This window comes from Ceratotherium simum, chromosome 11 (genome assembly GCF_057802395.1).
Source record: "Ceratotherium simum simum isolate JZ-2026a chromosome 11, ASM5780239v1, whole genome shotgun sequence".
NCBI classification, from domain to species: Eukaryota; Metazoa; Chordata; class Mammalia; order Perissodactyla; family Rhinocerotidae; genus Ceratotherium; species Ceratotherium simum.
In genome coordinates, this window is record NC_141910.1 from 3,593,161 (window position 1) to 3,665,249 (window position 72,089).

Consider the following 72,089-nt stretch of genomic DNA (forward strand, 5'->3'; position numbering starts at 1 on the left):
TTCTGCCTGTTCTCGCACTCCCAAATATCGTGCATATATGTATCTGCCTGGATCACTTCTAGATCAAATGGCTCTTTCTAGGGTTGTATATGAACAGCACATGCTTCAGACCAGAATGTGGAAGAAGAATTTTAATATTCAGGGTCTATGTGTGTAACGAGGAAAAAATGTTCACTTTTTTCTTTATGCTTGAAATATAACTATTTTAAGCAGAGTAGAGGTAGATGTTGGTGTCCTTTCATGAATTTTACCTGATACCGCTCAATAAACTCTCAATTGTGGTTTTAGCTCATTTTTCAGCTCTAGAATTTCTGTTTCCATTTTATCTTTGACCATTGCTTCCGTCCCACCTACTCGGAAGGTTTCCTTATAGTACTGCCAGTTGCCTACAGCCTTAATCTCCATTTTCTATCACGTTTATTATCAATGTCACTGTTTTTGTGATTTTTACTTGATTCTTGGAGAGTTTTATAAGTTTTTCAATCACATATTAAGATGAGTGGGCATGGGGTAGGGGGCACACTATTTTGCATAGCCCCAGCCAAATTCCTTGTGGAGTGGAAATATTTAGTCGAATCCAGCTTAAATGAGGTGAATCGTTCTCTAACATGAACATGGTAAATTTCTTTCTGTGTATTATGAAGTGGGTGGTAATTCTTATTTCTCCAAAGGAATTGCATGAAAAGCTGTAAGCCTTGAACTACTACTGTGTTCTCACATCTTTTCCTGTCTCTTCAGCTTCCAGTGCCACCTTGACACTCAAGGATGCAATGGGCCACTCTTCTCTTGGGATGTACAGTGGAAGGACATGGAAGAGGGTAGTGTCAGGCCCCGGCTGCCTCAAAACACAGGCATTTCTGTCTTGTTTACGTTTGGGGCAAGGACCATATTTTTGAAGAATGTTGCTTGGTTGAAATAGTCTATATTTTTTCCCGTGTGACTCAGTTGTTCTGTTTCAGAAATTGGAAGATTGTGTTGGAAGTCAAAGCTGATATTTTCCAATATGACCCTGTCAGGTGACATAGTTAATAGAAATATCTGGATCTCTTTATTTTTCTTGATAACATTTATCTCCACCTGCAATATTAGGTTATCATTTGCTTATTTGCCTATTGTCTGTCTTTCTCTACTGGAATATATGCTCCTAGGGAGCAGTAATTTGATTGCTTTGTTCACTGCTGGATTCTCAGTGCCTGGCATACAGTAGGTGCTCAGTAGATATTTGTTAAAAGGAATGAAGGACATAACTGTAAATTGGAGAAGACAAAGGTGATTATCAGCCTCTTTACTTCCTTGACACTATGGTCCCAATATATTCGTATCTAAAAATGAGGATGAATGGTTCAGAAAGGAAAGGTGGATGGCTTATTTTGGAACATATTGGGTTTCACTTTCTCAAAAGAAATCTTCATGGAGATGTCAGCTAGAAATTCAGATTGAAACTCTGAAGCTAGAGGGATGGTTTGTGCTGAAGAAGAGACTGAGGATTCAACTGCATCTATGTAGTATTTGGTGCGTGAAAAGCACTAGGTAGATTCTGTGAAATGACCAGTGGAGTGAAGACTGAACCCTTGGACACACTAATGTGGAACTTAGGGAAAATACTATTACATAATTATGGCCTTTTGAGCAAAGAAAACTAAGTAAAAGGACAAACATTGGATGTTAAAGAGTGATTGAATAGATAGAGACCTTCGGAGATAGAAATCTATCTCCAGGAGCTATGCTTTTATATTTCAAAGGGCGATAAAATCCCTGGGGCCATCTGTTTATAGTTCAAAAAATTATAAAATATTAGGAAGTAAAGATTTATCTCAGGCTTTCTGGAGGTGAAAGTGGTAGCTATATGGTTCCTATATAGGCTCCCAGATTCATAATTATAGGATTATTCTCCTATAATGCCAAAGAAAAAAATCATTTGTCCAGGCAGGGTTACCTATGGCTCACATTATATCACCTTGAAGGGAGATGATGGGGCATGGGGAATAAACACATTTGGTGCCGTAAAGTAATAATACTATGCCTTTGATCCAAAACCTAATGTTTGATTTCAGGACAAAATAAATCAACATACATATTAAAAACATTGACTAATACTTATAGGCCAACAAGAGAAAAAAAGAGCCCATACAGATGATTGAGAACTGGGAGTGGGTGATAACTTAGAAGATAACTGAGTTTTCAAGGATTTGAAGAGCTGCCAGGTAGAAGAGAGATTTAATCTAATCTTAGTCTAGATCTTAGACGGCTGTATAAAGGTCAACTGCAGCACATTGGGAAGCAAGTTTTAGTACAAAAAGGGAAAGCATTTTTATCAAAATTTTCAGGAATGGACCATAGTCCCTTAAAATTAGAGAAGTAATATGTTGTAGTGAAAAGAATACTAGACCAGGAATTAGACAATTCCTGGGATTTTCGCTCACAGCCATGTTGTTTTGGGCAACCATTATCGTCTTTGAATCTCTGTTTTCTCATCCTAATCTATTTAACAGGACTGTCCTGAAGATCAACCATGCAAAGGTATTGATGGACATAAATTGGCAAACTTTTAAATGCTAAATGAAGCTGAGATAAATTCTTCTGAATTAAAGTATTTAATCAGAGACTAGGCGGCCATCTCTCAAGCCATCTTGGATGTCTGACATTCTGATAACTCCAATCTCAGATGTCTGAGTACAACCTCATGGGGGAACCCAGCAGGAACCACCCAACTGAGTCCAGTAAACCAACAGAACCATGAGAGACAATAATGATTTGTGGCTTTAAATTGAGGGGTAGTGCTACATAGCAATAGAGAGTATACCTCGATGCATTTCCTCTGTGAACTGGGAATATACAAGAAACTAAACTACCTGAAGATTCCCAAACCTAATCATCCTGATATGTTTTGCTAAAAGTATATTCTTTGTTCTTATCACACAGTTAACTGTAACTTTTAAAATTTTATGTGCTAGAGTGCTCATTTTTTCCAAGCCTCCAGCGCAGTTCTCTGTGGAACAACTTTGCTGTGACTCCAGCTACCCAAGGAGATGTAACTCAACATTCCCTTCCAAAGCCATTTATGTAACCAGGGAAGTGCTGCAAATATGTTATATAGGAATATTTGGAAATAATAAGAGGAAAACACATGAGTTTCCCTTACAGAATTTTCTCTGTTTAAGAAAGTAGAATTGCATAAAGAAAAAAGTACATTTTCCCCTCCTTTGAGAAGCGCCATAAGCACCTGAGAATTGCGTGAGAATATGGTCTTGTTCTTGAGGAAATGGTCTATTTTGGGCATACTTTTCCTAAAGATTGAATGCTAATGTTATTTCACCATAGGACACAGCCATTTCTCAGCAAGGAAGTAATATGCGATAATGATAGGTATATATTAAAACTGCCTTTAACTTGTCAAAATGCTTTCACACATGTTAATAAAATTACAGAGTATTACAGTGAGCAAGAATGCTAGACAATGGCAAGTCAAGCCCTTCATTTTCCAAATAAGGACAATGGAGGCTAGTAGGTAAAGTGATTTTTTTCATGGACATTTAGATAGTTTGTGGTAGAACTCAGATTCTTTAGTCTCTGTCCACTTATGTATCGTTTGTGTCCTGAGAGACCCCTTTGCGGTAAGAACAGCGGCGCTTGTCTGTCTAGTTGTTCAATGCGTGAATTAGGGCAGAATATCATTATGTCTGAATGATTTAAGTAAGGTCAAAAAGGTGACTTAAAGCATAACCCCAAGCACTGCTAAGATCTTTTATTATCTCAGAACTTCCACTCCTGGGCATATATGCAAAAGAAATGAAAATGTACATCCAAATAAAAATTTGCCCAGGAATGTTGATGGCATTATTTATAATAGCCAAAAAGTGGAAAAAACTCAAGTGTCCACAAACTGAAGAATGGATAAACAAAACGTGCTATTTCTGTACAATGGAATATTATTCAGCAATAACAAGTAATGAAGTAACAATATATTCTATAACATGAATGAGTCTTGAAAACATTATGTTAAGTATAAGAAGCCAGACATAAAAGGTCACATATTGTATGATCCCATTTATATGGAATATCCAAAACAGGCAAATCCATAGAGTCAGAAAGTAGATTAGTGGCTGCCCAGGGCTGGGAGAGGGAGAATAGGGGTGACTCATAAAGAGTATGGGGTTTCTTTTTGGAGTGATGAAAATGACATAAAATTGATTGTGGTGATGATTGCACAACTGTGTGAATATACCATTGAATTATACACTTTAAATGGGTAAATTTTATGAATTACATCTCAATAAAGCTGTTACCAAAAAAAAAAAAAAAAAAAAAAAATGGAAGAATGTAGCTCTTCATCATGACCTAGGAGGCCGGGATTGGATTTAAAAATGGCACATTCTATAGCACTGTAATATGCCAGCCCAGTAACTCCGTTAAAGAGAGATGCAAATGAGTTAAGCGTTGTGATTTATTTCTGATGTGGGTCAGATTTGCCTAGAGCAATATTTTCTAAGGTGTGGTAAGCATTCCCTTGATGGCACACATGATGATTTTAAGGAGTACCCAGATTTTAATTAACATGAAATTAATTAATTGATGCCGGTATTCTATTTGTGGTGGTGATATAAAGTTTTCTCTTGATATATATTATGGTTAAAAATAAATCAATATAAAGAAAAAATATACAAATAATGGTGCAGTTGGTAGGAGAACATGGTAAAAATCATGGAGATGCTTCATGAACAATTGACTTTTGGGAACTGTAGTCCAGAGAAAACTTCTGCCAACACTCAGATTATTCCCTAAACTTCTCCAACAATAGTAAACTTTTGCTGATCTAAAGGGGGGATTAGGTGTGTGTGAGTAGATGGCTCACTTGTTCTAAAATCAGGAGGCACATGGCTTAAAACGGCAAATCAAAAGTGGCTCATTTCTGTGTGCAAGACCACATCTCATATTTGATTCAGCGATATAGTGAAAAGAATAATGACTGTTGAACTCAAGACATTTGGATTCGAATATTTTCTCTGTGACTTGTAAAACTTTGGGCACATCTCTGAGTCTGTGCCTTATTCATGAAATAGAAATACCAGGACTTATTTTTATAGCATGGTTGTGAGAATTAACTAAAACAATGTTAAGTGACGTATTACCTTACATAGAGTAGATGATTAAAGACTAACTTCCTTTCATTGTAGGTTGTACAATCACATTCCATGGAGAAGAGTGGAAAGTTAATTGGCTGTGTCATTCTGTCAAGAAGATACATGTTAAAGCTCTTATAGGGTTGAAGGGTAAGGACCTTTGGTCTTTCCAAGTCAAGTGCAGTTATTGTTCAGTCACACTGCAGGGGCAATTAGCACATTCTCTGATGAAATTCACCTCCTTTCAAAAGATTTCTCTGTCTAACTCAGCCATTCTGGCTACTATCCTAGACCCCTTGGTTGTTATGCAGAATTTTTGTTTTTTTATTGTGTCTGGTGAGAGCATCTTCTCTGCATAAAGACTGGAAGATCATCCAGGGAATTCCTTTGGGGTCCCAGATACTTCCTGCTAGACTAGGAAGCTGATCCCCAGAAGCCTGGCAATTTAGTACATTTATGGATGGAGTAGAAATGACTTCCCCTTAAGTACCATTGGGCCATTCATATGAAATACATAATTGGGTCTTTATTCAGTATGCAATGTGAGGTGCTGAACAGAGCATGGGCTTTGCAGTTTTGCATACTTGCATGTGACTGCCAGCTCTAAGTTGTATTAGCTTTATGACAACTGTTGTCATTTGCCTCTCTTAGTCTCAGAGTTCTCTTTGATGAAAATAGAAAATAAAGAAAGAAAGAGAGGGAAGGAAGAAGGAAGAAAAGAAGGAAAGAGAGGATGGAGGGAAGAGAGGGAGAGAGGGAAGAAGGAAGGAAGAAAGGAAGAAGATTAATATCTTTTTCACCAAAATGTTGTGAGAATAAATCAAAATGAGGTAACTTGGGGTTTTGCTCCCTCTTTTCCTTCCTCCTCCCTTTTTGGACTGGATTTTGGAGTTTAAAAGCATTTGTTAAATAACTAATATATATAGATACGATGGGTGAAGATTACAAAAGCCATAAGGGTATAGTTCTTGTCCTTCAGGACAACTACAATTTAGATAAGACAGAAACATGTTTAACATAAATTGGATTGTGGAGCAATGGTCAGGAACTGTACATAAAAGCTAATAAAAATCTTCATAAATATCACTGGGAAGCTTCCACTGAGAGGGTCTCCTTTCTCCTATATCATCTCATTACAGTGACATTTCAGTCAATATATTTTTGACTTGATGAATGAGTGGTTTTGTCCTCAGGCAGTAAACACTGTTTCACTAAAGAACTTGTCATACTTAGAGAAACACTAAGATAGGGGCTATATTATTATTGTCATTTTATAGATGAGGGAATTAAGTTTCACTGAAGTAAATTAACAGGCCCCAAGTCACCTAACTAGGGAAGGAGCGCTTGGACTCTGTTCTATCCAACGCTAGAGACTTTACTCCTCATCACCATGCATTACAGCCTCTCCAGGTCTTGAAGAAAGTGAAGAGAGCAGGCTGTTTGGCAGTGAGCATGTGTGAAGGGCATTCTGCTGGCTTCAAGAAGTGACAAGATCAAAGCCTTAGCAGGTTCTGAAGGGACAGACATTAGACAACTTGGCACAATTGGAGCAGAGGGATGGGCTAACTTGGTAGCTACTGGAGCACTTTGGGAATGTCACTGACTGCAGGTTTAAACGAGCAAAGCACGCATTAGCCTGGGTGCTTCATCCTGCAATAATTAACTTTCCTTCATTTCATAGGTTGGGCAGAACAAAATGACTCTGCCATGAATTTCCTTTTTCCAATCCTTACTAAAATTTCTGTAATCACAGCAGTCTAGGTTAGTATTTCTGCCCACAGGCACATGGAGACCAGACCTTTCCATTTGCCTGTGGAAAAAGCCATCAGGATGTGAGGTAAGGAAAATGCTAATAGACTTTTTCTTTTGAATGTTGAAGGGAATGACCTCAGTTTCTGTGAAACCATCCATTACTTTCTTTGTGTGATTTTCAGCATAATGCAGAGAATGCATGATTTTTACTACTTTTTAAACTTTTGCAAGATAGATACTGTTTAAAAAAATATTGTGATAAAACTGCACATTGGGAAGAGTGGTGTGGGGGGTCTGCGTGGTGAGGGTTGGGGCATATGGAGTTCTTTCTCCCTTTATTTTTTTTTGTGAGGAAGATCAGCCCTGAGCTAACATCCACGCCAATCCTCCTCTTTTTGCTGAGGAAGACTGGCTCTGGGCTAACATCTGTGCCCATCTTCCTCCACTTTATGTGGGACGCTGCCACAGCACGGCCTCACAAGTGTGCATCGGTGCGCCAGGGATCCGAACCCGGGCCGCCAGCGGTGGAGCGCGCGCACTTAACCACCACACCGTGGGGCAGGCCCTGGGGTTCTTTCCTAAATTGAAAGCTGACCAAGGCAAAGTGATACACTGGGCAAAGTTTGTCATTGGGGCATCTATTTCTGTCCTGCCTCCCGGAATCCTATTCCTTCATGAAATTGTTCAAGCGGCTTACTCCCTTGGGTTTAATCCATACATCACTGTCCCTAACTTTAATTCCCAGAGCTAGAGGTTCAATTTTGTAGGAACAAGAGTAGTAAAAAAACGTCCATTGTTCTAATCTCAAGTGGAGCAAGCATATCTCAGGCTTTGCCACTTAAAGCAGGTCCAGGGACCAACAGCATAAGGACCCCTGGGGAATTTGTTAAAAATGCAGACTTTTGGGCTCCACCTTAGACTGACTGAATCAGAATTTGCATTTTAACAAGATTCTCAAATGATCAAGTTTGGAGAAGCTCGGCTCTGGAGACCCGTTGCCTTACATGTGAGAGAAAATCCGGGTCGGAATCTCCTAAGCATCATGTCTCAGCACAGTCTACCAATTTTAGATGATCTTAACACATGCTAAAGTCTGAGGTCAATTTGCTCAGGTTCGTTTGGGAATCTCTGGGTTAAATTAAAGAGGCAATGATAATGATGAAAATGCCAACATGACTACTACTGCTACCAGCTGCCATGTTTGAGTACTTGTTATATCAAGATACAGTGGGCACTTGACGTGTAACTTTGGGTCACTGAAAAGCCTAGAATTTTCTGATAGCCCTCTGAGGAATATGGAGCTCTCACTATTAAAATCATTCATTTTGTGTAAGCACTGAAAAACATTTTATTTTAAGACTGGATTTTCAACACTTTGTCAGGTCTCCAATAAGCAGCAGACCCTAGATTTTCTTTCTGAACATAATGATGAGCCAAAGTGGGTTTTTCTCAAGCTTAAATTTTATTTCAAGTCTCATTCTTTAAGCTTAAAAATTGGTATGACTTTTGCTTTCTGCCCAGGGCTGGATATTCTTTGTTTACTCCTCCAGATTCACTTGCTACCTTCCTCCTCCTTGCTTGGGGGCCTCCATAGCCAGCCTCTGTGGATGGCATTCGTAGGTCACCCTTGCCCTCCGGCTTATGGTTGGATTCGGCCAATGGGTGATGATATGTCAGAGTGCAGATGGATAGAGAGGTCAGGTTACTTATTTACTTGGCTCTCTGCCTGCTGGGCTACTACCTCAGCGCATCCCTTCACCAAATGTCACAGCTCCAGCTGGGTAGTTCTTTCTTACAGCTGCAGATTAGCGCAGGCTCCATCAGGTCCAGAGGTGGGGATGGACCCCTGTTTTTAGGATGAGTCACCGCCCTTGGTTGGTTTCCCTTCGTTCTGCCCACATATCTGTAAAGAGTCCTTTATTAAACTCTGCCCAGCTTCCTCATTTGATCATGCCATTTGTTTCCTGCCTGGATCTGGACTGTCATATAAATCAAAACATAATCAGGTATATTTAAATAAAAATGTCTTAAAAATTATTTTCTTGTTACATTGCTTTACTTCTTTCTCATATATTCCCCTATTTCCCGAATCTTCAGATAAAATCAGTATTCCAGAAAATGTGCCATGTTCCTTCACTGGCTTCTTTCAGATATTTCCAAGGGTATTATAAGTACTCCAGATGGAGGATGCTGTGAAACTAATATGAATGTTCACACCTGAGAGAAATGAATAGAGCAAAGAACAAAGCCCTTAGGTGCTAATTTTTTCTAATCGCAGAAACAGAGGAGCACGATGTGAGCCACTGTCTCAGAGGAAAACCCTTGGCAATCATTGCAGTAGGAGGTCCTAGGGGGCTAGGGACAGGGTAGAGATGATGGGTCCTGGGGAAAGGGGGGATGCTATCAAGAAGACTACCATGGAGAAACAAAACAAAAGAAAACAAAATTCCTTCCCTGGAAAGCGCCTGTGACCTTGAGCAGGAGTGAGAATGTGGGAAATTAAGGTGTAGGATGTAGCTGTATTTGTGAGAGATGTCAATGTTGGAGCATCTCTGAATCCAGATGGTGGCTGTCAGAACATGAACACCCTTCTGGAGACAAGAGACATCTGGACCAGGTCAGACATGCTGATGGTGCTGGGGTTTGAAAAGAGGAAAGAGAACTGACAAGAGAGTAAGAGGTCCTTTGAAGAAGTGGAGGGTGAGCTAATGAGAGAAGGGCTGTGAGGATACCCTTCTCACACAGACCATAAACATAAAGAGAGGGAAATTGAGGGCTCGCTCATGTGGACTCAATGCATCCCCTGGAAAATGATAAGTGGACTCTTTGCCTTAATAGGGATGACTGTTCCCACAGAAGTTTTGATCTGGATCCAAAGAAAATGAGAAAAATGGCAGCTAGAGTTTTTTTGTTTTGTGAGGAGGACTAGCCCTGAGCTAACATCCATTGCCAATCCTCCTCTTTTTTTCTGAGGAATGCTGTGGGTTAACATCCATGCCCATTTTCCTCTACTTTATACGGGACGCCACTATAGCATGGCCTGACAAGTGGTGCGTCGGTGTGCGCCCAGGATCTGAACCTGCGAACCCTGGGCCATCGAAGCAGAGTGCACGCACTTAGCTGCTGTGCCACTGGGCCTGGCCCAAGAGTTTTTTAATCGGATACTGTATGAGGCATTTAAACATAGTAGTCTCATTTTAATCCTCTTGAAGAAGTTATTGTTTCCCTCTATTTCACACATGAGGAAACTGAATCTCCAAATTTACTAGCATAGGGTTACAAAACTAGTAAGTATCAGAGCCTGACTCAAACTCAGCTTGCTCGGAATCTGGAGCCAACTATACCAAGCATCCTCCTCCTAAGGTCGAGAGAGAGTCGCTTTCCCACCTCATCGTGGATGAAGAGATAAGCAGAAAGCAGTCAGCACAGACTTGGAGTGGCAATAACTCAGACAATTAAGAAAACTGACTCATACACCCAAAGCCTGAAGGAAGAGTTCTATGAACTGGGAAGAGGAAAAATTGAGCAACTCCCTGAAAGAGACAGCTTTAAACTTGCCGTCTGTGGCCAATGAAGTTAATAAGGTGAAACCTCATATTTTAAACTTATATTAACCATATGTATTATGCAGTTATACCCACAGCTCCTTCCCACTCCAGCAAATCTCAGTTGAGCATCAGAATATATTTAAAGTACTAGACCACATAACGACTAAATTGAGAAAGCTGATCTCAAATTTACTGTGCATGAAAATAACCCAGGAGTGACAGTTAAAACACAAACTCCTAGGCCCCATCTCTAGAGATTCTCACTCAATAGGTTTGGAGGGGAACCCAGGAATCTGCTTTATAACAACCACCCAGGTGACTCTGATGGAGGTTGATCATCTGCATGGAGCATTGGGTTTCAAGCAGCTCTGATCTGAAATCTGACCTAGGAAAACTGATCTCAGTAGGAAAATAGGGATATATGGCAGATATGCAAGTAAAGCTAGTTATTAAAGGTTGATTTGTATAACTCTATACTTTTTTTCATCCATTTTTCTCTCTCTCTGCTTAGTCTCCATACCGTTGTCCACTCCTTTATCAATTCACTCGTGGACCATTTAACAGACTTTAGTCCTGGAGTTTCTGAAAATACGCTTTTTTTACCCACTACCTCACCCAATCTCATATATTCTAAAAGGTAACCTGTCCATATTCATTTCATAATGCTATTCTTCTCCACAAAAACCTTCAAGTTTTCTTAATGATTAAGGGATAAAGGCCAGTCTCCTTGACATGGCATTTAAAGTTCTCTGAAATCTAACTCTTTATCTTCCAGGGTAATTCTCCTGCATCCTACATCGAATAAGCTTGTCTCCTCCTCTTTACCAAGGACACTCTGAGCAGCCATTCTTCCATAGACTGGCTAATACTCCAGTTATGAGGAAGGAAGCTCCTCACTTCTTCTCACATTTCTGCCTGAAGGTAGGGAGGAGGAGGTGTGAGGACTAGGCAGTGGTATGCTGGAAGAAGGTTAACAATCAGCTCCTTTTGGGGAAAAAAGGTCCTGACTTTTAGCATTTGCTAATTTCCATGGTGTCAATAATCCCATTATGGCTGTGTTCAAGCTACCAATAGTACGGCACTGAACGTGAGGTTTGGAAGGGCTGTGCAAAATTGGCCCCCTTGAGCCTATATGTGCTAACTGGAGCATACCCCTGGGACTAGGGGTCACTCCCTTCTTATTTCACATGCCACAGTGACGTCTGGCTGTAGGGGAAACTCTACATATCTTTTTCACAATGAGTGGGGAAGTGACTAATCTACACGCAAAATTTGTTCTGCCCCAGGGCCTGGCTGGTTTCTGGCCTCATGGCTTTTGTCCTGTGCAGCGCTCAGTGTCCTGTGAGCAGCTGCTGAAATCTAGTTGGTGATTTATGCAATCTGCATTCTTGGTACTTTCAAGGCCCTGTACCCCTTCCCCATCAGCTGACTGCCTCACCTCAGCTCTTGTGGTGCTGTGTGAGACACACAATCTCTGTGTCGCAGCCACGTGGCCCACTTGGCTCTTGGTTCATACTGGGCCCCCACAATGGCTTCCCTACAGCAGGCCTGCAGTTCCCAAGTACTGATGGGTGCAAGCAGGGACTTCCTGATCCCTAATCCGGGAAGCTGAGGGAAACTCTGGGGGCAATATCTATGACCTTCTCTCTCTGTGTAGTCTCTTCCTTTCTTTATTTCTTGTCCACCGTATAGATAGAGTCATGCTAGTCACAGAGATTGTCCAAGAGAACTAGAAATCTCCCCACTCTTCACTGGATAAACTGAGAAGTGGGTGCCAGTGTTCTGGGGTCCCCTAATCTGTTTGCTTATTTCTAAAACCACTACTAGCTTCCTCTCCCTGGGCTTTCAACTTAGAGTGGGTAGTAGGATATAACTATCCCTTCTCTGTCCTTCTCTTGTCTCCCCTAACTTTTATTTTTAACCCCAAATGGCTCCTATTCCCATTTCCTTTGGTGAGGTCGCTTTTCTTATATTCTGAGTTCTCCCTACAAATGACTATAGGAAGAATGTATGAACAAACAAGTAAATACACTATTTATTCTCTCCACAGGTACATTCAAAGGGATATGAGCAGCAAGGAAAACTTGTAATGACTTTAAGCTTTGACTCCAGAAATCACTAGAAAAATGATGGAGCCTCCAGTCCCTCAAAGTTTCTTTCATTAATTATTCTCAGACTGACATATACTCTTATCTTAGCTGGACCCAGCTCCCCTGTCTAAGGGGTACCTGTCCCACTACGGTGTTTATTTCTGCTGCATCGATGCTATTCTTTTCTCTTTCAGGAGGTTGAGTCATCAGGTTTTTAGGTTTTTAAGATTTGGATTTTTAAGAGTTCTGGTTTTTAAGGTTATGGTTGCAAGGATGTCAGCTTTGAGATTCGAATCTGTCTACTGACCTCTTGTAAGTACCATCTCCTTCTCTGGCACAAGGAGCTTCATGATTTCACCTTAAAGGTGGGAGAGTAGACAGAAAAACAAGGGGAAACAGAAATATTCATCATTTTAATATTGTTGAATACTGTGTTGGTTCACAGTGCTAATTGAATTCTGATTCCAATATACCCTTGCTGTCCTCTCTCCATGAGAGAAATAGTATTTTATTCATGGGTGTAGCTACTCTGCCCACAGTCAGGAGCCTGACTTTGTGCTTTCTCTTTTATTTCTTGTACCCAGGGGTGATGTGTGTTCTTCTTCTCAGAGAACAACACCCCTGGGTGGTGGTTGTCAGAAGAATCCCTTACTCTCCATTCTGACTAAATAGGATGTGAGGCCACGTCAGTTCCCAAGTCTCTAATTTGAGAGATAGGAAGCCCACCTTTGTACCAGTATTGAACATATTTGACCCCAAAACTCTGCATTTAGGGGAGCACTATACTTGCTCAAATGTGTTAATTCTTCATTAGGCTGCTGCTCTGTGGTTATACTCCATGTCTCAGGACCCTGGAGTGGAGGAGAGGTATGTGACAATTCTTAGCCCTAACACTTCCCACCACAGAAAGACTCTCTTCATTTGTTTGTTCCAAATCTTAACGTCACTCGAGGATCAGCTTAAATTCCAACTTATTTGTCTCAGCTACACACGACCTTTATAAGCCTGTATTTTAAGTTATTCATCAGTCTGGTTCACTGACCTGATAGCATGCTTTTGAAAGTAGTGACAATTCTTTGTATCGCACTACGTGGTGTAACATAACCTTCCTTGGAAATATTTTAACTAATCAGCTAATAATTGTACTGCATTTGATATTTTTCAAGCTCTCATTCAGAGGGTGTGCTAGATACCTTCACACTTTACATACTAGAATCTTACATTTTAAAGGATGCACAGTTATCTCTAGACAAGAGATCTGTCTTAACGGCGACAAGAGACGAGAAGGATCTTGGCTATCTTGCTTTCCAATCCTGTGATTGTGCCCAGCACGTAAGTTATGAGACTCAAGTGCTTAAGACAAAACCACAGACCAGTCAGCAATTACCCTGATGGCAATTGTCCCGGAGAGAAAACATTGAACAACTAGGAATGACTTGTTCCTTCAGGGTCTTAAATATTTAGGGGAGTAATCTTCTCACTGGGTATCTTTAAATTATTTAAACTAAATTGGCCTACCAACTGTGGTCTGTTCTCTCCACAGGATTTGAAAGCCTGACAATTTCCTTCTCACAAGTGGGTAGGTTTATAGCTTAATCAAAATGACAATTACCTAAGGCATTATGCCTATTTTAAACCACATCCATTACAAGGTCACCAAGGCAGGGAAGAGGGAAGGTGTGAGGAAGAAGTTCAGGCTGCTAGTGTAGCTGGAAAGCATTTCTCTTCCTTGCCTTCTACATGTTCCCCTGAAGGTTGGGAGTGAGCCTTCCTTTGAGGAAATTCATCCTTCCCAGGGGGCAAACTCTGAGGCCCATTTCTGGGGTCACTGTATAAGTAAGCTGGTGCTTCACATCTACACACTTGGTGTAGCCGACAGCCAGGAATTCGGATTGCCTTTGTCCTCCATGCTTCCAGATCATTTCTCTCATGACACACAGGACTTCCATTATTTTGATGAGAGAAAAAACAGAGGGGACTGAGACATGTGGACCTGACTTCAAACGTTTCAGGGGCTAACATTTGATCTAGAGTTTATGTTTTTCGATGTTGGAAGCTCCAAAAGTGGAATGGAAACCAATGGGTGGAAGTTGTACGGAGGTTGCTTTCACTTTTATCTAACCAATCTGCTAGGTCACACCTGCATGGATAGGTGTAATCAGAGAGATATGAGCAGTAAATAAAAATTTAGTGACATTAGACTTTGACTCACAACTCGGTAGAAACATGGAACCTCCAGTACCTCAAAACTTCTTCTGTTAGTGTTCTTGGGCATATATACTCATCTTAAGTGGACCCAACTACCCTGGTTAAGGTGTACCTATCCCACTCTGTGGCATTTCTTTTTGCTACACTGCTGCAGCAGAAATAAATTGATGGTATTTCTTCTCTTTCATGAGGTTATTAGTCACTTGGTCTCTAGTTACAGTAGTAACAGAAACCAATTCTCTCGTCTTAGGTGGTCATGGCCGCTTTAATACTTCAACAATTAGATTAATTTTCTATTATTCCCGGACTGTGTACTGCCCCACCCCTATATGAGTTGGACATAGAATTTGCACACAAACTTTTGCTGAGCAAATTAGGTGAAGTGAAGTGAGGAGAAAACTGGCAGAAGGGAAGTTTTTTCTTGAGGCCTTAAAGCAGGGAGCAATTTATCCGCTAAACGAGATCTTCATTCTCTGGGAAGCCCCCATGGCTAAGCTCATTAAAAAATAAAGCCATAAGCGCATCATAAACCAGGTAAAAGGTCTCAGTGTGATCTTTGGAAAGGTGCCAAAGTAGAGAATCACAAAGGGAGGCTGGAGACCAAGATGAGAAATCTAGGTCCACCTTGCTCTGTGGGTATGTTTCTCCAAATTACTGTGAAAAAATGCTTAGATGAAGAGCTACATAGATAGAAACTTTGTTTTCTTTTGGGAGATATCCCTAATCACTAGTCTTGAAAATAAGAATTGCCCTCACTGTAAAGACCTGTAGAAATGGGATGGGATAAGATGCAAATAAAGTCATGATTGTATTTTATTAAAGATAAGATGCACTGAATTCTTATGCTGTGTTGTGAGAAAAGGAACATGAACATGAGCATGGAATAAGTACAGTTATAGAGTATAGTTTTGGAGACATCACTGGGGACATGTGGGTACATGAAGTAGAGTGGGCTTTTTGAATATGAAAACCTTAAAGCCAAATAAAGTCATATTTTAGCTGTGTGATGAATGGCTTCTGCTATCACATTAGGGGAGACCGATCAGGTATTGGTATTGACTGTCTGAGATTCTTGAATAAGATGTTTCTATGGTTTAAAAATATAATTTAGAGGACAGTGATGCAAATGATTATCTTTGTTTGTTCAAAGCTGTCTGGGAGCTACTTTAAGAATTTCGCACAAAGGATTTGTTTCTGTTTTGCCTAACTTGGAACTCACTAAAAAAGCAGTGGACATTACCCAAAACATTAAAGGCAAATGGAAAACCTGCAGCCAGCTGGGACAATAGATCATGGTTGAGACATACAGTAGACAGCATAAAGCCTGGGAGTCAAATATGGGGGAGAGTTTCTCTGGGAAATTAGGGCATTTAAATGCTCCCATATACTTGAGAATTTATAAAGCCATACATATGCCCAAGACTGGATGCATGCTCAAAAAAGATCTGAGAAAACCCTAAGTTGTCATCTTCAGCTGATCTCTCGGCTCAGTGCTAGCAGGAAATTAAGGCTAAGGCAGAGTTGTAAGTCATCTGCCTAAGTAGTATTGAATGAGTGCCTCAGGATGAAGACAATCTGCAAAGACTGGTAGAGATTTTTTTTAATTCAAGGAAATCTTTTTCAAAACGCTAGCTGAGCACAAGCTAAAGGAACAGCTTTTAGTGATCACCCATGAAAGGGAATATAGCCTTTGCAAAAGTAGATTGGAAAGTCACTAATTAAATGGATGACTGAGCATTTGTGAGAAATCCACAGCTAACATATTTAGGAACTGAAAGACTGAAACTTAGGAACTGAAAAGATTGAAAACTTTCCACCTAAGATCAGGAACTAGACAATGATGCCTACTTTACCACTGTTATGTAGCACAGTACTGGAAATTGAAGCCATAGGAAATTACTTTTGAAGTGTAGGAAATTTCAATGTTGAGAAGGACTTCTTGGGTGCTCCATATATTACATTTCTTGACTTGGGTGGTGGTTACACAAGTGAGTTTACCGTGAGTTATTCATCAAGCTGTACTCTTGTGATTTGTGCATATTTATATCTATATTATATTTTAATTAGAAAATTAAAACATAAACCATTGAATAAAAAACTTAAAGTGGTCACTGTGAGGGATTGTATTTTGGTTCTAATATAACTGCTTCCCTATCTGAATTAAATAATACATCTATTTTTAATGGAACATAATAAAAAAATACATAAAAACGTACATTAAGCTTCAAGTAAATGAACAGGAAATGCTTTTTTCAGCAGCTACTTTCCAACGGAGAACCTGTGATACGGCATTTCTGATTTCAGCAATAAAAGTCTCACCGGAGGTGCAGATATAATCTAGACAAAAGCTGTGATCTGCTGATTTTACATTATTAGCCTGGCTGTTTCTTCACTGTTTCATCCCTCTATAATTTTGTGAACATTATGGTGGGGAAATGACTCTTTCTTTCCCAAAAGATTGGCTTATAAATCATTATCTGTATGCTGATTTTTTTTCCCATTAATGTCTGAGAGTCTGAATGTGTGGGGAAGAAATCTTTTTATTTGTACTTTGATTAATGCTAAATTCATTAAACTTTGTGCTTTGGGCACTGCCCTTGACATTTTGGAAAGTATTCCTGTTTTCTGGCAATAATATAATAAATCCAGAATCATTCTGACATTTTCTTGGCCAAGTCATGGAATCAGGTGCTTTCCAAGTTTCCCATTGATTTTCCCAATTCCACATTCTATGTTGCTTAACCCTACTCTTTTAGGACGAGGCTTCATCAACAACGAAGGCTTTCTTCTACCCGGATAATTTACAAAAAGGAGATCAAAGGAAGCCAGTATGGAGGAATATAGAGGATCCCACCACTGTGATAAGAACAGATAAGGTGAGGCCATGCACCAGCAGAACTCTGCCTCAGGCAGCACCACGAGACCAGAGTATGAACGGTACTTCCCAGACTCACAGCTGCGCTCATTCTGTACAAGCAGCCACTTTGGAGACAATGGGCATACAGTGATGGTGAAATTAGCAGTTTGTTAATTCAATAAGTAAGAGCCTGAGGATAATTTGGCCAAGGTCTATTTGTACAAACCAACCATTTCACAGAAATGCCACACAGATCACTTGCAATGTTAGTCAACTGTAATTATGGGTCCTAGATGGTAACATGAACATACATTAATATAATGTGAATACACAGTGTATAGTTTGCGAGGGCTGCCAAGACAAAGTACTACAGACTGGGTGGATTAAACAACAGAAATTTATTTCCTTATAGTTCTGGAGGCTAGAAGTCCAAGATCAAGGTACCAGCAGGGCTGGTACCTCCGAAAATGAAGATCTCATTTTCTCCAGACCATCTTCTCCCTGGATCTTCACATGGGCCTTTCTCTGTGTCTGTCTGTGTCCTAATTTCCTCTTATTATAAGGACACCCCGGTCATATTGATTAGGCCCCACCCTATTGACCTCATTTTAAAGACTCTTTCTCCAAATAGTCACATTCTGAGGTACTGGGGGGTTAGGACTTCAATATATGAATTCTGAGGGGACACAATTCAGCCCATAACACTGTAATAGCTTACTAATCTTGGTCAGGTGCGTTGACTTGGTATGTGCAACCAACATGTGGTAACCTCACATTCTCAAGTCCTTGCTCCAAATGGAGGCAGTTTAGCAGGTCTTTCTGAGGTGAGCATGGGTGTAAAATATGACAAAGAAATAGGTGCATATGATAATACCTGTAACTTCCTTTTGGGAGGTATATTAGCTTTCTAGCAGAATTTTGTAGCTAGATGCATTTTAATAAGCCTAGGTATTTGCAAAAGCATTGTGAAAGCTTTGGTATTTTAAAAATACAAATGTTTCTAAAGCACTGCTTTGCCCCTTTCTCCTTTGTTCAGTAATATTGGAACACATACTAATGTAGGAGGATATTAGAAGTTAATGACCCTCATAGTCAAAGTGAATAGATTTGAACTCATCTGATTTGCCATCAAATCTGTTCTTTCTTCAGTACATCCTATGTCTTTTAATGATAATACCAGTTAACTATCACTCCGTGTTACAGACTGTGGCATCTTTGACTTTCTTCTTTCCTATCTCTTCGTTATAATATAGCAGTTGGAGCCAAACAGATCTAGGTTCAAAATCTAGGTTTGCCATTTACTATTTGTGACCTTGACATGTTATTTATCCTTTTGCTTTACTTTAGTTCCTTCATTGGCAAAATATGGGATAATAATAGTACCCATTTCATGGAATTGTTGATAGAGTCAACTGATAAAATGAATGCATCTGACAATCAGTAAATGCATAGTAAATGTTACTAATTATTGCTATTATTGCTAAGTACCACTAATTCTACCTCTAACCTTTTTCTCATAGCTGCACATCTCTCTCTATTCATACTGCTTCTGTCCTAATTTAGGGCTGGTCTGCCTGCTGCCCTGAACTCTTGGAGATTTAATCCAAACTGCTCTTTTCAACCACTTTTATTCATTTAAAAATCTTTAATGATTTCAAGTTACCCAGAAAATAAAGTTGAATTGTCTTAAGCTGGCTTTTCAGGCCCTTTAAGTTTTGAATGAATGTCCCTTTTCAATTCTCTTTGGTCTCGATCTGCTCTTAACCTGTTGTGTGCTCTTGGGTCAGTCACTAGACTTGGCAGAGAGGATGCTTACTCTCAAGGTTTACCATGAGGATTATTTAATTTAATTCCTAGGAGTCCTGGCTTTGAGAGCTCCATTAATTAGCAGAATGGCCTTGGCAAAACCAATGAACTTCTCTGTGCTTTACTTTACTAATCTGTATTGACATAGTTCTCAAAATTTAGTGTGCATAAAAATCACCTAGAGAACTTGTGAAACATGTAGACTCTCACCCTTATCCTAGAGATTCTCTTAATTTCTAAAATTGTTAAAAATTGAAGTATAACATACTGTAAGTGCACAAAGTACAGTAATATTAGGTGTACATCTTGATTTTTTAACATGTGTATACTCCTGTATGAACACCACCCAGGTCAAGATATAAAGAGAAGGAAGCTTCTCTTTTTCAATTCTTGACCTCCCCAAACTTTCATATTCTTTCTTATTCTTCAGGTCTATAGTGGCTCCTTCCCAACGTAGGCTAAAAATATAGAATACTAAAATCAGAGGTCAGGTATTCTAACCTCCATCACTTGCAGTAATTCCTTCTACAACAACCCTGGGAAATGGTCTTTTACCTCTGCTTGAAAACTTCCAGTGTCTGAGAGCTGATTACATCACATCGTTAGACATTTCTCTTTACTAGAAGGTGCATTCATATGTTGAGCTTTATAAAATATTCTTTGGTACATTTGCTCATAGTTGTATCCTTTAGAATAATAAAGAATATCTAGTCTCTTTTCCTTATGGCAGCCTTTGAAATATCTAAGACAGTTGCCACATACACCCTAAGATATTTCTTTTCTAGTAGTTGGAATCAGGACTCTCAGCACTTCATTGAATCCTGCCATACCTTTCAAAGACTTGACTCTGAAGGGTACTATGCAATTAAGAGTCACAGTAGCCTACCAGAGGAGAAATTACACTTTATGCTATAAAACAACTGTTGCAACAATAATGCATAGGTTCTACCCCACTGGGACATACAGAACAGCACATATCACTTCCCTCTTCTCAGGACCAGCTTCACGGACGTGCAACCTGTGCAGTTTCACTGGTCTCATGCCTAGATGCTCCCCCTGCTTGGTTTGATGCTCTGCTGTTGCTATCTTAAATTTCTTGATCTATTTTGAACAAAGAGCCTGGTATTTCATTTTGCAGTGGGTCCCACAAATTACATAGCCAGTTCTGCCTTTCTAGTTGTATTGCATTTGCTAATGTCCCACATATTTTTATTTTTCTTCTTTAATAATACTTCTATAACTGCCATTAAGAGTGTATTATATTTTATAGTCCATTTTACTTATTTCAAAAAGCCTTTCCTGAGAGCAATGAAGATAGGTTTAATATTATAATTATACTCATGTTATAAACAAACAACCTAGGGCTTAAAGAAATTAAGTGAACTGCCAAGTTTTTATAGCTTACTAGTAACAAAGCTAGACCAGAACTAGGTCTTCTGACTTCAGCATCCTTTGGCTAAGGACCTCTTGCCCTTCTCCTAGAATATCGCTATATACCAAATTCCCAGGGTTCAAGCTGGATACTCTCATCTTACTAACTTTCCTTGTTCCTATAGTTCGTCCCCTTTTAGTTCACTCTCTGAGCATCATGCTTCGACTTCACACCATCTGTTGCTGACTCATACTTAGTTTAGAGTTTCCTCTATTTGCTCCTCAGGTCATTTACCCATAATTGCCTGGTCTTTTCTTATCTAATAATTGAAGCTTATTTTTCTACCCTAAGTGATTTATCCTGAGCTTGCATTTTTTAAAAAGTAATCTCAGGTTAATTTTGAGAGAATTCCTTGCAATCTCATTTTTTCCTCCCTCGATTATGATTCTGATCTATAGCTAATCTCCAGACCATTAAGGAGGTTCCCATCATTGGAAAGAAATCTCCATGTTTTTTTATTAAGTGCTCATCTAACTTGTGAAGGGAAGTTAAACTAACTTCCGCTGCTGAGACTTGCCTTATTTGACCAAAAAGAAATCCAAAGCAATTCTATGAAAATGTAGCTTCATTTGCAATTATATTACTCAGGGGAAGGGAAATGGAAAGTATAATGTAACAAGGTTATAATGACCATCTTAATACGCCAAGGCTGATGGTGGTAGGGAGCCTCAGCATTGACGTTACCTCTGCGTATTCCACAGACTGATCTCTTAGCCTTGTCAGCTCTCTGGCCCAAGTAAAACTGTGCAGTTGGTGTCTTTGTCATCTGGTGATGACACTGACTCTGGCTTTGCTTCCTGGAGAGTCCAGGCTAAGATATACATTTTCATATGCACCTCCTGAAGTAGTCTACCAATGTCATTTCCTAATTCCTGGAGGATAAAATAAAAGGACTTGATTGAGATGATTTAATTGTCCTTACATCTGTTAACATTGCCAATTGAGGAATATTACCACATTAAGCAGGTACCACTGACATAGAAATAAATTGAACTGGGAATTTCTATCCCAGTTAAAGACACCACCATCTTCCCCTCTAAAGAGGTCAAAAACCTGGTCACTCTCCTTGTGCCCTCTCTTTCCTTTACCTCCACATCCAATCAAACAACTAAGCCCTGTGGCTTCTATCTCCAAATGTACCCCAAATGACACCTGCTCTCCATTTCTGCAGCTACACCTACACAATACACTCTATGCCCACATGCTACATACCACACCGGTACACTAAGACACAAGTCAGCCCTGCTCCTCACCTTGTCTCCACAATAAACTCTTAGCTGGTCTCCTTTGGCACCTTTATAAACCACTCTCTACAGAGCAGTGAGGTTGGACTTTTAATAATGCAAATCAGATTATGTTATTCCTCTGTGTAGGGAGCAGAATTTGCTATCCCAAAATGTGTCTCTTTGGCTTGATTATTTTTAAGAACAAAAGACTCAGGAAGAAACCTTGTTCTTCCTCCTAACTGCCTAAAAGAACTTAAGATAGACAGCCTGTCCCAGGAAGGAGATATCACTGCAGATAACTATAGTATGATATGAACTAGGTGTGGTAGACAGGGAGGAACCTAGCAAGGCAAGGGCAGGAACCTTGACAGGACAGGGAGGGACTTAGCAAAGTCAAAGCCCTCTCTGTCCCATTGTCTTTGCCAGGCATGGCAAATATTGGTTTACCAAACATTCACTTTTCATCTCCATATGAATTGCCTTCCTCCCCTTTGAAGTCCCAAACCACTACCCCTAACATCCTCTTTTGTCTTTAGCTGAAGATAGTATTTAAAGTGGTGGCTTTGGCCATTTTGGCGAGTTACTGTTTTCCTGGGTTTCTCCCATGTGTACATGTTACTAAACTTTGATTTTCTCCTGTTATTCTGTCTCATGTCAATTAATTCTTAGACGAGCTAGAAAAACCTAGAAGGGTAGAGGAAAATCTCTTCCTCCCCTACATCTGATTACAACTCCACCCTAATTCTGCATCCCTTTATTCTGTTCTTCTTTTTAAAATAGCACTTGGGCCGGCCCTGTGGCTTGGTGGTTAAGTGCGCGTGCTGCGATGCTGGTGGCCCGGGTTCGGATCCCGGGTGCGCATCGAGGCACCACTTCTCCGTTCATCCTGAGGCCGAGTCCCGCATACAGCAACTAGAAGGATGTGCAGCTACGACATACAACTATCCACTGGGGCTTTGGGGGGAAAAATAAAATAAATAAAATCTTAAAAAAAAAATAAAATAAAATAAAATAGCACTTAATACCATCTATATACTTTGTTTCCTTATTTATATTGTTCTCTTCTTTCTCCCCCCAACTCCAACCTAGAATGAAAAGAAGGGGGTTCCTGTCTTGGTCATCATTTATCTCCCCATGCTTACAGGAGTGTTGGCACCCAGTAGGTACTCAAAAATTAGTCACTGAATAAATAAATGAACCTACAAGCCAGGGCTGAAATACAGCTCATCTCTCTTTGTTTCAGACCATTCTCTCCAATACCCCAGTGCTAACTTCAAGTCTTGGCAAACCACTGACTCCCCTACAGTTGGCTCTCAGGGCTTACACTGCCTTTGCTTATCCCTTTGTTTAGCTGCAGCCAGAGACCTAATATTGTTTGGAGCCTGGCTTCCGCTCTTTTTTTCCCCTATGCTTCTTCTCCACTATATCTTCAGCTCTATAACTCTAGGAGCAGTTGTTCCTCCCATCTGATTTCAGCCTATGACTAGTCATGCCTTCCTATCTTTCCTTTCCCTGTATCCAACATTGACTGGCCTCCATTTCCAGCTTCCATTGCCCCCAGCTCCATCCCCGGGCCAACCAATACTTGCAAATCATCATATACCCTTTTAATCCTGCAGGGTTCAGCGGAGCCCAGGCGAAGGGCCAGGAGTGACTAAGCCAGACGAATGCCTCCTTCTGATCATATAACATATTCAGGATAAACATTTCCTCCAAGCTGATATTTGCAAGGCTTACTTGCTTCAAGAGAAGCACGTGTTTCATAAAAATAGCTTGTATATTTGTGCTTACTGAGTCCACCTATGAATCTATGATGAGAATACCATTGCTCAGCCCCCGGAGAAAAATTGAGCTGCATTTGAATTATTCCCAACTGTTCTCTGATCTTTAAACTTAGTCGTTCACTTAGATGTCAAGAAAGATTGCAATAAGCAGCTGGCAAAACAATCCTAATGGCAGAGATGGGATGTTGAGCACAACTTTGGCTGGCATTTTCAGGATTTTGAAATGCTTAGTTGCAACTGTCACTTCCACAAGGATTTCATGAAGATTAATAATGTAAGAAAAAGGCCATCTTTCAACTAACTGAACATAGTAACAGTTAGACAGGACTTTTTCTGGCAAAATTGGAAAAGAGAAGAAATTAGTCTCTTTGTATGTCCATCTCTATTTTTATTTTTTTTCTTTAAAAATCTGCGTTCCTATATCATTATATAATGGTAATAATAATATATATACACATATATGTATACATGCAGATACATATACATGTATGCATGTGTATGTGTGTAATATTTGGTAAGATTATTATTTTTGTAATTGAGGTATAGTTGACATATAATGTTATATTAGTTTCAGGTGTACAACATAATGATTCAATATTTGTATACATTAAGAAATGATCACCACAATAAGTCTAGTTAACATCCATCACTATACCTGGTTACAAAATTTTTTTCTTGTGATGAGAACTTTAACATCTACTCTCTTAGCAACTTTCAAATATCCAATTTAGTATTATTAACTGTAGTCATCATGCTGTACTTTACATCCCCATTGCATATTTATTTTACAACTGGAAGTTTGTACCTTTTGATCTCCTTCACTCATTTCACTCATCCCCCAACTCCCCTCCCCTCTAACAACCACTAATCAGATCTCTGTATTTATGAGCTTGATTTCTTTTTTAGATTCCACATGTAGCTGAGATCATATAATACTTATCTTTCTCTGTTTGACATATTTCACTTAGCCTGATGCCCTCAAGGTCCATCCATGTTGTCACAAAAGGCATGATTTCATTCTTTTTTATGGCTGAATAGTATTCTATTGTGTGTGTGTGTCTGTGTATATCACATTTTCTTTATCTATTCATCCATCAATGAACACTTAGGTTGTTTCCATATCTTGGCTATTGTGAATAATGCTGCAATGAGCATGGGGGTGTATATGTCTTTTTGAGTTAGTGTTTTTGTTTTCTTTGGGTAAATACCCAGAAATGGAATAGCTAGATCATATAGTAATTCAATTTTTAATTTTTTGAGGAGCCTCCATATTGTTTTCCATAGTGGCTGCACCAATTTGTATTCCCACCAACAGTGTGCAAGGATTCCCTTTTTTCCACATCCTTGCCTACACTTGTTATTTCTTGTCTTTTTGATAATAGCCATTCTGACAAGTGTGAGGTGATATCTCATTGTGGTTTTGATTTGCATTTCCCTGATGATTAGTGATATTAAGCATCTTTTCATTTACCTGTTGGCCATTTGTATGTCTTTTTCAGAAAAATGTCTATTCAGATCTTCTGCCCATGTTTTAATCCTATTTTTTTTTGCTATTGAGTTGTATAACTTCTTTACATGTTTTGAATATTAACCCCTTATCAGATATGTGATTTTCAAGTATTTTTTTCCCATTCAGTGGGTTGCATTTTCATTTTGTTTATGATTTCCATAGCTGTGTAGAAGGTTTTGGTAGGATTATTTTGATGATAACAAATAATGTGATTAATGAGCTGGACTAGCAAATGTACTATAATAAGCATTTAATAAATATTAGCCATTGTTACTGTTATATTATTATTTCTATAAATAATTAAAGCATTCAAATAGAAAAAGATAAACTTCTGGTAATACAGTATGGAAACCTCCACTGTCCTGCTCCCTATTGAGACTGGGAAATACTATAAAAACAAACTATTTAAAGCATCTATAAAATGGTCCTAACAGCAAAAAGCAAATAAAGAAACATCTACTCAAAAACATCTATGAAAATTCGGTAAGAAAGGCAAGAGTCTGTGGTATTTGAATCAGAACCACTTCCTCCAAGCTCAGCAAGGCAAATACTCCATTCCAGACTGCTACAACCAAGAACACAGGGCTCCCACTCCCCCCAGCACGCAGACAGAGGGCTTTGTTCTTGCGATGAGCAGGATGTCAGCATTTCCCATCCTGCCCAAGCTGAGGCTAAGTCCCAAGTGAATGTGGTTGAGAGGTGGGGATTCTCTTCTGAGTGTGAAATCCTGAGCTGATTCAGGTCAGTTAAGATGTATATGGTAAACCCTAGTGCAACCACTAGAAGAATAACTAAAAAATGTAGTGGAAAAAATAAAGAAATTAAAATGCTACATTAGAAAATATTCACTTAGTGTAAACAAAAGCAATAAAGGAGAAATAAGATTTAAAAAGACATACGACATATAAAACAGAAAAGGTAAAATTGCAGACATAAATCGAACTACTGTTGATTCTCATTCCTTGTCATAGTCATACTCTATGAGGTCACTGCAAACACTGAATTGGTGACTACTGAATCATCTCTTCTAGGAGAAACAGAGTTAAGTTCTTGTGAACTTATGGTTACAACATTTTCATCAAACAATCACTACATAACCATGTTTTCTGTTTCTGTTTAAAGACACGTTATTTAATATGCATTGTTGATTCATTATCAATAAACTCATGGTCAACAGCCCTATAACTCATGCCTGAATGAAGCTTATCTAACACATAAATTCTCTCCATAAGGCACATCACAGCCTTCTTGCATTTAAGAGCACTAGACAGCACTTCTGCACTATGCTTGGGGGGCCATTATAAATAGAGAAATTAACAAGGAAAAGCATAAAAATGCAAACAATGTGACACTAAACAGACCATGAAAGGACACTTGTTTACAGTATGGAAGCTGAAACAAGAAGGCAATGTGAGAAGACATATGGATGGTCAACAGGTACATGAGGAGATGCTCCACATCACTAATCATCAGGGATATGCAAATCAGAACCACAATGGATATCACCTCACACCCGTTAGAATAGCTACTATCAAAAGACAAGAAATAACAAGTGTTGGCGAGGATGTGGAGAAAAGGGAACCCTTATGCACTGTTGGTGGGAATGTAAATTGTTACAGCCACCATGGAAAACAGTATGGAGGATCCTCAAAAAATTAAAAATAGATCTACCATATGATCTAGCTATTCCATTTCTGGGTATTTACCCAAAGAAAACAAAAACACTAACAAAAAACTATATGCACCCCCCATGTTCATTGCAGCATCATTAACAATAGCCAAGATACAGAAACAACCTAAGTGTTCGTCAAGGGATGAATGGACAAAGAAAATGTGATACATACGTGTGTGTGTGTATATATACACACACAATGGACTATTATTCAGCCACAAAAAAGAATGAAATCATGCCATTTGTGACAACATGGATGGACTTGAGGGCATCATGCTAACTGAAATAAGTTAGACAGAGAAAGACAAATACCCTATGACCCCTCTTATATGTGGAATCTAAAAGAAAAAAATCAAGCTCGCAGATACAGAGAAGAGATTAGAAGTTGCTAGAGGCAGGGAGTGGGCAAAATGGTTGAAGGGGGTCAAAAGTTACAAAATTCTGTGCGTATTTTGCTGTTGTTGGATGAAGCATTCTGCAGATGTCAACCAGTTGATTGATGGTGCTATTGAAGTAACAATATCCTTACTGACTTTCTGCCTGCTGAACCTGTCAATTACTGATAGGGGAGTGTCATATGGTAATTCTATGTTTAACCTTTTGAGGAACTGCCAACTGTTTTCCACAGTGGCTCCACCATTTTACATTTCCAACAATAATGCACAAGTGTTTCAATTTCTCCACAACCTCACCAACACTTGTTATTTTCCTTTTTTTTTTCTTTTTTTAAATAATAGCCATCACATTGGGGGCAAATTGGTATCTCATTGTTTTGATTTGACTTCTCTAGGGAGGAGTGATGTTGAGCATCTGGGATTTCCTTTTGAGGTTATGAAAATGTTCTAAAATTGACTGTGGTGATAGTTGCACATATCTGTAAGTACACTAAAAACCATTGAATTGTATGCTTTAAATGGTATGCTCAATAACAGCTCAATAAAGCTGTCAGACAACAAAAAAATAGAAAAGAAAAAAAGGAGAGCTTAATATTTCCCTGTGCATGATTGCACAGACACGCAATGATATGAACGTAATTCTACACCGACCTCTAAAAGGAAAAGCTGCTGCCATGCACAATTGAAATATCTCAGGGACAGGGGATTGTGCATTGGCTGGAGGTAAGCCAGCTCTTGAGAAGGCCGGAAGTGATGCTTTTGGTGGGGGAAAATAATTCATTGATCTATGGAGAATAAAAGAAAGGATAACAGCTAGCTAAAAGAAATTAGTTGCCTTCTTCTTGATGAAGTGGATGAGATTTTGGTGAACTAAAATCATAAAACTCTTAGAAGAAAATGTAGGGGTAAATCTTTGTGACCTTAAATTTGGCAATGGCAATGGATATTTAGATAGGACACCAAAAGCACAAAAATAAAAAATAGATAAACTGGATTTCATCAAATTTAAAAACTTTTGTGCGTTAAAGAACATTATCAGGCATATGAAAAGAAAACTATGAAATGGGAGAAAAATATTTGCAAACCATATACCTGATATGGGTCTATTATCTAGAATATATAAAGAACTTTTACAACTCAACTACAAAAAAACAAACAACCCAATTAAATCCACACAGGCCTGTGAGTTAGAAATAATTAGCCCTGCTTTGATGCAAAGGGAAGGAAAGGTTCAGAGGAGTCGGGTCACACGGGGGCAAGAGGCTGCTGTTCTCAAGCCTCAGTCTCCCCAGCCTCTCCCTCGGGTAGAGGCTGGGGGAAACACTTAAATGCTGGCTGTGTTTACTGTGAATGGTTTCCTAGCCAGGGTGTGAGGTCCAGGAAGGCCCAGAAGGGCTGGATTTCAGATTGAGGGCTGTGAGAAGAAAAAGCCAATTATGTCTACAGAGTATTCGATAAACTCTTAGGCAAGTGACTTTCCCCCTTTGGGCCTTAGTTTCCATTTCTGTAAAACGGGAGTGAAGAAAAATGGGTTCAGGACTTCTACAGCCTTTTCTGGCTGAGCATTGATGGCACTCAGAGAATGTACTTCTATTTCCAAGCCAGCCTTTTTGGGGTTGTGTGGGCAGGTGACCCCATAGGGCAGCAGGTTCCGAGTGGTTCCAGGGCAATTGGGTTAACGCCATTCCTCATCCCCACCTTTCCTCTCCTCCCTCTCCTGTGCAAGGGAACCCTAAATCCCTACTACTGGGGGCTGCGTCACTCTGAGGGAGGTCAGGATCTGCTGGGGAGAGCCATGGCATCTGGAGCCTGCCAGTACCAGGGCCATCTGAGTGTCTCCATGGGACCCAGGGTGGAGAGATGAAGTGGGCTGTGCCCCACCCCCTTCCCGCAGGTTCAGAACCCAGAGACCTGGCCATGCTGGGCAAGGCTCAGGAGGGGGAGTGCTGGTGGGGAGGGGGAAACATAGTAGGCACTCACATGCTAGCCATTATTACTATTATATTATTAATATCATATGAATAAATAAGTAATACCTTAAAATAGAAAAGGAAAGCTTAACATTTTTCTGGGCATGATGGCACAAAAGCAGAATAATATGAATGTTAACTCTATCACTAGCTCTAAAAAGAGAACCTGCTGCCATGAACAACTGAAGTCGCCACGGGAAAGAAAGTATGTGAAGGGAGTCAACCTGGATGGCCTACTTCCTTGCTATGAAAAGTGTGGTCCACAGAGCAGCAGCAGCACCTAGGAGTGTGTTAGAAACGCAGAACCCAGCTCTCCATTCCAGAACTACTGAGTCACCATCTGCCTGTTAACAGGTGATGCCTTTGCACATTCGAGAAAGCACCGGGGCATGCACAGCTAAGTCATGGAAGACTTCACAGGAGGTCTCGGAGGGGCAGAAAGGAGGACAATTCTACGATCCCCTAAGAAGGACTAAGTGTTACACGGCTCTGTCAAAGAGAGTCCCCAGGTAGGTATTTTCTTGAGGATTCACGTGGTCAAAAATCAGTGGTTTGGTAGAAGGATTTTGCCAAGAACATACTCCAACAGTATAACTTTGTTTCATGTTATTTGAACATATTTAGAGAAGTCAGTGTTTAGTGTTATTTACTTTTGTTTCATATAGTTCCAGTATTGGGGGGAAAGTCATGAACTATCACAACAATCTGCATTCTTACAAGATCCCCACTGATCCGCATGTACATTCAAGTTCAAGAAGCATAGGGGGACATGCAGCTAGGGTCACCAGAAACTGACGACCTAAGGAAATTCTTGGAGGAAAAAAGGACAAAATTGCTATGATTGTCTACATTTTGGTGGAAAGAACTTGTGGTCAACAACAGGTAGGCATGTTGTTTTCCTGTCAAATAGAATACAAAAATAAGAATATTAATTTAATTGAATAACTCCATGCCAACATGGCTAATAAAAATAAATTTTCTATAATGCCATATTGGCATCTGCCATCACAAAAAGCAGTGTTTTTTCCCCAAATGTCTCATTTTTATGGCAATAGGGGAGGAAACTGTGGGCTTTGCACCCTAAAGCCTGAGTTCTATGTCTCAGTTCTGTTTTCTGCCCTAGCTGTGCTTCTGTTTCCTAATTTGAATGGAACACTGATGTTCCCTCTTTCTAACATACCTCGCTGTGGTGACTATCAATGCAATAATGTTTGTAAAAATGCTTCAAGAAGTGTAAATGTTGGTAATTATTTTTAAAACTGCAGACCATTTCCTTTTCCTCTATCCTAATGATGATTGGAAATCACTTGACGTTCATGATCTTCCCTTCCTAGAGAGCCCTCTGCGTGTTTGCCTGCGTGCACACCAGGAGAGTACGATGCTGAAGCTCAGAGTGCTGTTAGAGTTAGCAGCAGCAGCATGCTATTGTTTATTCCCACTTGAATCTTCACGTTGAGCTTTTCCATTCTACCACATGGTTGGTAATGTTTCTCAAACACCACTGTTCGCAGTTATAATCCTTTGCATTTTACTCTTGCTTCCAGATCGCCATGTCTCTGCTCCAATCTGGAACACACACTGGGGACTATTTCATTGGTGGCGCCTTCCTGTGTAAGCCTGTGGATGGTTTCTTTTTCACACCACGCGGCTCTAATTTTGTCATTAAGATTTCAGGAAACACACCATGGCATTTTAAGTGAAATACAAATTAGAAAACTCTGCTGTTCTTAGTTACTCCTTTCTCTCAAATTTGAAAAGAAATCACCATCAAATTACCCAAGTCACATTTATACTTTTTAAACTCCCTCAGTTGTTGTCATTTTTCTGCCAAAATCTCTATTTCTAGCCCCTTAGGTAGAAATTATGCCCCTTTTGGAGCAACAGTGAGGAGAAAACTGAAGCATGGTATATTTAGAGAGAAAATTCCATGAGGCACAAAGAGAACTACTTCCCTTAGCACTTGGCACGGACTTCTGCTCTGTGGGCTCCTGTAGGTGTGGATGTGTGAATCCGTGTTGCACTGACACAGTTTCCAGATCATAGTAATCAATCCATATAACTTGGGTGGTCAACTGATTGATGAAGAAGCCTTCATTAACTGAAATTATAGATGAGTAGAACACTCTTTATTTTTAAAAGCTAACATTTTATTGATTTTTCACTATGTGCCAAGCACTCTGGTAAGCATATGAAATACATTATGTCATTCAGTTCCCTCTCTGTCCAATAATCCCATAAGGTAGTGACCATTACTATAGCCAATTTACCAGAAATGGAACACATTAGAATTTATTAAGAAGTAGTTAGGTTCCCACTTTGAGTATTAACTCCATTAAATATTAATTAACTTAGTCTGAATTAGTTAATAGAATACATTGGAACATATGTTTTATTTTATTAGGCAAACCTTCCCAGCATAAAATTAACCAGAAATTATTGAGCATCTACAGTGTGCCAGGCACTGTGATGTGATTTACATAACTATTTCATTTAACTCTAATAATTGTTTTATGTGGGAGATATATTATTAATATCTCTTTTCATGGATGAGAAAGTTGACACTAAAAATGTTTAAGGGACAAACCTAAAATTAGAGAGACAATGGCAGAGTCGGGCTTTGTGATCAGGACCGAATGCTTAGCTCATGTAGTGTGATGCTTCAAATCAGCTGGCAGAAAGTCACCCTCTGTTTGCCACTCCTGGAACATCTCCTTTGAACTCATTTTCTTTTCTGGATGAGGAAAGAGCCATGGAATTGTCACCAGATCTGTGTCCTCTGTGGCCCGTAGAGCAGTGGAGCAAATGTTTTCTAGGGAAAATTACTCTAAATACAGCTTTGTATCCTGTTTTATTTTTCATTTAACATTATAGTGTAAATGTTTTCTTATATTTTAGAAAACTTTTAATAAGCATAATTTTCAATGGTTGGCTTACTTTATCAAGTGGATGTATCATAATTTAATTATCTATTTACTTGTTATTGACAATTTATTTTTTCCCTTTTTTTGTTATTTTTGTAATGCTGTAATAAGCCCCTCTCTACATAGAACACTCTACACCTGATTTATGTATAATGCATCAGGAAAGTGCCTAGAAGTGAATTTTGGGGTTTGGACATTTTAAGTCTCTTCATGCACACTGCCAAATTGCCTTCTGAAAGTTCTATACCAATTTATCCCACCCCCATTAGGTTCCTTGTACCTCATATCAAGTATAGAATTCAAATAAGAGAAATCTTTGCTAATTTTATGGATGCAAAACTCCATCACATTATTATAATTTATATTTGTTTGATTAATTATGAGGTGAAATAATTTTTCCAATGTTTAAGAGCCACTGAATCTCCTCATTTGACAATTTTCAGTCCCTGCTTTTTGTCCAAGTGAGATTTTATTGCTTTTCGTCCAAGTGAGATTTTATTGCTTTTCTGTATTCTTTACTTACTAGGAAATTCAAACTTTTGCCATATTAATTGTAAATATTTTTCCAGTAGTTGTCTCTGTCTGGAGCAGAAATAGAAGGGACTATGTTGCTGAAATCAAGGGAGAAGGAAAGTCCTTCAACAAAGGAGTGACAGCAATTTCCAATGCTGTAAAGAGACCCAGCAAGATAAAGTCTGGCAAGTAAGTATCCTTTTATTTCCCCCCACACTGTAATCAATGGTAACAAAGCTTGTATTTTGCTTTAGACCAGGTGGGCAATAATTACTGTTGTTCATTAAGAGGAAAGTGGTGTATCACTAAAAAGCTAATCTCTCTGGGAGTGGTTAACAAATCACTAAGAGTGTCACATATTCAATACCACGTTGGAAGAAACCACAGTCCCTGTCTACCCCACTAACTTACGGAAGAGGGAACTGAGGTTCCAGAGAGACATACAGTGACTCTGGTCCCTATAATACAGACTCTTACCAGGTTTTCAGAATTCAAGTCTCTGTGAATATACCATGCTCACTTTCTTGCTCAAAACAATTCAAATGAAAATATTTTCTGATTAAAATAACAATAACAATAATGGTAACAATGTTGAACCTGGTATATTAGTCAGGGTTCTTCAGAGAAACAGAACTAATAGAATGTAAAGTGTGTGTGTGTGTATATGTGTATACATATATATGATTTACTTTATAAGATATACATGTGTATATATAGATGATTTACTTTAAGGAATTGGAGGCTTTGTAGATGCAAAATTTGCAGGGTAGGCTAGCAGGTAGGAGATTCAGGGAAGAGCTGTGGTCCAAGCCCAAAGGCCATTTGCTGGCAGAATTCCTTTTTGCTCAGGGAAGGTCGGTCTTTGTTCAATTAAGGCCTTCAGCTGATTGCATGAGGCCCTCTCACATTATGGAGGGGAATGTTTTTTACTCAAAGTCCACCAATTTAAATGTTGATCTCATCCACAAAACACCTTCACAGAAACATTCAGAATATAAAATCTGGGCACCATGGTCCAGCCAACCTAACACAAAACAAAGAGTTAACTATCACACCTTCTAAGAAGGCTAATCAAGGGGCCAGCCCGGTGACGCAAGTGGTTAAGTGTGCACGCTCTGCTGCAGTGGCCCGAGGATCATAGGTTCGGATCCCGGGCGTGCACCGACTCACCGTTTGTCAAGCCATGTTGTGACAGTGTCCCATATAAAGTGGAGGAAGATGGCCACGGATGTTAGCTCAGGGCCAACCTTCCTCAAGGAAAAAAGGGGAGGATTGGCATCAGATGTTCGCTCAGGGCTAGTCCTCCTCACAAAAAAAAAAAAAAAAGGCCAATCAAAATTTAACTAACTTTAAGAATTTTTTTGAAGTTTTATTTTCAAAGGGATGTATCTCATTGAGACTTGTCACAACAGCTTTCTCTCTCCTTGTCCCCACTCCACATTTTTTTTGTTTTGTTTTAGTCAATGCCATTCTCCCTACTTTCTAATCTTGACTGTGACCAAACTAGGAGGTGTAAACCCTGCGGAAGGAGGAGGATGCTGTTTTCACCAAGTTCTTAGGAACTTATTTTCTATAAAGATGTAATGATGTTACTGTTCTGTATTCCCCCTGGGGCTTTTGAACCTTTTCATTTTGAGTTCAGCAGCCACAATGAAGTTAAGATGATGGATGTGAAATGGAAATTTTCTGGTTCAGATACAATTTACCCTTTTCAGTGGCTTATTTTTTATTTCAGTAAATATTCATCTAGCAGCCTCAGGTGGTAGAACTAATGAATACAATTTTGCCTCAAACAAAGGGGGAGACAAATACTGTAATTATATAAAGTACAAATCAAATCACCTAATTAAATAGAGAAAGAAAATCTGCAATAATTACTGAGGTATAGGCCAGTTAATAATGCACGGTAAAAGGACCCATAATTTCAAGAAATACACCAGTGCCTGATTTATCAAGAGGTAAATGTAATAAACAAGTGCATTTTTACTTAAAAAATAGAAGCTTCATCTATAATAAATTAACCTGGAATGGCTCCTCAGGTGTCAGATTGAGACTTTCTTATCTCTATTTCTTCAGAGAATTGAAAAAAAATATTTAAATTTTTTCTAGCTGAAAAGAATATTAATACTTAATTGTGGAAACTTAAATACTTCTTTGTTCATATCCAAACTCCAGGAAGTCTCTGTCATTACTGCCAACCCATGATCGCTAATTATGTACAAATGCTTAGTTCTTAGACATTTGGTTTATTCTGTTTTCTTTGGCACCATGGTTGACAAATGACTTGCCCTGAATGCTCAAGTTATTTCCCATGAGGGCTGGCTCTGCCTGCCCAAGAAGAGTCTATCAGAAACAGAAATTGTGCCTTCCATCTTCACTGTCTCTTCCCATTCCTACACCATTTACTTAGAGCAGTGATCATTCAGTGTGTGTGTGTCCATGTAAGTATCATACTCTCCCCTTTGCCAGGAAAGATTGAAGGCTTTCACACCAGAGTATTGCTGGAAGCATTTCAGAGCTTGCCTTATGGCATTAGGTAATGGACTAACCAGCCTAGATTTTTACCACATGTGATTATTTTGTCACAAAATCTTGATAAAGACATGACAACTATCAAGATCCCTTAGTCAAATAAAACTCTAAATTAATAACTCAGATTACATTCCAAATTTCCTATACCTTTTCATCTTCATCTCCTTAAGCTGTTAAAGTGGATTTCCATTAAGAATTCTCACCTTTTCACATTCCCCACAGCAGATGGTCTAGGGTTTCCATTATCCTCCTCACTCCTACCTGCTCCTGCTCAATGGGTATCCTTAGCTCCAACTTTACTGAAATGATGATCAAATCCAAACAATTTCCCCTAATTTCTCTATTTTCCACCTCAGAGTCTTCCTGTATCTTCACTCTTCATTATTTTGGCTTGATCCCATTGTCTCTAACTTTTTCCCAGATCTTGCTCTCCAATGATCTCTCTGCAACATTATAGGCTATTTTGAACATTCTCTACCTGAAGTTTACTCTTCTCTTGGTTTCCCTAAAATATAATCACCTGGAACTTTTCCTGCTCTCTCTATCATCACCTTCTCTGTCCTTCACTAGCTCTTCACTCCATTTTGTAGTCTAGTAGGAAGAGCACTGTTTTGGCAGGACAACTGAACTCCAATCCTAGTCCTCTCATAACTCATTTCTTCAAATGGAGATTGCTTGCTCTCTGTGGTTCTCAGCTTCTATAGCTATAAAGTAGAAAGCAGTCCACATCACTGGATTTTAACTGTGCTCTACAGAGTCTTAAGAATCTCTTTTGGATTTGTAGGCCATCACTGTGATTCCCATCCTTGTTCCAACCACAATAGCCAAGCTGTAATCTGGTTGATGTATTAGGCACACACAACAGATTTCCATCACTAGGGAGAGATAAGTCTGGAAATGCAAGTACTTCGGACAAATGAGTCCAATAACTGTTAGCCTAAATGAGTTGATAGAAACCATTTCCAAAGATCAAGTTTGATGAGGGAAAATATGTCATGAATTGGTATAAAAGGGGCGCTGGCCATGCCATCTATTGGAATGGTATTCAATATGGTAGCCCATATTCTCCACAATAAGTGACGGTGGTGCAGGAGTGGAAGGTGGAGGTAGTATCTGGACTAGGAAAAACACTTTCCTGTTGAAGTCCTAGCATTCGTCTCTAAGATTATCTTTGGTTCTAAGTGCAAAACCTCAGTATTTATTTTCTGGAGCTGATGTGAGAATTATTTAAGACAATATTTTTAAAGCATTTAGCACAGTACTTACTTGGCACATAGAGCAATTAATACATTTATTTGTTTTCAGTACTTTCTCTGTGACATTAAGTGAAGAAATGCCAACATGCATTTTCCCCTGTTTTTTGGCCTAGCCGCATACTACTCAAATATATTAACAGTCTGATTTCTGCTGACTCATTCTACAAAGTCAAGATATAGAAAAGTGGTTCAATAAGCAGGAAGGAACACTGTAGGAGGCAATTAAAATTATGTAGCTATGAAGACTACTCTCTTATGTTTCAAAGAGTGAAAGGAAAAAAACAGGCACAGCCTGGTTCCGTTAGAGCTCCTGCCCAGCGAAGTTTTGAGAGATCAGAGGCTGTTCTCTGAAAGCTGGGCATCTGAACTTTGGAAGCCCAGCCACAAAGTTTCTACCTGGAAAGCAGCAAAAATCACACTTCCCCCACTCTAGAGGGATACTTCTTCCCTGCAGCGAAATTCTTTGTTTTATATCATCTCATGCTGGTTGGGAAGATAATACTGTGATTGCTCCTGTATTTATTTCCCCTGAAAATTGCTGCCAGGACACCCCAGTTCTGTGCACTGAATCATTATTTTGTCACATCACAAATAGCAGCAGCACCTGGCTGATTCCACTTAAAATCAAAGGAATGAGAAGAAAAAAAGGAAACCACACGCATACACACACACACACACACACACACACACACACACAGACACACCAGGAAGAAAGCCCAAATCTCAAAACAAGCATTAAATGTCCTTGAAATTCCTGCAGCAGGCTTGATGTTCATTTTGTGTAGAGAAATGGAGCCACAGTCTGCAATGCAGTATTGGCTGCTTTCCTGATTTGCTTAGATCAGTTTTGAAGGAATTTCTACTCTTGCTGTGCATTTAAGTGTGAATGGCAATAGGAAAGCAGCTGTGCCCATTAGCACCTTCCCCAGGCAGTGACTCTTCAAGAAGTTGGGCACTAGCTTAAAACCAGTGGCCTAGGCAGAATGATGTACATTACTTCTCCCTCTGCTAAATTCTGTGATGATCATTAGTGTGGGACATGCCACACACTTTTCAAGTCCTTTACAGCTTAAGTGCTTTCACATATGATATGCTACCTTGTCCTCATACGCATCCTGGAAGATAGGGCAGGCTTATGCCCTTTATTTCAGATGAAAACACAGTGACTCAGAAAAGTGAAGTGTCTTGTCCACAATCACAACGTTAAGAAAAAATGAAGCTGGAACTCAAAACCGAGGATCCTATTTCTGAAACTGAAGCTTCGCTCACTGAAGCTCTCATGTCTTCTACAAGAACCTCTGCAAGCAAACAGGCTTCTGCCAAATGGTGACGTGGTGCTGAGACCACCTTTAACCATTCTCCTTTCTTCCTCTTTTCCTCAACATCCAGGACCCTCATGTCACCACACAGACTTTTCCATGTTGACTCTCTCTCCCCATCCAACACTCTCCTCTTTGTGTTTTATTTCTTGGAGTGACGGATGAGTCCTTGGCCAGCTCTGCACTTCTAGTGAGTGAGGGGCTGGATACACAATTGATAGTGGCCATTATGGACTGAATTGTGTCCCCCCAAATTCCTATGTTGAAACTGTAACCCCCAGTGTGATGGTATTTAGAGATGGGGCCTTGGGGAGATAATGAGGTTTAGATGAGGTCGTAAGAGTAGGACCTTCATGATGAGATTATTGCCCTTACAAGAAGACACACAAGAGAGTGCCCCGCCACCACCACTATATGGGGACACAGTGAGAAGGCAGCCTTCTGGAAGCCTGGAAGAGAGCTCTCACCAGAACCTGATCATGCTGGCACCCTGATCTCAGACTTTCAGACTCCAGAACTTCGAAAAATAAATTCCTGTTGTTTAAGCCACCCAGTCGATGGTGTTTTGTTTGGCAGCCTGTGCTGACTAATATAGTGGGTTATTGCATTTCTTATCCTGGTGTGTACATTTCTTTTGTAATAGGAACTAACTCATAGAATCACGTGCTTTAACCTAGAGAAATTGGCATTGGAGGCATCATGGTACAGCTTGCAATCTACTGAAATATAAGGCCGATCTGACCATATTGGGGATCTTTCCTTGGCTCATATAATGAGTTAACACTTTGAGGTGAGTATGCTCCCAGATGCTGCCTTTCTACTAACTCCTACCTTCCCCATCACAACAACAGCTCCCAAAGAATTGAAGACTGGTCCACCAGGGACTGGAAACTAGTCAAGGAGTGTTAGTCCTGGGTCAGCCTTTTTTACCCTTGTGAATGTGGGGAGTTATTTTTCCCCTGGGCTTCAGTTTCTTCACTGGCAAAGTAAGAAAATTAAACTAAATCATTTTCTAAGCCTTTTTCTCTCTTGACGGTAGATTCTTCTTTTCAAATGTAGTATAATCTAGGTTGTCAATACATAAAACAGATAAAGATGGTGCTCTCTTTCCCTTTTTTAATAGAGTGACTTGTTAAGGGGGTAGGGAGGTGGCTATAAAGAAAGCAGCAGATAGGGGAATGGGAGAGATTTTCTTCTAAATTTTTGTGCATCCATTTAACAAACATTTGTTAAACTCCTTTTAGATAGTGTGGTCAAGGATGCAGAGATATTGCAAGACCCTGTTCATGCTCTCTGGATGTGTAGGAGACAACACATATGAATCAATAACTAAAACACAAAGTAGAGATGACAAGGGATCTATGTGTGCTACAGCTAAAGTGCTGAGACCATCCAGGCAGGGAAAAATGAGAGAGAGAGACAGCTAAGGAGACAGAAAGAGAGGGGAGGTAGCAAAGGTAGTAATTGCTCTGAACCCTAAATAATCAGAAGGCATACAATTCCCTGTTTATGATCATTTCTGAATAATTCATTATATCTTACAAGAGATGAGTGAAGGAGGCAAAGTGTGTTTAGTCCCAATGAGACTGTTTGTATATCTGACGATCGTTTCAGCCCATCTGCAATGTCTCTCCTTGTTCTTACTCAAACAGATTCTCAAATGGACTTTCTCCCCGCATTATCCAGATTGGCCATCTCTATTGATCAAATTTATCAAGTAGTAGCTAATCTCTCACACAGAGACATCCTTCATTTCAATACACCTTGAGAAAATTCTCCCTTCATGGACCCAGACCTATAGATGAAATTTTACAGCATGAGAGTCTGATAGTATTTTAATTAATTCAGCTAAGCCTTCCAATTACACCCAGGAGCAGGAGTTTGCAGGTTAATTTAGTTCCTTAGTTACAATGATGAGGCCAGATAAAAATTCTGATACAGTACCAAGTTAGTAGCCCACATGCTTAATTATCTGGGGTTGCTGCAGTATTTGGTGTTCTCTGCTTACTGAACTCCAGACTCATTAATGGCACCTCTAGATGCAATTCTTATTCCCTGCACAAAGTTGCTTGCTGTTTCCAGAACTGGGTGAACTTTAACTCATGAGACTGGAATGGTTTCAGTTCCAGAGAGACTCTAGACCTGTGCTGTGGTCACAAGGCATTCTTATCATCAGGAAATTTTGGAAACACCTGATTAAAGGGAGAAAAATGCAACAACTTAAAGTTATCATTTGCTTATTAAATTGCCTCACCTTGGGACCTTTCCTGTACTTGAGAGAGAGGGGGTAGTGTAGGGTGGTTTCTCAGCCTCAGCACTATTGATAATTTGGACCAGATAATTCTTTGCTTTAGGAGAATGTCCTGAACATTGTAGGATGTTTAGCAGCATCCCTGTCCTCTACCCACTAGTTGCTAGTAGTATCCTCTCCCGACTTGTGGCAACAAAAATGTCTGCAGACATTGCCAAACATCGCCTGGGGCCCAAAATTGCCCCTGGCCAAGACCCACTGGTTGCTTATAAGGATTAAGTGTATTGGTCTGGGGTTAGACTGATTTAAACCCATGCCCCTCCACCTAGGGGCTGTGACCTTGGGCACTTGACTTAAACTCTGCATTCTTATATGTGTAGAAAGAGAGAAGTGCACCCACTGCTTAGCATTGTTGTGAGAGTCAAATACATTAACACATGACACATTCTTAGAATTGTGCCTGATGCATAGTTAACACTTAATAAATATAAACTGTTATTCATATTATTAATATCTTCCAGATCTATCTACCTTTGACAGTTTATTATTTATACAAAGACAAGAATAACTAACCATAAAAACCAGGGCCAGAGAGTTGCCATCCCAGAGTCTATAGCTGTTTAATGTGCTAGTCTGGTAAAGGGAGTGCTCCAGCCGGAGTCATAAGCACAGGTGCAAATTCTGTTTCTGTTGCCTTGATTTAGCTATGCACAACCTTCTCTTTGTCCCTTAGCATTCTCTTTTAATGAAGAATATCACCTACCCCACAAGGCTATAGTATAAAGATCAAAACCGTCTAGTACAGGACTGCAAAAAAAAAAATCTCCTGCCCGCCCCTGCCTGCTTTCACACATGCCCGTCCTTCTTCCCATTATCTGTTCTTTCTTTCCTTCATATTTCTTCCCATGTCTGAATATCAAAAGCTTTATTTTTATTGCTTTTCTTTTTCTCAAAGAACAGTGATTTCCAACCACGTGGGAGCTTGTGAAGACACAGGTACCTGAGTCTACCTCCAGACTTGCTGATTCGGAAGGTCTGGGGGTCAAACCAAGAATTTGCATTTCTATTAAATTCCCACATGATGCTGATGCTGCTTCCGATAATGGGGACCACTCTTTGAGAGCAAATGTCATACTATTTTTTACTGCTATGCTTTAGAACAGTGGTTCTCAGTCTTAAGCAGCCACGACAATCCCCTAGAAGGCTTTTAAAGACACATTGCTGGGCCCCATCCCTGAGTTTCTGATTTAGTAGGCCCACATATGGAGAACCACTGCTCTAGAAAGATTCTCAACTTGAGCTGCACGTTAGAATCACCGAGGAGTTTTAAAAATAAGTTCTGAGACCCAAGTTCCAATCCAGACCAATTAAATCAGAATCTCTCCATAGTTTACAAGGCGTCTCAGGTGATTCCAATATTTAGCCAAGATTGAGCTGTCATTCAAAAGCAGGTACAGAGATTTACAAAATCTGGGAGGGCAGAAGGGAACTTGAGGATTTTATACTCAATATGTCTGATCCTAAACAGAAAAGTCAATTCAGAGCTTTGGGTATTGATGTGATGAGCATGTATTTGGTGCTGTCTACCTTGGACTATTGACATATTATGAAGACTCACAGGGCCTGGGGGCCAGGAAGGACTTTGAGAAGTAGTGTCCAGGTAGGAAAGTTGGAAAATTCATGACTATCTGAGGCTAAAGTCAGAAGATTAAGATACCAGATAAATGCATGATCATTCAGGAAATTTTAAAAGACAATAAGTATGTTTTCCAAAGCATCCTTAGACTTGAACAGTTAGAAATTCTTAGTATTCTACATCCTTTCTCCTCATCCCAGTTGGGATACCTGGAGGGATTTGACTCGAAATGACAATCCAGGCTGTTCAATGATTGGGCCCACTGTCCTCAAATGGAAAAGTTATGTCTTTCATTTTTCTAAAAGATCTCTGGAAATGCCTTGCTCCTCTTTCTTTCAGCATTACTTGGACTGGTTGATCAGCTACAGAAGCTGGAGGTATGCTGAGTGCTCCTGAATTGTACAGCAACAGATTCTAGGAATTTGGGTGAGAGGAGAACTGAGGAAGCAATGTAGTGTTGGGATGGATGAAGAACAGCCTGAGACCAGGCGTAGGTATGTCAGCTGAGTATGCCACTTGAACTTTGAGATCAGAGACGAATTTTGAGCCTTAAGGAGACTAGGAGCTACTTGGTAAAGACAGAGAAGGATGGTGGTTTGGAATTGCATCTGGCCCTCATGGACCTGTCAGAGGGTGGGTGTGATCAGCTGATGCTGTGTTGGTGGTACCCACTCCCAGGAATTTACCTGGCATCTTTCTAGGCACAAGACACCATTGCTGCAATGAGACTGATAGAAAGTTCTCCCTTCACCTGTAATTATAGCACTTTAGTCTCTTTAAAAGTAACCTGCCCTGTCAGTTTTCAAATACTGCCATCTCTTAAGGAATGTAGGGAAAGTCCCTCTAAAACATAAGAGTATTTAAGTTGCACCACTCAGTGTCACATTCAGACGCCAGGTTCCAGAATGGACGTCCAGATACTTCATGTCTCTCTTATGGCCATTTTGGATTCCCTGGAATTGGGTTACCTGTAATTCTTCACAACTTCTTTCTCCCTCATTTCTTGGGCATTAATGTTGTTACACCTCTATCTGACCATCAATGACCTCAGCTGACCACTCAGGTTTTCTTAGCAGGTTCTACTGCAGTTTGGCTGTCTGTTGGCAGAGTTGTATTCCATTCCCTCCTCCCCTGCTGCAGGCACTGATCTGGTGAATCTCTGTGCCTGATGGCTAAGGTGAGAAGGCTTGATTTTTGTGCATCTACTTCAACTATACTTCTTGCTAAAGTTATATAGGCTTTTAATTTCTTGCATCAGGAAAGTGGTGAGGAATCAAAGAATAAACATATCAATGAGAATTTTGCTCATGTTCTAAAGACAGTGTTTCTTTGTTGTTTTTTCCCTGCATTGCATCCAAGTAAAGTTAGTCGTGCTCAGCAGTGATAGATTTTGAAAGCAGGATAATTTCTCTAATTGAAAGTAGGAAAGCAAGGGTCCACTTAGCTTCTAATCCCTGCTTCCCACAGGAAAAAGGACAAAGAGAGAAGAATGCACAGAGAAAACTTGTTCTTAACAAGTATCAAGTGACTTCAAGTCCTGCCTTAATTTAAAGTGAAGATTTTTATGAATGTCTTCCCAATGGACCAATTTTGAATTCCATTATGACTGAAGTAAAAATGAGGTGGACATTACGAAAAAGTAAAACAATAATTGCAATACGTGGTAATAAGTTAAAGGGGTTTGGTGATTCAGTGGTTTTCAAACAGGGTTGCTCAGAGCCCTGATGTTACCAGAGGTGCCTCAGGGTGGGGAGATGTGATGGAAAGTGGGGGTCAGCATTCTATCACTTTGTACCCCCAGCACTTCAACAGAGCTACTCTGCTTTCTTTGTCTTCATATGTGTGATAATTTAGATAGACTTATGTACTTTATATGGCTTCATGCTGCAGATTTATAAATTTATTTATAATTAGATTATTTGTGGTCATTTCTATGAAAGGTTCTGCATTAGCGATAAACCTGACCAGTAGGATGGGCGTTTCTTTGTGGCTGGTGACCTGGTTAAAGTAGGTCTGGCCTGACAAGATGCCAACTCCAAGAGAGATGAAGACGGTATAGTGAGGGAGGAAGGGGATTCTCGGCCAGCTAAAGAATTGAGCCATGTAACTCCCTGTGACCAGGTAGGTCGAAGATCTCTTCATTCTCCATCGAATGGTCAGCTCCAGTTGGAGCTTGAAATGTTTGATTTCCCGACTTCGTCCTAATTTTTTCTTCAAGCGATCATATTTCAAAAACCTTTGAATTAATTTACAATTAAACATATTTAATTCAATCTTCACCTTTTTATGCAAAAATCTATGCCCCAGGGAGGATAAATGACTTGCCCAGGGTCACGAAACCATAGGTGAGATGAAAATTTCCCAATTCCTTATCCTGGGTTCTTTCCTCTACAACAGTGATTAAAACCATATTTAGAAGCTCATGAGTTCTTATTTCTAACGTACTCGTGCATAGAAATGCTGTACACAAAACGTAAAATAGCAGCACTGCTTTAAATGAAGCCAAGCTGGGGAGGGAGGCTCTTGATCCTACCTGCTCTACTCCTCCCTTTTCCTTCTCCTGCCTCCAGCCGCAATCCTGCGGTTCCCCGTGGATCACAATTGGAAAATGACTGTTCTGAGTATGGTATTGACAGTTGGAATCCAAAGGCCTCTGGATTTTCCTTCTTGCCTTGCCTATTGCTTAAATAAGTAATATTGGCAGGACTAAATGTACTAGACTTTCCACCCTAAGACTCATCAAAGCAAAATACTAAAAATACTTTTTGCTTTTAATTTGTATTAAGTGCAATTAAAACAGTATGATATTTACTAGTAGCTTAATGGCCTATTAGGTGAACATTTTATTGCTTAAATAATTTTAAATTAGTTATATACTACATACTTTAAGTCCACATGGTATCTTCTTTTACAATGTTTTCACAGTTGTCCAAACATTCCCCTATAAAAAAAGCGTAAAATCTAATTAAATATTATGTGAATGAAAAACATGATTGAGTCTCTGCTCTGTAATTAAAGGAAAGATGATCATGTGTAATATGACTTTGATTTTTATGGAAATACTTAAACCACAATTACTCTATCAGGTTTACCTCAAAGATGCCCATTCTGCCAATATTCTCCTTCTCCCTCTCCCTACCCGACGGGACTAACACCCTTCAGGTTCGTAGCACACTCAAGTTTAAAATCTATCATTTAACGTAATACCAACAGTAGGCAAAACGTGCATTATTATTGCTTTTTAACAAATAAGAAAAACTGATGTTTACAGAAGTTAGAAGACTTGCTACGGTCACATAAATAATAAATCAATAAATTAAAAGTCAAAACTGTTAGAGGCCAGCCCGGTGGCACAGCAGTTAAGTGCACGCACTCTGCTTCCGCGACCCGGGTTTGCAGGTTCGGATCCCAGACGCACACCGATGCACCACTTGTCAGGCCATGCTGTGGCGGCGTCCCACATAAAGTTGAGGAAGTTGGATACGGATGTTAGCCCAGGGCCAACCTTCCTCGGCAAAAAGAGGAGGATTGGCATCGGATGTTAGCTCAGGGCTGATCTTCTTCACACACACACAAAAAGAAGTCAAAACTTTTAATTTTTGAATTAAAAAATTTGTTCTCAGTTTGTAGTCTTTTTCTTCCTCCTATTTTAATACAGCCACAAGTCAGATTGGATATTGAGAGAAACAAGCTCCTTTTTTGGGGAGAGAGTAACTATGTTAGGGTCCACCCTCCAAAAGGCCTTCTCTCCACTTGCTCCTTTACTGCACCGCTGGGGTCTGTCTCTCATTGAGTGGTGAGTCAGGGCCAGGTCACCAAACTGCCTTTGCAAACACCTTCGGGTCAAGAACAGGTCCTGCGAAAGCATGAAGATGAGCGCCTTGCCACTTCTCAGCTGCCAGAAAGTCTAAACAAGGTTCTGTTTCAAATTATGTGTGGGCTGAGCAGGTGGTGGGGGTGAGGGGAAGACAAAGGCAAGCCTCTTTAGGTCTATGTCGTTAAGACACAACTGTTCAAAAATAACATTTGAGGGGCCTACCCCCTGGTGTAGTGGTTAAGTGCGCGGGCTCCGCTGCTGGTGGCCCTGGTTAGGATCCTGGGCGTGCACCTATGTACTGCTTGTCAGGCCATGCTGTGGCGGTGTGCCACATAAAGGAAGATGGGCACGGATGTTAGCTCAGGGCCAGTCTTCCTCAGCAAAAAAAAAAAAAAAAAAAAAAGAGGAGGATTGGCATGGATGTTAGCTCAGGGCTGATCTTCCTCACCCAAAAAAATAAATAAATAACATTTGAGCCCTGAAAATTTATGTCCCAAGCATAATTTTGAATCTTGAAAAAGGATGGAAAATTTCTACTTCAGCAGGTTCTAAGTGCTATTTTTCCTCGTAAGTGTAAATCAATCAACTCAGTGAAAGCCCACTTTTAACAGGTGTTTATTGAGCAACTGCAGTGTGCTCAGAACAGTGTTTAAAAGGGATAAGGAAAAAAAAAAGTAAAAGCAAATGGTTTTATGACTATAGAATCCATGTAGACTATCAACAGTTTATCTTACAGCAACTTTACCCCAAGAGAGCACAAATAAAATAATGAGTCCCATTGGAACCAGTAACCAGGCTGTAGGCCTCCAGCTCCCCCATTTACACATAAACACAAGTAGAATGGGGTTTGAGGTGATGGAAATGAGATAAGTGGGAAAAGAATATGATAATTGGTTAGGCTATGAGTTTCAGCACTTTATTTACAAAACATGTTTTTAGTGTAAGATATAATTCCTTCCCTCAAAGTCATTAAAATTCTTTTTGGGGCATTGGCAGTGCGCGCGCACACACACACACACACACATCTTGAAATAGAGAGTATGACCAGCATAGTCAGTGCTTCTGGTTGGTGACTATCACAGGAATTTAGTGATGTGGGAAACAGTGAGAGTTAGGAAAGATTTGGGGGACTTGGGGGGAACCTTGCTGTATTTTGGATACATTCTTAATTACAACTCTAGCATCTTTGTCAGTCTCTGATGAGATCCCTGTTCTATTTTTGAGAATGCTCCAACATTGGGCTTTAAGGTAAACCAGACTTATTGGTTTTTGTCACCTCAGGCTTGTCCTCATTTACAGCAAAAGCATTTCCCTGTTTGTGATGTGAATTATTCACTAATATAACTACATCACATGCTGATATTGGATAGAAGGATTGAAATAACTTAAGATAAAATGAGGAGTGGTAAGAAGCTATGGGGAGAAGGAAGATTTGCTTGCACTGCATTTAAGGACATTTTCAAAAAATTTAGACAATTCATTGTTTCGCATATTCCACAGGGGAAAAAAGTCAACTCATCTATTATTCTCCCTTCTCACACTCATGATCTGTACACATGTGTCCAGGCCATAATGAGAAGAAAGAAAGGAAATCAAATGATTATGGATAAGTTTATCAACTTAAGGCGTTTGGCTTCTACATAGTTAAAAAAAAGTAGCTCTTTTTTACACAGGAAATATTTACTCTGTCAGCCTTAGAGAAAATAGGTAATGCCAGAGTATCATTAGGTTTATCACTGCTTATTTTGTTGTTTTACTTGGCTTTGTTTCTTCAAAGCAGGCTGTCCTGATCTAATTCACCTTGATGATTAAAACGTATTCTCCCAGTATTCTTCTCTTCTGTTTGCTTCGTTTGTATGGCTCCTGTCTTGGGAAAACAAGTGTTGTTGTTGTCATTGGTTAAAGATAACTCAAGAACAATCACTGTATACTTCAAGCAAAGAACGTTCTCTCCAGTCCACATTCTTTCCTAACTGGAAATTTGCTAAACATTCATGGCACTCTCTCAACTTGTTTAGAAAACATATTGGAAATTCTCAAAATGCAGAATGTGTGGTTGCAGCTATGAGGTGAGTGCAAGAGAGTCAGAGGCTACCTGAGGGAGGTAGAGCAGCATCTGGGGAGGGGCAGGGGACTCAAAGATTCAAGGATCAATCCATGCCTGTGCAGGCACATCCAACCTCGCCATGGGCCACACTCTGGGCCTTGTGCTGGGTCATGTTGAGGCTGCTAAGGTTAAACTTGTGGTCCACCAGGCCTGCTGCTGTTTTGTCTTGATGAAATGTTCAACATCTCCATTCCATGGCTCCACACCAGGAGTAGAGAAACAGGAAGTTGCAATTTAGGAGAGATGGAGCGAATTACAGGAAAGACAGAATTAAAGTAATGAACTTGGAAGCCCAGAATGGGCAAGTAGCTGGCAAGAGGTAAATTGTCTGAGGAAGGTGGTAAAGATTCAACAACTTTTGAACAAATAATTATTGAATACCTACTGCTGTCAAGGCATAGCTTATAGATCCTGACGTAGTCTCAACGCTGAATAAGCAGGAGTAAGAGCACGAACGGTAACAAGGCATTCAAAAGGAAGGCTACAGCTGAAGCTTGAGATGTAGAATGTTGAGGCCAGATAGATATTCTGCTAGTGAGTGAATGGGATACCAAAATGGTAGAGGTTTTCAAATATGGTAGAGGTTTTAAAAAATCTGTCAAAATACCCCCCATTATAAATCTTTACTCTGTCTTCTATCATAGCTTAGTTCTCAACCAGTGATATTTACCTTCTTTCAAAGTCACAAGTAAATAACCCTCTCACAAGGGTCCTACGGGTTTCACTTTATCATTCTCAATATTCTTCATTTCTCTTCTCTCCAGCCTATGTTAAGATGGAGTCACTAATTTCACATGAAATGCCAAAAACTGGCTAAGAAAGATCAGCAGTAGTATTTTGCTGAAGGGAATCCTCTATCACTCTGAAACAGTGCATGTGTGTCTTGTTAATATGAGAGAAGTTGGAATGTTAATAGTGAACATTTCCCTAAACAGTGTTATCTGGAAGCTCCAGTAGCTGACCAAATCGAGCAGAGCCAGGGCATATTTTTATTATTCCACTGGAGTTGTGCAATGCATCTATTCACGGAAAATCTAAGCAAGCACTCTTCACTCCTCCAACCCTTCAACCGAGACCATTTCATTTCCCTGATAATTCCGTGCCTTGGGAAAATCAGGTTGATATGTATCCTCATTATGATTTTATGAAGCACTAAGTGCGACCACCCCCTCTACCAGGAGGCAGGATCCACTCAAGGGTGAGACTTAGGACCAAATGGTTTTTGAAACATCATAGGAAATATATCATTGGTACATTCAGCTCATGTTGCAGATTCTCTGACGTCTGAAGTCCTATAACATGAAGCTTTCAGTTCTTTACAGAACTATGGGAGAAGGCGTGGAGGCACACCAAAGGGCATTGTCGTCATTTTCACGTGTGTTTGGGTGAACAGCTGTTCCTATGCCAGGGGCTTTGCTAGGGAACCGCTGAGACTCTCTGAGGCCATGAATGGAAGCCCTGCCAAGAGAGGGAGTAGAAATGAGGGCAGCGCGGGGCTCCGGGGCTGGGCTTGTTCAAGCCTTAGAATGGCTCGCGGGATCAAGGCGCCTAAAATAGGAGGCAGAGGACAGAACAAAAACTAAAGTTTTGAGCAAATTATACAAACTTCTCTAGTTGGCTATTTTACGGAATTTTGGCTGAGCAAGATTGTGTATAATCATTGTTATTATTACATTTGATAATTGGTGCCATCTTTAGCCTACTGATAAGTGTAATTAATGGAGTCTATGCCTGCCTAAGAATGAAGCCCAGAATTTTCTTAAAACATTGGATGGAAATTTCAGCAAGAAAAGGGAGTTTTGTTTTATTTTGTCTAGTAGCAATGCTATTAGCCCAAATCAGGTCACTATGAAGTTGCCGGTTAGACAATTGAGGCTCGTTGTTGAACGCTGCATGATTCTTTTTAGTGGATAATAACTTGGGATTTGGATTCATAGTGCCTAGCTTTTCTACTTCCTAGCTGTGTGACTTTGGGCAAATTACCTAAGCTCTCCATTTTGTTCCCCCATATATAAACTGAAAATAATAATAGTACCTGAGTTAACAACGTTGTTTTTAAAATTAAATGATATAAGGCAGACACAGCACTTAGCACAGTATTTGACACATAGTAAATGATTTATAAATGTTATTAATGTTATTAATGAACTATTGTTAGGTAAATATTATTTATCAATCAATTTAATAGTGAATTCTAGAATGCATCTTAATTACATAAGTACTAAAATAGGCGACTGCCAAAGCTGTTTGCCTATTACAGCACAGTCTACAAGGCCGCTGTGACTCAACTGCAGAACTATGGAAATCTCACACACAACAAGACTATTGGTTCTTGTTCCTATCTACATAGCTCTGTTTTGTTTTCTTTTCTTCCAAAACAGTGTTCTTTTTATTTATTTATTATTTATTTATTTTGATGAGGAAGATTGGCCCAGAGCTAACCTCTGTGCCAATCTCCTCTATTTTGTATGTGGGTTGCCACCACAGCATGACTTGACGAGTGGTGTAGGTACGCACCCGGAATCCGAGCCCGCAAACTCATGCCACCGAAGTCGAGTGTGCCGAACTTAACCACTACACCACCAGGCTGGCCCCAAAACAATGTTCTTTTTCATTGATTAAACTCTAAATCCCTTGAAGATGAGGACAACATCTTATATTTCCCATGATCGGGACTCAGTGTGTGATTGAAAAACACTGACTACGAGTGTCCATGATTTTACACTAGGGACTTGGTCATTACAGCTAATCAATAATCACATGAGTAATGTTTTAGAACCAGCAGGATTTATATTCTTTTTAAGTGTCTGTAAAAATGAAGACCTTTGCTTTGGGGAGGCACTCTCATAAATTTACTATTTTGAGATGATTGGCATCAATCCTGGGTTGAAGTTGCAGGTGGTACCCATCATCAGCTACTTTATCATCAGGATCCTACACATTTCTCCTTTCTGGCCTCTTACTTTCCTTTGCTTGAAGGGGGATTCTTTATAGTTTATTCTTTCCAAATGACAGTTCTTATCAGCTTGGAATTGGAAGAACATTAATTATTCTTTTGTAATTTTAAAGTGCCGGATGCAGCACAGTGAGTATCATGATGGCTCCAAATGGCTTTTGAATAAATATGTGATCAAACAGAAAAGAATACATGAGTTTTGTAACTCATAATGTGGGCATTTAAAAATCATGGAACCTCATCAACCCAGGCCACACCAAGAACTTTGGTTGTCAGCTCTTTCCTAACTTCTCCTTGGGTGGTCTTGTCCAGAATTCCATATCTTTATCTACCGATGCATACAACGTGTACAGAAAGATTTTCCCCATTTTCTGAATTAATTACAAGGCAGGATATATGCCCTTTACTTGTCTTCTACCATTTAGCAGAGAAGATGTAATTAATCTTCTATGAATAGCTCTACTGTTTGGTGGGCCAGAGGTATAGGCTGGGCAGGACACTATAGATTGGGAGTTGCATCAGTTTTCTTACCTCTGACATGATGGCTCATTGCATACTTCTTGTCCTCTTTCTTGGATTCTTTGTCTAGCTCAGGTCTCCTCCAGAGATTGGGAATCCTACCCTAAGTCCCATTTGACTAGAACCCTGGCTAAAACCGAGCACTGCTTCCAGGAGCTCAGTCTCTCTTTAACCCATTCCCTCTACATCTCTTGCAGCCCTGCTGTGAATAGACCAATCCACAAAGTCACACTGCTATCCACTTATCTGTATGAATCCCCGTGGGCCAGAACTTCTTGCCCTTGCCTTCACCTGCTTACCAGTTTTGTAGTTCAACTATCAACAGTCATCTAAATCAGCATCTCCCAAACATGAGTCCACACAGTACAAGTTCTGGGAGATGCTAATAGATGCATTTTCATTATTATGTTTGGGACATATTTTTTTCTCCTTCCTTAGTACATATGTATTAACACATTAAAGGCTCTCAGATGCCTGCCTTGGAGGAAAAAAAATATACTTGTTTAACTCACAATTTTCAGATTTACTTAAGTCTAGGACATTTATAAAATTGCAACTCTTACATTAAGTCCTGCATAATAGTGTTCCAAGGAACACTAGTGTGGAAAGTGCTGGCCTGGTCCTGGGTCACTGGGGATTCAGCCACCTCTAAGGGATGACTCTTTGACCCTCAGGTTAACCACTCGTGCGTTCCTTTCCTCTCCACCACTTTATATTACTAAGTTCTTGCTACATTCATAACCTGGGTCATAATCCAAGGGTTTTGGCTTATTGGGACTTCATATTTTTTAATTCCAACTGCTCCCCTCCCCAGGAGTTCCTTTGGGGGGGAAGAGGGCGTTTTTTTTTTTTTTTCTTCAGAGTACTATTTCAGCTATGCAGCTTTCTAGGGCACTTTATATCTGGTACAAGACACTTGTTCATCTTTAGAAAATATTTTCAACATGGCAACTAAAAGGACAACCTGCAAATTAGAACATGACTATGATCTCTTTATATTAGATCAAAAGTACAAAGCAGGCCCTTGAGCTATACCTCTATTACAAGACAACTTGTCAGTCATGTACAGTTGTCCCCCAATATTTGTGGGGGATTTGTTCTAGGACCCCCGGAGATATCAAAATCCACAGATGCTCAAGTCCCTTATATAAAATAGCATAGTATTTGTCTATAACCTATGCACATGCTGTCATATACTTTAAACCATCTCTAGATTACTTATAATACCTAATACAGTGTAAATGCTATGTAAATTGTTCTTATACTGTATTGTTTAGGGAATAATGACATGCTCAGTACAGACGCAACTATCATAGGCCTTTTGATCCATGGTTGGTTGAATCCGCAGATGCAGAACCCATGGATACGGAGGGCCAGCTGTACTACCAATAATGAAATTTTATTATCTCAGATCTCTGAATAAATCCATCGCAGACACTCATTTGTACTTCAACTACAACTTTCATCTTGGCATCTCCCAGTACCAGTGGCATTTACCTGCACCCATTATAGGCAAATATCTTGCTAAACTATTGGTTTTGAAAGGTTGTGTTACTGCCTCTTTCCAGCAAGTGATATTTTAGAGCAGCAAGGTCACCTGCAGCTGGCTAGCTCCTCTGTGCTTAGAGATTTTCCTAGTTTACTGCTAGGTCCTTTCTCATTGTTGACATTATTTCTACTGTCTCTCCAAATATACCTCTTATTTCATCAGTTGTTCTTCTGTCTCACCTAACAGAAGCTGCCATGACATGTGCTCCCATATTCTAGGATAGTAAATTGGACTATATATATAATAATTGGGTCCTATCAGACTTCCATTCTCAGCAATGTACCTGACATGTAGCCAATGGTCAATATATGTTAATTGAGTGAATGGATGACCGCTGTAACTAGTTGACTGAAAAACCCACGGTCCCAAATTTTGGAACCCTCTTCTTCTATCTGTGCAACATCTCTTATTTTCTTTTTCATTGTCTTCATCAAATGGATACCATATTCCCCTCTGAAAGAGGTGATAGGGGAGTGGTTCATAGCAGATGCTGAATATAGAGAGCTGATCACCGCAAATGAAAGAAAGGAACAGGAATTTCCAGTGACATGTCTGGGTAGCCCAGTAAATGCAAATGGTGTAGCACATGGTTTAGCCTAGAGTAATGCAGAACCTGGAGGGGAAAAGAAAGCATTAAAATGAAATTCCATAGTTGGAGAAGCAGACCATTTGGGGAATCTCAACTCTGAATTTAACTTCTCTCTTTCATAGCTGGGATAGAATGAGTCATCACCATCTGTTATAAATGGGAGAAAGGCCTCGGGAAAAAAATGAGGGATAGAGGCAGGGAGGCAGTGAGGAATTAGGAAGACTTGGGAAGGGGAGAGTAAAAGCAAGTGGACCCCTTAGTTTGCCTTCTGTAAGAAGTGAAAGAGGAGAGGAAGAAAATAGGAGATGAAAGGACCTAAGGAATATCAGTGAGTGAGACTGTAGTATTAAAAATGGGGGAAAGAGCACTGGCTTTAGACTACTTAGAGGGAAGTTCTGATGCCAGTGACATCACGTAGTGCTGCGTGACCTTTGGTAAGTTACTTCAATTGTTTGAATCTGCTTCTTTGTTAATAAAAGAGGATAACCACACTTACTGCTGGAATTAGAGGAATGTATTTGAACATAACAGAATAACAGTCATAGATTTAGATAAAGTCATTGTTGTATAGTCGTAATACTAGCTAACATTTATTGGGTCCTTATTCTGTGCAAGGCCAAGCACTTTACATAGAGATCTTAGTTTAATCCTTGCAGCCACCATAAAAAGAAGGTCCTATAATTATCCTCATTTACAGATGAATAAACTGAAGCTTGGACAAGTTAAAATAAGCTGCCCAGATCACACAGTGTTAAGTAAGACAACTGGAACTTAAATCCAGTCTGCCTGACTCCAAAGCAAATGCACTTAACCATTAGACCATATCGTATTGTTTACTCTTCGAAGAATCTGCAAGGAAAGGTTAACAACAAGGGAGTTTTATCTTAAAAAAACACAGAGAAGAAGTAAAATCTGGCCAGAGAAGGACTTTAGCAACAGCCAGAGAACATGCCGTGTGAACCAACACTGTCACTGCGGTACTTCTAATGGTAGAGAAGGAAAAATCATGCATTCCTACAGAGGCGGGAAAGCATAACCCGAGTGATCCTCAGCAAGAATGGCATTACCCTGAGACTCAAATTAAACTACTAAAAAGTGCAGATTAGGTATTTTCCTCAGTAGCATATCCTGGTTAGAACAGCCATATGAATAGAAGCATTCCCTGGCATGAAGATAAACATGAAGGGAAGCATCAGGGTTGTCCAGGGTCTTATAAAGGTAAACAATTATGCATTGCAAAGCAATTTCCACGGCTACAGGTCTACAGAACTGTACTCTCAGAATGGTGGGATGAAAGAAGTCCCTTTTGGGGCTTGTACACCTGAGTAAAGAGACTTTCAAAGAAACTTGAAAATAATTCCAATGTGTGTCTTTTAGGAACAATTATTTTCCTGGAAACCGAGGCCATGTTGCAAATACTGCATAAAGTTCTTGAGTGGATGGAATGAGATAATGCATGTAAAGTGATTATTCCAGTGCTTTCTTCCTAGAAGTTCATCAGCTGCCTGCCTCAGCATCGTCCCCATAAAGGGCAGAACAAGTCACTTTGAAGGAGATGAGATAACTTTAGAACTTACAACTTTGAGGTCAGGACAAATGAATTCATTGGGGATGAAACCAAGATGTTTGCTGTAATTCAGATTTCTGAGATCAAGCCCTCAAGATCAACCCAGAAATTAGATTTATTGTTGGGATATATACAAAGCATAAAGCAGCAAAAATTTAAGGAGAACTTTGAGAGGAAAACTTTGTGATGATTTGCTAAGTAACTCAAGACCTATTCTTCCAGGCTCAGATCAGTTTTGTTAATTTATCAGAACCAAAATGAACCTCAACAAACATATATTTAGTTAATAATAGTTCTAATGTAAAGTTAAGCTTTTGGGGAGTTTAAATCAGTTCCAATCATTTAGGTTGGTCACAGCTGGGAGAACCTTGCACAAATTCCCACGAGCTTTATAAAAATGGCTTGATATGTTTACATAGGTTCTGACTAATTTAAACCAGTTCTGCCTTACCCAAAGTTGTTCTCATTAGTTTAAATTAATTTGGTCTCATCCAGGTCTGTTTAAACCTATCGAAACTACTTGAATCAAGTGAACAATATAAAAAGACTTTCTTCAGTTCAAAATGTTTCTGAGGGCCGGCCCCGTGGCTTAGCGGTTAAGCGCGCGCGCTCCGCTGCTGGCGGCCCGGGGTTCGGATCCCGGGCGTGCACCGACGCACCACTTCTCCGGCCATGCTGAGGCCACGTCCCACATACAGCAACCAGAAGGATGTGCAGCTATGACATACAACTATGTACTGGGGCTTTGGGGGAAAAATAAATAAATAAATAAAATTATACAAAATGTTTCTGAAACTGCAGGATGAACTTAAAAATTTTTGATCAGTTGTAATTTTTTTTAGATCATACTACTTCTGACTGAGTAAAACCAGTCCTAAGGAAGTCTCATTGTGTTCAATCTGGCTCAGACCCATTTAAAGGAAGTTGCCCGGTTTATGCCAGAATTAAAGGAAGAAGGCAGCCTAATGATCTGTTGAAGTAAGTGCTGTTATTAGGTCCCCAGGTACAATAAAGAAAGGTAATACAGGCAACGGGCTTTCAGGAATAGAGAGGGAAGATAAAGAAGATGGATTCAGATGGCCGTAAGAATGAACAGGAAATAAAACAAAGGCAAGTGATCCAAAAGAAAATAGTTAAGAAAATCTCACTTCTGCTAAATAAAGGTGGTGTGGCAGGCCTGCTTCACGGGAAAAAGATGTGTCAGAGACAAGATACAGAAATAAGGGAAGGCGCCAGTAATGTTATTCAAGATGGAGGGTCTATGAGAGGTCAGCAAAAACAGGACCATCGTGTTATATTATATTATAAATCTCTCAGGAATATTTTTAAAACATACAAATACAGGGGGCCAGCCTGGTGGCCTAGTGGTTAAGTTCATGCACTCCGCTTTGGTGGCCCGGGGTTCGCTGGTTCGGATCTCGGGGATGCACCGAGGCACCACTTGTCAAGCCCTGCTGTGGGGGCATCCCATATAAAGTAGAGGAAGATGGGCACAGATGTTAGCCCAGGGCCAATCTTCCTTACACATTAAAAAAAAAAAACAAAAATGCATAGAAATACGGTTAGTCAGAGTACCTAAAAACCAGAGCAGGAAAAGTGGAGGGAAAGAGAAGCTGAAAGATGTTCATTGCAAACATCCAGCATCTAAATTAATTCAGAAACGTGGTTGAATCACAACTGAATATCAGGATTTATAACACAAATATCATCTAAAAATCAGAGGCTATTGAAATATCCTAAAAGGCTATCAGACATAAAGGATTGCATGCAATTTCTGCATATGAAATAAGGAAAATTGGAGAGAAATATGTTTTATCTGTGAAAAATACTGAGTTAATAGTTTTCACTGTCGTTCAGAAGAATTGCAGGCAGATAGGATTTGGTTCAGTCTCTATTGGGATCCTGTTGCCCTGCTGCGAGCAGGGCCTATTGCAATGCAGTCTACCTGGAATAGAACATGTACCATTGAAAGAGGAAAGAAGGTGGGGGTCCTAGTTTGGCATATCCCACCCCCAGTCTGTCTCCTCATGCCTGGCAGCGGTGCCTTCCCCAGCCAAAATGTGTGATATGCACAACCAGGTCAAGTTCCTAAAGCTGCCAACCTCTCAAGGCCAGATGCGTACATTCTGTTTTCCATTGGTAAGATCATTTGGTCACCATCTTTGCTCCCTCCATTGGCCTAGAGGAAGTTATAGTACCCATAGAAGCCCTTACTAAGTTCACCCAACAAGCCTTAAATGATAGTCAGCCAAGCCTGTCTTTACTGAACACTGAAAAGTCTCTAATGAAAAAATTGTCCTTTAAAATAGAATGGCCTTGGGCCGACCCGGTGGCTTAGCGGTTAAGTGTGCGCGCTCCACTACTGGTGGCCTGGGTTCGGATCCCAGGCGCACACCGAAGCACCGCTTCTCCGGCCATGCTGAGGTCGCGTCCCACATACAGCAACTAGAAGGATATGCAGCTATGATGTACAACTATCTACTGGGGCTTTGGGGGGGGAAAAGAAGGAGGAGGATTGGCAATAGATGTTAGCTCAGAGCCAGTCTTCCTCAGCAAAAAGAGGAGGATTAGAATGGATGTTAGCTCAGGGCTGATCTTCCTCACAAAAAAAAAAAAAAAATAGAACGGCCTTGCAAATTATTACTGCCTCACAAGGAGGCATCTGTGCCATTATCCAAGCAGAATGTTGTGTGTTCATACCTGATAAGTCTGCTAATGTGTCATGTTTATTAAATCACAGGAGGACACAAGTGAGCACTCTGAGTTATCCAACCCCCAGGCTGGGAACTTAATACATCAATGGTTCGGATCATGGGGTTTTTGATGAAAAAAAATTGTTACTTATTTTGAGAATCATTTTCTTCATCTGTGTGTTCTCTTGCATGTGCCTATATTGTTGCTGTGGCATCTGCCTCCATTGTAGCCTGATAGCCACCCAAGGAACCACCTCCATGCTAATGAAACTGCTTGCTGTCTGTTCAGGGCTCATTGAGGAAGATGGGGGGATGTGTAAGATTGTAAGAGCCAGTCACGAAGGGTGGAGTGCTGGAGGAGGTCGTTGAGATGATGTGACCGCAGGTTGACCCAGGAGCTGGACCCAGCCAATCAGAGGCTTCTTAACCTTAATCCCCCATCCTTACAATATACGTTCCACTCACCATTCCCTTAGCTAGAGCCATTTCAAAGATGCAACCTTGAGAGGGTAAGATGTTGAGACCACCTGGACTGTATACATGACTGAATGCCGTTAAGGCCTCTATACAAACATTAAGATTCTGGCAGGCAGATACTCGTCTTGCAGTTGTCCAAGACAAACCTCATGTGTAAATTCCTTTGCTTCTTAAACCTGCCACCTACCAATCTGGAGCGATCTGCCTCTTTCTTTGGTCTCTGCTTTCCCTCTGTGTATGGGGCAAGTTTCAAATTTCACCTGGGAAGCTCCCAAGGTTGCGAACCAACATAGGCACTCAAAAAATCATGTCTTTCACTAATTTGTGTGTTAGCTTGTGTTAGAATAGTGTCTGGCATATACTAGGTGCTCAGCGCAAGCTTACTTAATTTCTCTATGGGTGAGTCAAATTATTCTAGCATATAGTTTGGCCTATACTAGGTCCATACAGGCTTGTTTCCTTCCCCTATGTGTGGGTGTGTGTACTTGAGTAGTTTCAGGTACGTATTAGGTGCTAATGCATGCATGCTTTCTCCTCCCTGTGAGAGAGTAACGTTATACTAGATTAGTGTCTGGCATGTACTTGGAGCTCAGTGCTTGGTTTGGCTTAATCTAGGTGTGAAATGTATGATTGCTTTCTTCATTCTATGTAAGAGTAAAGCTGTAAGAAAACTGCCTGGCACACACAGGCGCTTAATGCATGCATGCTCCCTTTCTCCTAATTGTGGGTTATGTTGTATTAAGATAGTGCTGGCAATATCAGATGCACCTTGCATGCCTGTTTTCTTCTTCTATGAGTGAGTAATTGTACTAGAATAGTGCCTGACAAAGGTTGTTGTCAGTGCCCTTGAGTTGATTCTGACTCTTAGCGATCCTGTGTACAGCTGAGCGGAACACTGCCTGGTCTTTTTGCACCATCCTCTCATCTTCCAGTGCTAAGCTCTATCAGACAATGGTCCACTGCTATTCATAGGGTTTTCAAGGCCAATTTTTTCAGAAGTGGGTGGCCAGGTCTTTCTTCCTCCTAGTCTGTCTTAGTCTGAGAGCTCCACTGAAATCTGTCCACCAAGGGTGACCCAGCTGGTATTTGAAATACCGGTGGCATAGCTTTCAGTATCACAGCAACATGCAGCAGCCACAATTTGACAGCCAACAGACTGGTGGTGTGGTTCCTCAACAGGAAAACAAACCCAGGTCATGGTGGTGATAGCGCAGAATCTTAACCACTAGACCACCAGGGTTGGCTCTGACCATATTAGGCACTTAACAATCTTTGTATCATTCCATTGATTTGTGAGTGATATTGCACTAGAAAAGTACCTGGCATATACTTGGCACTAAATACATACTTGTTTCCTTTCCCAATGTGAGAGTAAACATTTCCTAGAGTAGTACCTGGCATATACCAGGCTTTCATTGCAGGTGTGTTACTTCCCCCATGTGTGAATAAAGCTGTACTAGAATAGACCCTTGAATATCGTGGTGGCTCAATGCATGACTGCTTCCTTCCCACTGTGTGAGTAATGTTGCATAAATAATACCTGGCATATATGTAGTGCTCGATGTATGCTTGTTTGTTTCTCCTTTTATTGAGAAATGTACTAGAAAAATGCCTGGCATACACTAGTTGCTTCATTATGCTCATTTCTTTCTGATGTGTGTGAGCAAGATTGCGTGGCATACGCTGTTTTCAATGCGCATTTGTTTCCTCCCTATTATATGTGAGTAAAGCTGTGGTTGACCAGAATGTGCCATACAGCGGGAGTTCAATGCTCGATTCCTTTCCCCTACATGTGTGTAAATGTGTACCGGGGGAGCATGTGGCATACCCTAGGCAATCAATGCATTTATGCTTCCTTCTCCCTACGTGTGAGTAAATTGGTGTTGGAAAAGGAGCTGGCATAGGTTCACAATGTATGCTGGTTCCGTTCCCCCCATTGTGAGTCAGATTGTCCTAGAATTGTTCTTAACATATACTTGGTACTCAGTTCAATCTTATTTCCTTGTTCTATGGTTGAGTGATATTTTCCAGAATAGGACTGGACACTCTCTAGGTACTCAATGCAAGCTCACTTCTTGTCCCTATGTTTGGGACATACTCAAACATACTCTATGTTTGAGTATGATTGTCCTAGAACAGTACTTGAGATATACTACGTACTCTATGCATGCTTGATTCCTCCCCATTAGTGTGAGTAATGTTCTAGTAAATAGTAACAGGTGCATATTAGAGGCTTAATGCATGCATATTTCCTTCCACTTATGTGAGAGTAAATTTGGACTAGAAAAGTGCATGCTAAGTACCAGGCACTCAAAAAAATCTGACGTCCTTCACTGCTATATGGGTAACATTGTATAGAATACTGCCTAGCATATACTAGGTGCTCAACGCATGCTTCCTCAGTTCTCCTTTGTGTGAGTATACATTATTCTAGCACATAGTTTGGCATATGCTAGTTGCTCCAGGCGGGCTTATTTTTCTTCCCCTGTGTGTGAGTATGTTGTACCAAATAATATCAGGTATATATTAGGCACTTGTATTAGTCAGGCTTTTCCATATAAAGATAACCAACTATATATATATATATGTACGCATATACGTAGATGTATATATATATATGGAATACTATTAAATATTTAATATATGTTACCTTCCTTCCACATATGTGTGAGTAACGATGAGCTAGAATATTGCTTGGCGTATACCTGGTGCTCGATGCAGGCTCATTTTCTTCCCATAAATGTGAATAAAGTTGTCCTAGAATTGCACCTCTCAAGTACTGGGATTCCTCTATATTTGCACATGGTGTAGTATAATAGGGTCTGGCATATACTAAGACCTCAATTCATGCTCATTTCCTTTCCTCATGTGTGAGTCAGGTTGTACTTAAATAGTACTTGGGATTACTAGCAATTTAGTGCATGATTCCTTCTTTCTCCAAGGTGTGAGTAACGTTGTAGGAGAAGAGTGCTTAGTAATACTTTGTGCTCCAGGAACACTCAATTCCTTCCCTTAGATGTGAGCAGGAGGTAATAGAAAATCATCTGGCATATACTAAGTATAACATGCATGCTCCTTTTCTTACCCTGTGTGAGAGTAATGTTGCACTAGTACATCACGTGTCATATGCTAGACACTTAATGGATATTTGCTGCCCTTACTCATGTGTGAGTAATGTTTTTATTAGAATATTGCCTGGTATATACAATGTACTTCGTGCATGTTTATTTCATCCCACTTATGCTAGAATAACATTTGACTAGAAAAATTTCTGGCACATAATAGTCAGTTGGTGCATATGTCCTTCCTTCTTTCCAATGTGAATGTAATGTTGTGCTAAAATATTGCCTAGCTTAATACACTTAATGTATGCTCATAGTAGTTCCCAGTGTGAGAGTAATGGTGCATTAGAATAACGTCCAGCATATACTAGACATTCATTGCATAAATATTTGCCTCCCCATAGTATGAGTACTGTTGTGATAAAAAAGTATTTTGCATATACTGGTAGCTCAATGCATGTTTTCTTCTTTTGTGTGATGCGTGAGTAATATTTTACTGAAATAATACTTGACATATGTTAAGTGCTCAATGCCTCTTCATATGGGGAATGTTGTACTAGAATTTTACCTGGCATGGACTAGTTGCTCACTTGTACTTGTTTTCTGCTGCCTATGTGTGAGTAATGACGTACTAGAATAGTGCTCTCATATACTGGTTGCTCTACAAGTGTTCATTTCCTTTCCTTTTGTGTGTAATGTTGTACGTAAGAGAGTCTGGCATTTATTGGGTGCCTATTGCATGCTCATTTCATTAGCTGTGTATGAATAAGTTTGTAATTAATAGCACCTTGCATACACTAGGACTCAATGAATACTTACTTAATTCCACTAGGTGTGGGGAAAGCTATACCTGAATAATTCCTGGCCTATACTAGGTAAACTATGCAAGCTCATTTTCTTCCCCTATCTATGAGTAATATTGTACTAGAATGTTCCCTGGATAATTTTATGTGATCAATTCGTATTTTTTTCTTTCACTCATGTGTGAATAGAATTATAATAGAATAGAACCTGGCATGTATCAGGAGCACATTGAATGCATTTTTCTTTCCCCTATGTATAAGTTCTGTTGTACTAGAACAATATCTGTCTTATGCAAGTGGTTCAATGCATGATTGCATCACTCCTACTATGCATCAGCAATATGGTACTAGAATATATCACAAGTACTTTTCTAGTACAACCTTACTGTCCAGTTGAGAAAGGAAATACGCATATGTGTAAGTAATGTACTGGAACAGTGTCTGACATATATTCTGTACCCAGTGTGGTCTTGTTTCCTTCCACTATATGTGAGTAATGTTGTACTATACTAGTAACTGGTATATAGTAGGTATTCAATGCATGCTTGCTTCCTATTCCCTACGTGAGAATTTGATAGGCGCCTGACATATACTAGGTGCTCAATGCACTCTTCCCCCTTCTTTCTTTTTTTTTTTTTTTTTTTTGCTGAGGAAGATTTTGTGCTGAGCTAACATCTGGGGCCAATCCTCCTCTTTTTTTTTGCTTGAGGAAGATTAGCCCTGAGCTAACGTCTGTGTCAATCTTCCTGTATTTTTTGTATGTGGGACACCTCCACAGCATGGCTGGTGAGTGGAGTATGTCCATGCCTGGGATCCGAACCCACAAACCTGGGCCACTGGAGCGGAACACGCAGAACTTGAACCACTCAGCCCCAGGGCCGGGCCCTCCCCTTCTTTCTTTGTGTGTGTAAAGTTGCAGTAGAATAGTTTTTGGCCTGACTAGGTGCTCAACATATCCTTGTTTCTTTCCCTCACGTTTGAGTAATGTTGTACTGGAATAATGCCTGGTAATACTAGGTCCTTGAGGCATATGCTCATTTCCTTCTTGCATGCGTGACATAGGCTGCACTAGAATAATGCCTGACAAATATGAGGCATTCAATGGACAATTGTATTCTTCCATTTATCGGTAAGTGATGTTGTAATAGAATATTTTCTGGCATACACTTGATACTTAATGTATGCTTATTTCATGTCTGAATAACATTATGCTAGTGTAGAACATAGCATACACTAGGCACTTAATGTCTGAATGCTTCATTTTTCTTATATGTGAGTATAATCTACTAAAATATTGCCTGGTTTATACGTGATACTCCAGGTATGCTAGTTTCTTTTGCCCTGTGTTAGCGAATTATTTGACTAGATTAGTATCTAGCGTGATTTGGCAATTAATGCATTTTTAGTTTCTTTTCCCAATGTGTGAGTTATGTTTTACTATAATAGTGTCAGGCATATACAACATGCTTCATTCGTGACTGTGTCTTTCCCTATATGTGAGTAAATTTGCACCAGAATACTACCTGCCTTATAAAAAGCACATAGGGATGATTGCTTCTTTTACTCTGTTGTGAGTAATGTTGCACCTGGCATATTTGAGGCACTCTGTGAAATATTGTTTCCTTGCCTGTGTGTGTGAGCAGTGTTGTACTAGAATAGTGCTTCATATATTTTAGACACTCAATGCATTCTTGTGTCCCTTGTAGTAAGAGTAAAGTGATACTAGAATACTGGCTGGCATCAATGGGACACTCAATACATGCTTGCTACTTTTCTTCTAATAGCACGTAATGTTGTATTGGTATTCTAGTGTGGTACCAGGTGTGCCAGGCATGCTCATTTCTTTCTCCTTTGAGTAAGATTATGTAAGAATAGCACCTTGCATATACTGGTGGTTTGTTTCCTTCCCCTCTGTGTGAGTAATGTTGTCCTAGAATGGTTCCTTGCATTTACTAGATGATCGAAGTATGCTCATTTCTTCCACCTATGTATGAGTAACATTGTACTAGATTAGTGCTTGGCACAGACAAGATGCTTAATGCAATCTTTTTTCCCTTCCCTTATGTGTGAGTAATGTTTTACTAGAATAAGGCGTGGCATATAGTAGGCATTTAACGCGTGGTAGTTGCTTTTTCCCTGTGTGCAAATTACGTTTCACCAGAACACTGCCTGGCGTGTATGAGATGCTTCGTGCATCCTTGATTCCTTCTCCCTATCTGTAAGTGAGTTTGTACTAAAACAGGGCCCTGTATACGTGAAGCACTTAACGCACTGTTTTTCCTTCTGCCTTTGAGTAAGGAATGGTGAATTACAATAGTGCTACACAGAAATAGTTACTAATTGCATGCTGTTTTCTTTCCTTTATGTGAGGATAATATTTTCCTGGAATAGTACCTGATATATGTTTGCCATTAATTCATGCTTGCCCTTTCTCCAATATATGTTGTGCTAAATAATGCATGTACTACGTGCTCCTTGTGTGTTCATTTCCTTCTTCTATATATGAGTAATGGCATACTAGAATAGTGCCTGGCGCATACTGTGTGCTTCATACATGCATGTTTCCTTCCCCTATATGGAAATAAGATGGTACTAAAAAGTGTCTGTGCTGTATTGAATGATTAATTCACCCTTGTTTCCTTCCTCCTGTGCGCGAGTAATATTATAGTGGAGGCATGTCTTGCATATTTTAGATTCTCAATGTAGTATTGTTTTCTTCTTCCTAATTGTGAGTAATGTTATCCTGGAATAGTGTTTGACCTATGCTAAGCTCTGAATTTATGTTCATTCCCTTCCTTTATGTGTGAACAACATTATAAAATAGTACACTGGCGTGTACCAGGCTATGAATGCATGCTCATTTCTCTCCCCATGTGTAAATTTTTATAGAATAATACATGACATATACTACGAAATTAATACAGATTACATCTTTATCCCTATGTATGAGTAATGTTATGCTAAAATAATGCCTGACACATACTAGATGCTTCGTGCAGACTCCTTTATCCCGCCTTGCACGTGAATAACGTATGAGAACAGTCCTTTGCGTATAGTAAGCCCTCAGTACATACTGTTTCTTTCTGTGTATGTTTGTAATGTTGTAATATAGTAGTAACTGGCACATTTTAGGTTCTCAGTGCATGCCATTTATTTTGCTCTATATATGAGTGATGTATTAGACTAGTGGCTGTCAGGTACCAGGTATTCAAGTATGCCAGCTTCCTTCCCCTATATTTAAATTATGCCATAATAGATTATACCTGCCATGTTCCAGGTAATTAAAGCATGCTCGCATCCTTACTTCTGAGTAATGTACTAGAATAGTGCCTGGAATATACTAGGAGCTTAATCCAGCCTTGTTTGCTTCCCTTGTGTATAAGTGACATTAAACTAGAATTGTGCCTGTAATAGGTGCTTCATGCACGTTTGTTACCTTCCTCTCTGTGTAAGTAATTTTTACTAGAATAGTAACTGGCATATACTATGTGCTCCATGCATGCACATTTACTTCCCCTATGTGTTAATAAAGACATTAGAACAGTGCCTGGCACATAACAGGTTCTGCACTCATTGTTATTCTTCTCTGTGTGGGAGTAATGGTATATTAGAACAGTGCCTTGCATATCCTGGCTGCTGTGTCTTGCTTTCTTTCATAGTAACAGAAGAACACCTGGAGCATATAAGGCTTTAATGTATGCTTGTTTGTTTCTCCTTGTGGATGAGTAATGTTAAAATAGAAATTGTGACTGGCATATACTGGACAATCAATACATGTTTGTCTCCTTCTTCCTATATGTGAGTAATATTGCACTAGAATAGTGCCAGATGTGTACTAACTGCTCTATTCATGCTTCTTTCCTTCCACTACATGTAATTTTGTGCTAGAATGGGACCTGGAATTTATTAGGCATTTAATGCGTGCTCATTTATTTCCATGTATGTGTGAAAATAATATTATCCTAGAAATTAACCTGACATGTACTGAAACTGAATGCATATGCAGTTCTCTTCCCCTCAAGAGAGTAATGTTGTATTGGGATACTGCCTGGAATATACTAGGTGCTTCTGAGGATGCTAGTTTCTATCAATAATGTGTTGGCAAAATGGTATGTGATACTGTATTTAATGGTTTATGTTGACACACTGTTTAGTGTGTGTGATACTGTAATTAGTGATGTGTGTGTGAGGCACTGTGTTTAGTGGTATGTATTGTGTGTGATGCTATGATTAGTGATGTGTGTGAAAAACTGTTTTTAGTGGTATGTAGTATGTGCAATCCAGATTAAGTAATGTTTGTGAGATACTGGGTTTAGTTGTTTATAGTGTGTGATATTGTTTAATACTGTGTAAGTAACACACTGTGTTAATAATGTGTATATGAGACATTGTGTTTACCGGTGTGTGCTGTGTGTTGATTCTGTGAAGACCCTGTGTAGAGGCACTGAGTTTAGTGGTGTGTTGTGTTTGTGATACTGTGTTTAGTGATGTATATTTGAGATATTGTGTTTACTGGGGTTTATGTGAGGCACTCTGTCTAGTTATGTATGTGTGAAACACTGTTTTTAGTGGTATGATGTGTGTGATATGTGTTTAATAATATGTGTGTGAGGCACTGTGTTTTGTGAAGTGTGTTTAAGGCATTGTGTTTAATAATTTGTGTGTCAGACACTGTGCTTAGTGGTGGGTTATGTGTGATAATGTGTTTGATGACGTTGTGTGAGGCACAGTGTTAAGTGATGTGTGAATTAGTCACTGTGTTAGTCGTATGTTGCATATGTGTGATAATGAACCAAGTGTCAGAAATTGTGTTTACTTATGTGTGTGTGTCTGAGGCACACTGTTGGTGATATGTTTAGTGATGTGTGTGAGAGGCACAGTGTTTGTCAGGTGTGTGTAAAACATTCACTGAACACTATTAATCACAGTATATCAACAAGTATCACTAAACAAACTGGTACATGTACCACGCATTGCTAAACACAGTGTTTCACACATATAAGACTATACACAGTAACTCATGCACCTAGCACTAATAAATACAGTGTCATATATATAATGTGAAACAAAATAGCACATGCACAAAGTATTGCTTAATGAACTGTTTTACGTATATATCACTATATACAGTAACACACACATGCCACTATTAAACACAGTGTTTCAACATATATCACTAAACAAATTACTACACACAACACACACTGCCAAACATAGCACTAAATACAGTGCTGAAACACAGTTCAACATATATCACTAATAAAGAAGCACACACAGCATGTTCTGCTAAACACAGTTGTTCACACATTTGTCATCATATGCAGTAACACACACCTAGTGCACACACAAGGCATGACTGAACACAAGCTCCTGACTGTAACACTAAACATAGTAGCCCACACACCAAGCACAACTAAACACAGTGCCTCACACATAGATCACTAAATGGAGTAGCCCACACACAAGGCTCCAATAAATATGGTGTCTCATACATATCACTAGACAGAGTAGCACAACCTCCAGGCATCTCCAACATGGTGCCTCACACATCTCTCACTAAACAGAGTAGCACACACACAACACTGAACTCAATGACACACAACAGGGTAGCAGAACCATCTCACACTGCTAAACACAGTGTCTCACACAGTACAACTAAACACAGTAATATCACCACCCGGCGTCACTAAAATCAGAGTCTCACACATATATCACTAAGCATAGTAGCCAATTCACTGTTCGTGATCAGAGCATCTCACACATATGTCACTGAGCAAAGTAGAAAGTAGACACACCTCTAAACAGAGCTTCTCACAGATGTATTTGTAAACACAGTAGCAAACACACCAGGCATCTCTAATCACAGCTTCTCACAAATATATCACCAACCAGTAGCACACAATCACATCTACTAAATGTCGTCTTGCACTTATATTAATGCACAGAGTACCAAAAAACCATGTAACTCTAAGCAAATTGACTCATAAAATATGAGAAAAAAGATACTCGCTCAAACACACATCACTAAGTACCTCATCACATATACCGTATACCTTTAAGCTTGATGTCTCACACACATGTTACTAAATAAAAATTCCTACCACACACACCACTAAATCCATTATCACACACTCCAAGTAACACAAATCAAGTATTTTACACATAAAATAATTGAATACAGCCTCACACTCCTCACACCATTAAACACAATGTAACACACATATATCCCTAAATACAGTAAAATGGCACCACAGACATTAACACAATGACTCACTGATAGATCAGTAAACACAGAAGCACACACACCAGACACCACTGGTTACACCGTCTTATACAAATGTCGCTAAACACATTGACACACAGACCTTCCACCTGGAAACACAGCATCTCACACATAGATCACTAAACATATTAGGACACACACAGACATCACTAAGCACAATCTCTCACACCTACAACACTAAACAGAGTAGCACATACACAAGCAGCATGAAACACAATATCTTGCACATATGTCACTCAACACAATAGCACACACAACAGGCACAACAGAACACAGTGTCTCACACCTTAATCACTGAACAGAATAGCACACACACCCCTGAACTCAAGTCCTCACACGTGATTCACTACATGGAGCAGCACAGGCGTGAGTCCTCACTAAACACAATGCAGTATCTCAAATAATATGACTAAACACAGTAGCACACACACCTGGAATCCCTAAAGGCAGTGTCTCCCACACATATCACTAAACAAAGCAGCAAGCACACCAGGCACTATTCAACATGGTGTCTCACACACTTCACTAAACACAGGAGCAAACACCAGGTGTATTTACACAGTGTTTTGCTCCTATATAAGCAAACACAGTAGCCTATACACCAGCCACCACTAAACACAGTGTCCCACAAGTGTATAACTGAAACACTAGCATGCCCATCAAGCACTATTAACACAGTAGCTCACAAATATATCACTAAACAAAGTTTTACACAAACAGGCACTCTAAGTAATGTCGTGCACAAACATATGACTAAACATGGTAGCACTCATACCAGTAAACACAATCTCTCACACATATACAACTAAACACAGTAGCACATACTTCTCTAAAGAGACTACCACCCACATCAGGCACCACTGAACGGATTTTCCCACACATATGTATGACACATGTGTCACTATCTCAGCAGCACATCCACCACCGAGCCCAAGGATTCAGACATAAATCATTGAACAGATTAGCACACCCTCAGTGCAACACTTAACACAGTGTCTCACATAAAATTACTAAACACAGTGCCACACACACACACTTGTCTTTACTTACCCCAGTATTTCACTCATATATCACTAAGCAAAGTAGCAAATACACTAGGCATAGCTAAACACAGGGTCTCACTCATATATCACTAAACAGCATGGGAAATAACTCAATCTCACTAAAAAGAGCTCACATACACACACACACCACACAATAGCACACACACCAGGCATCTCAAAATACAGTGTCTCAGAGATATATCACGCAACATAATTTTCCACACATGAGCCACCACCAACACAGTGTCTCACACAGCTATGTCTAAACACGGTAGTAGAAAACCATGAACTAACAGAGTGTCATAAACTGCTAATCCCATAGCATATAAACAACTAAATGCAATGCCTTACACAAGATCACTAAACAATTTAGCACACAGTTGTCCTCACTAAACACGATTTCAGGTTCATATATCACTTAACAAGGTAGCAAACACACCAGGCACCTATAAGGATTGTCTCTCACATAGATATCTAAACAGTAGCACATACAGGAGGCTCCACTATGTGGGTTGTCTCACACATATATCACTAAACACAATCAGAGGATGGGTAGACCACAGGTAGCCCCTGCTGGTCCCCCAACATTCAAAGGCCCTAAACAAATCTGTATTTACCCCAGTTTGGAGGAATTTGAAAAGGCGAGAAGGCAAAAATGGCAATATGAAACTTGACTGAATTGCCAAGGGTGATGGCCTAGCAAATTAATCAGGATTAGGATTGACAAAAGGGCCAGGGTCCCTTGGCCTGACCCTCGCCTGGGGACCAAGTCCATGTGCACACATGTAGGTAAGGTGCCAGAGGGCAGAAAAGAAACTTTTCTGGGGCTCCTTGACATATGAGCCCAATGCATTGTGATTCCAAAACTCGTTGGTGAAGTCCTAACAGGGACTACAGTTAGATTGGGAGGATATGGAGATAAAATAGTTGATGCAATTAAGGTGAAAATTTGGAATAAAATTGGAATGTTTGAACAGATTTTATATAAAGTGGTTGTGTCTCTCTGACCTGCATATATTATTGAGATGGATATTATGTCTAACTGTAGAACATTTCTCCTACCTAGTATTGTAGAACAGAAGTTCCCCCTCTAGCATGTGTTAATTAGACACACTAAATAGGAACCCTAGAGTTGCCTGAGCTCTATACAACCTATGCAGGTTGTTATTTGAAACAGTGTAGAATAACTGGTGGAAAAAAAGAAATTACCATTCTAATTAGTGACGTGTTAGAAGCTGGAGTCCTGATACCAACAAATTCACTGTACAATAGCCCCGGGTGGCTGACGAAAAATGCAGATGGCTCATGGAGACTAATAGTAGACTGTCAAGGATTGAATAAAACCGTTCCACCTATGGCATCAGCAGTCTCTGATACGGCTTGAACAGTGCAAAATAAAACAGAACAAAAACACTAGAGGAGACTGGGACTCAATGGTTGATCTTGCAACTGCTTTTTCCCCAATACCAATCACAGAAAATAGCCAACCACAGTTAGTCTTCACATAGGAAGGATCCTAAGTTACATTTACCGTATTACTACAGGGTTATTTGAATTTATCCACTTACTGTCATAATTTGGTTGGAAGGGATTTGGACTTGATGTAGGTCCCAACTGAAATAATACACTATACTGATGGCATTATGATAATATCAAAAACTGAAGAGTGAGCTAGGACTGACTTAAGTACAATGATGACACCTCTGACCACTAGGGGCTAATTAACAAGTCCAGTGAAGATGCAAGGGCCCACTCAATCAGTGAAATTCTTCAGAATAAACTGGGCAGGAGCCATTCCCCAAGAAACTGAAAATAAACTGCTTTCTTTGTCTACCTTTGGAACTAAGCAAGAAGCACAGCACCTGACCAGGTTGCTTGAATTTTGGAGAATGCATATTTCACATCTGGGATATTGCTAGCTCCATCATCAAACTACCCCAAAGAAGGCCATATTTGAATGTGCGCCTGAATGATGGAAGACTCTGAGTTACGAAAAGGGGTAACTCGATCAAAGGCTTTGGGCCCTTATGATTCACACTCAGATATGATTTTTGGAGTATCTACAAGGCACACTTATGCAAACTGACATGGGCTGAAATGCATGCTATTTTCTTTGCAGTGATAGGGAAATCGAGCAAGGATAAGAGCCCCAAATAATGCTTTCTTCATTTTAGTCATGTGCTACTAGAATAGTGCTTGGCGTATACTAGGTGCTCTTTGTATCATCACCTTTCCTAAGTGTGCAAATGGTTGGGCTAGAATATTACTTGGATTCTATGTGGTACTAAGTGCCTGCTTGTTTCTTCCCACCTATGTGTGAATAATGTTGTTGTAAAATAGTGCCTGGTAATAGTTGGTGATCAATGCCTTCTTGTCTCCTTAGCTGTGTGTGAGTAATGTAGTTTCAGAATAGTACCTGCCAAATAGTCAATTCTCTATACATACTCATTTTCCTCTCACCCCCGCTATCTGTGAGTAAGACGTGTACTCGACTACTATCAGGTATATACTAGGCACTCAATGCATGCTCTTTATCTTCCATTGATGTGTGAGTAACGTACTAGAATAGTCCCTGGCAGATACTAGGTGCTTAATGCATGCTTACTTCATTCCCCTATGTGTGAGTGATGTTGTACTAGAATAGTAACTAGCATATACTCGGTGCTCAGTGCGTAGCCTTACTTTTTACATCTGTGTGATGAAGTTTGTACTAGAATAGCATCTGTGATATACTAGGCACTTAGTAAATGTTTTCTTTCCCTGTATATGAATAAGGTTGTATTTGAATAGCGCATGGTGTATAGTATGTGCTCAATACGTGCTTCC